The 72089-nt window shown below is 41.3% G+C and overlaps 1 protein-coding gene and 1 long non-coding RNA gene across 2 annotated transcripts; one reads left to right on the top strand and one right to left on the bottom strand.

The window, feature by feature from the left end:
- Positions 1-31377: 31377 nt before the first annotated feature.
- lto1 (LTO1 maturation factor of ABCE1) lies at positions 31378-43273 on the bottom strand. The gene is made up of 6 exons (XM_021315060.2): positions 43160-43273; positions 42901-43065; positions 40139-40244; positions 36740-36810; positions 36241-36358; positions 31378-32907 (listed from the first exon to the last, which is right to left on the bottom strand). Exons 2-6 carry the CDS (start codon positions 42957-42959, stop codon positions 32836-32838), a joined length of 426 nt encoding a protein of 141 aa, XP_021170735.2. The 5' UTR covers positions 42960-43065; positions 43160-43273; the 3' UTR covers positions 31378-32835.
- Positions 43274-51315: 8042 nt separating this feature from the next.
- Positions 51316-52258, top strand: LOC105916255. The gene is made up of 3 exons (XR_002426933.2): positions 51316-51821; positions 51903-52014; positions 52193-52258. It is a non-coding gene; the product is annotated as an uncharacterized LOC105916255 (long non-coding RNA).
- Positions 52259-72089: the final 19831 nt, after the last annotated feature.

The raw sequence follows: 72089 nt of genomic DNA, 5'->3' as shown, positions 1-72089 counted from the left end.
AGCGTTAGCTGCTAACATGGTTGTGTCCAGTATCACCGGGTGATTGTACTCTGTTAGTTTGGTCCAAATCCTGTACTGGGAAGTTCCTCAAAAAGGGTGCCAATACTTAATGTCACCAAAGCTCACCAAAGGCCATGTGTCAGATCGGCCTCCTTTAGCAACTAAGCCTCCCCAAAAAAAACAGTCGACAGGAGAAGGTCTGCATCCAAGCAGCATGGAAAATTGGTGTTATTAAAACATGATTAAATACTTCAATGTAACATGAAAAAGTGAAATATGTGAATAAAAATGTTAAAGGCATTACAAACTACTAAAGGAAGTACAAACTCTGTGAAGCAGAAGTTGGTGAGACCTTCCTAGAGCTACTTCCGGTTAGCAACATGCTAAGCGTTAGCCGCTAACATGGTTGTGTCCATAGACATAATATAAGAGTAGACCCCGCATTGACTGTCGCTGCGCAGGAATTACGGGCGCCACCTTGGGGCGGTCGACTTGATACCTAATCCTGCTGATTCAAGCTGACACACTAATGATGCCTCAGCACTGTGCGGCTCATTTTTGTTTAAATCGAGGGATTATTTATGTCAGGGCTCGAGGGATAACTTTTCACAAGCAAGATGAAAAGACATTGTTTATATTTTTGATCAGAATGTAAGTTTTCTAATACTAGGAGATACAAAGTTGTTGTTAGACATTAGTGAATAAACAGCATATATATATATATATATATATATATATATATATATATATATATATATATATATATAGTGAACCCTCGCTATATTGCGGTTCACCTTTCACGGTCTCGCTGCTTCACGGATTTGCATTGATGAGCCGTTCATTACAGTTCTCATCAGGTGGCGTGTCGGTTTATAAGAATCTTTTTTGAAAAAACAGTGACAACTACCGATAAAAATGTGTTCTTCTCCCAAAAAAAAAAACTCACCTGCACCGCGGGCTTTAGAAGAAAAAAACGCTACAGAGCGGAGTCACGGATGCAGCGCCTCAGTCAAAAGAGCAGTGAAATACACACGAGTCACTATTTGTCCTACTGTACTTTGTATTTTTTTTATAATAATTTTTATTTTCCCCCGTTCTAATCCAATGACTCGGGTCGCGGTGGGCCACGCTGATCTCAGTCAATATATTCATAGTTGAACAATATTTCCCACTTCATGCATAAAGCCAATAAAAAGTGGAATGGTCCTTCAGCCTAATTAAAGGTTTAGCTTACGTGGACAAAGGAACGTTTTAGGAGATCGTTCCTTACAGTGTTGTTATACTTTATAGGCTGACCAGTGTGATTTATTTTTTGCAGTTTTTCTGTTATTGATTTTAGTTTGGGTATGTTTTCTGCGTTATATAAGCCTGTATACTTTAATTGCCCTTTTGTTAGGTGCAGACACCCCCAAATCTCCCTATTGTAGAGCAATAAAGGTTTGCTATTCTAATTAATTCAGAGGAGTAATGAACTATGACTACTAAGATCAACTATAACCAAGTTATTGTTTGAAAATGTTATAAACATTATACTCTCGAAGAAGAATAAACCCTTCTGATTAGGAAAAATAGACTTTATGAAAACAGTTGAACATTCTAATAAATGAAATGCCTTTTTTGGCAATGTCACTTGACATTGCTATCTAAAGTAAAGTTCTTTAAATGAGACAAAATAAATCGCAATATCTATTCAGGAATAAATTACAAAACAATATAACACACATTTTACAATAGCAGCTAAAACAACTTGCATTATAAAAGAAAAATATAAAATTAATAACTGCTTTCTTGAGAAAAGTGTTGAGACCAAAAGGTAGATCTGACCACATCTTTTTACACAAATGAGGAACATCATTAAGGACGCCAGCCATCCTGCACAGAGACTGTTTCAGCCTCTCCCCTCAGTCAGGAAACTAAAAAAAACAAACAAAAACATGTGTCCCAAGAGATCTTTGCCAATAAGCAGGAATATATAAATAATTTTATAAGAATGCTGTAGGGGGGGGAGGCTCGGTAGATGACACAACTTCATAGTAATGTTACTGATTTATCAGTAGAAATATATTAAAAAGACTTACGTTTTTTCCAGTGACGGCAATAACATATGATTTACCGTAGCACTTTATTTTGAAGCGGCGGGCTGGGATGACGTCATCGGTTGAAATTAAAATTCATAATATCTCCGAAACCAAAGCAGCACAAACGATAATTTTAACGGCACAAACCTGCACAAACGAAGCACTAAAAAAGTAGCCCAGTTTGATCTGATTCGAAGCAAAATAGGGAGATGGTGAATTCTGGATGACCTTAACAAATATTCTTTAATATCTTCAAAACCAAAACAGCACAAACGCTAATTTTAACGGCACAAACCTGCACAAGCGAAGCACTAACCATTCCGTCTATTTAACAGAGTTTTTTCTGTGGGTGGGGTGCACTGAGCTATATAATACACTGGAGTGCTGATTTTGCCGAAAAACTGAAGTCATTGGCCGCCATCTTGCTACTCCCAACTCTCACAGAATCCCATAGGATTCAATTGCAACAACAAGCAGTTTTATGGCTGTGTGAAAAACGTTTCACAGGTAATTCTACAGTCAGTGGATGTACTAACACTATCAACTACTGGGAAATTAGGTGCTGAAATATTTTACATGTTATTCATATTAAATATATATATATGTATATATAAGTATGTGTATATGTATATATGTATATATATGTATACACATATGTAAATATATGTTTTTGTATATTGTTATTTATATATTTATAAATGTTAAACATATATATTTAAATTAATAAAATGCAAAATATTTCAGCACATGACTTTCTCAGTACTTGATATTTTTTAGAACATAATATAAAAGTATATGGCATTTGACATTTTAAAAGTCTTAAGCCCCCCTGAACATGAGAAAATCCTCGTTATTCGATGCTGTAGCGCACATATTCCATAGTTACTGGAGGGAAATAGGGAGTACCAATATGGCGGCTGGTGGCTTCAAAGCGACTCGTTCAAACAGACGGTGATTAGCACTCCAGTGCATAGACATAATATAAGAGTAGACGCGTCATTGGGCGGGTTCTGCCTATGCTGCGGTGCGTCAGAGCGTCCGCCATCTTAAATGTGGCAAATCTGCAGTTACTCAGTCACTTAAACAGTATCAGAGGGACTTTAATCTCTGAATATACTTTGTATTCGTAGTATTTCTTTTTTGTAATATTACAAGTTTATTTTCGTATCCCTTTAGCTACATTCTCCTGAATTTATTCTCCTAAAGAATAAAAATAATTAAAATAATCTAACCTGGCCCTATTACTCCAGGAGTGAAATAATTCTGCAAACTGTGATTATTCTGGAAATGTTCCCCCTTAATTCTCATAATATGATGTTTTTATCATAACATTATCACTTCTGTGTTTGTTAGTTTATTTTTACTTTAGGACTTTTTTTCTCATATTATTAATTTTACCTCTTTAATACTCACCCAAAAAGTCTGTTCCTAAAGGTTCACATGTGACACGGTTTTATGAAATAATGAAGACCACAATGTTTAGATTTAACAAATTGATCCTTATATTCATAACACACACACACACACACACACACACACACACTCATATATATATATATATATATATATATATATATATATATATATATATATATATGCGTGTGTGTGTGTATTTATTGCAGCACAGGAATGAGGCATCTTCTCTGATCCACGTTCACAATAACAGAACTCAACTTTTTTCTGCCACATACAATATGGCGGTGACGTTGACGTGCGAACCTGCGCCCTATGACGCGTCTACTCTTATATTATGTCTATGCTCCAGTGTATTATATAGCTCAGTGGTGGGGTGTCAGCTTCATGCAGCTCTTCCATCCCTCAGTGCCGTGTAGCCTAGCCACCGCATTTCTACCATAATATAAAACCGACATTAAATAAACGACTCACCGTCACGTAGTTGCAAGGAAAACACCCAATGGAACACCCTTCGTCTGGGTAAATTGGACTTCATTCAACAATATCCTTCAGTAATTTAGGAAAAACGGCAGCACAGCACAGCAAGCCACAAGATGGAGGAGTTCACCTCTGACCCGGAACTCAAAGAGTACTGCTTGTCTGCTCTGAATAATACACAGCGCCCCTCGAATTACGGCCGCCATCTTGGGGCGGTCCACCTGCTACCCTAACCTGCTGATTCAAGCTGAACACACTAACCATACCCCGGCACTGTGCGGCGTATTTTTGTTTAAATCGACGGACTATTGACGTCAGGGCTCGAGGGATAACTTTTCATATGTAAGATTAAAGAGATTGTGATGAATTTGAATACGGCCGCCATCTTGGGGCGGTCGACCTGCTACCCTAACCTGCTGATTCAAGCTGAACACACTAACGATACCCCAGCACTGTGCGGCGTATTTTTGTTTAAATCGACGGACTATTGACGTCAGGGCTCGAGGGATAACTTTTCATATGTAAGATTAAAGAGATTGTGATGAATTTGATTGTTTTATTGTACTATTTGGTATATTTAAGATATATGCTGGATAAATTAATCTGGCTATTGATTTAAATGAAAAAAATCGTTTTTTAAAGCCAAAGGGAAATGAAATATTGTATTTGGTATATTTAAGATATATGCTGGATAAATTAATCTGGCTATTGATTTAAATGAAAAAATCGTTTTTTAAAGCCAAAGGGAAATGAAATATTGTATTTGGTATATTTAAGATATATGCTGAATAAATTAATCTGGCTAATGATTTAAATGAAAAAATCGTTTTTTAAAGCCAAAGGGAAATGAAATATTGGGTGAAAATGTAATTCTCTAAAATTGGCACAGCTTGGATTCGAACTTTCGATCTTCTGCTTTGCAGCCCGACACCTAACCCACTCGACCAAAACACCAGTGTCGTGCTCAGCCGAGCTTTATTGAGAGGTCAATTGTGTTAAGAAGTGTTTTTTGCGAATTTTGTTCCAAATGTAAGTCGAAACGGCGTCAAGTACAAAAAGCCCTGATCGCGGCGTCGAGACCAACGTTTCGATATATAGTATGTGGGGGTTGACCCTACGGTTCGGGCTGTATTAACGGTACTATAATAATAATAAAGAAACCCTTATTAGGTGCATAGCATAAGGCCTCCGCCATGCATTTTCAATGCATAGGCGGGCGCCTAATAATAAAGAAATCCTTATTGGGTGCATAACATAAGGCCTCCGCCATGCATTTTCAATGCATAGGCGGGCGCCTAATAAAGAAACCCTTATTAGGTGCATAGCATAAGGCCTCCGCCATGCATTTTCAATGCATAGGCGGGCGCCTAATAAAACTCAATATGCTTGCATGTTTATTTGACGTTAATTAACTGAAAAATGTTGCATAGTATGCCTTTAAACGGAAGATCAGACTGCTTCTACAGTAAACAGCACAGCGTTCATAGACCAGTAGGATGCATTCCTGAGCGTCAGAAAGCTATGATGCATTCAGTGTCAGGATCCCCAGAGTTGTGTTCTTGTTTGATTGGACTCACCTGTGTTTAATTATCCCCATTGTGTATTTAAGTTGCCTCAGTTTGTTTCCCCGTTGTCGGGTCATTCTGGTCCTCCTGTGTTTCCACGTTGTCCTGTGCTCCCGAGTTCTGCTGTAAGTCTCTTGTTTCATTAAATATTACCTTTAATCCCATTTGCTGTTTCTGCCTCGTTGCTGCCTAGGTCCTCTTCTGCTAAACATGACATTCAGGAGCATGGGACATTTCAAACTTACAAGGAAAGAGGCATAAAACGGAATAAAACTTAACTCATACAATAATCTATTTATCCAGAAACAGTGTGGGCTTTCTTACAATACTGAATGTTCTATAATTGTATTTATGTTATGTTTTGATTCTGCACATCTGCTAGCTTTTTATTCTGAAAAATCTATAATATTACAGCAGCAAATTATCAAAGTTTTTCAAAGCCTGTTTAAAAGCTCCAAATGGGGCTTCAGATCATAGAGCGACAATTGCGCTGTCATTGTTTTACAGGGCAGAATTTGCATTTGCTGACCCTTGTCCTTTAATTACAGATGGATATACAGGAATACAGTCATACAAGTGTAAGTGTATTGTTCAGTTAATGGATTAAAACATAAAAAACACACAATTGTTCAAATAATACTGAATAAAATTAAGTAGTTTTAAGTTATTGACCGAATTATTACACTGTTACACATTAATCTATGGGTTTGTTTATCATTGTAGATCTATAACCTGATTGGTGAATCAGGCTGAGTTTCATCAAGCCTTTATGGTCAACATTTTCCCCTCAGCAGCAACACTAAAGCACACAGAGGTTCCCGCTGCGTCTTTATGCACGATCCAGCTGCTGATGTCTCCCTCTTTTCAGCTCAATGCACTTCTAGACTGTTACAGTTTATAGCCAGCCCGTTGCCAAAAAACGCATCCCCCTATGTTTTTAATCTAAAAATTGTCCCACACACCTAAAATTCACACTAGTAGTTCAGAACACATGTGTAAACACGTAGAAAATGTTACATCAACTACAAGTGTATATTTCTATGAAACAGCAGGGGATGCGTTTTTTGGCAACGGGCTGGTTATAAACTGTAACAGTCTAGAAGTGCATTGAGCTGAAAAGAGGGAGACATCAGCAGCTGGATCGTGCATAAAGACGCAGCGGGAACCTCTGTGTGCTTTAGTGTTGCTGCTGAGGGGAAAATGTTGACCATAAAGGCTTGATGAAACTCAGCCTGATTCACCAATCAGGTTATAGATCTACAATGATAAACAAACCCATAGATTAATGTGTAACAGTGTAATAATTCGGTCAATAACTTAAAACTACTTAATTTTATTCAGTATTATTTGAACAATTGTGTGTTTTTTATGTTTTAATCCATTAACTGAACAATAAGGTATTAATACGTCTCTTTCTCTTTTTAACAAAAGTAATACATGTCTAAATGAGATGGAGTTGAGACTCCACCGGCTCTTCCAGGGTCCAGTTAGCCCCGCCCCAAACAAGCCCCGCCCCCAAAATTAGCATAATCTCATTCTTAACTTTTGATAAAAGTTGAGAGGTCTGAGGATGTTATGTGAAAACACCATGGAAGGACTTCTACCTGAGATAGCAGCACAAACCAAGACTTTGTATGTGGACTGGAGGCATGGCGTGCGGCTGTCTAATTTAAAGAGACATGGTCTGCACAGCGGTGATGTCATCAGTGAAGGAAGAAAAAGAAAGCTGAAAAAGAGACACTGCACAAGGCTGCCTGTTAGAAAATGTGAATGTAATCATTTTATTATGTGAATGTAATCATCTTATTTTTTATCAAGTTATAGCCATCTGGCTTGTTTTAAGAGTTTGCTTTTAGGAAAGTTCTGTTGTATTTGACCTTAGATAGGAATAACAAATAATTCTACTCAGATAAGGAGTGCCTTGCTCCCTTCTTTGCTTTCCACCCCCATGTTGTAAATTCTTGAAGCCTCCTGACCCTTTTTCAACCCTCATGTGGTAACCTCCTGACCCAACCCCCCTGACCCTTATGATGACCTCCTGATGATGTGTGAAAATAAAAGCAAGAGGACAGAAATGACCCAGCGCAGATGATCTCAAACTGTCAGGGAGTGAAATTCTCCGTTTGGGTTTATCCTCTGTCCTTTCTATAGAAATGTCTAAAACTTGTGTTGTGTGCTCTTCATTCTAGGATAAAAAGGGGTTATCTTTAATAACCCTATCACTGCCCTAACTCTATATTCTGGTGGATCTGTCATAGTTTGAGTTCCTTCCTTAGGTTTAGTTTCTGTTTTTAGGTTCTTGTTTTCTATTTTAGCTTGTGTCCTGTTTCAGTCTTGGTTTGAGTTCCATCCTAGGTTGAGTCTTATCATTTATTTTGTGTTTCGGATTGGTTCTTGAACTGTTTTTGTTTAACCTGTTTTCACATGGCAGTTATTCAGTCAGTTCAGTTCCACCTCCAGCCACTTCCCTGATCAGCTCCACTTAGTCTGGTAATTAGTTTAATTCTGTTCACCTGCTCACTCCCCTACTTATAGCTGCCTCTGTCCCTTGCACTCTGCCCGATCATTGTGTTTGTGTTTTTTCCTGCCTGGGGTAAGTCTGAGCCTGTTTTGCCTGTACCCAACCTGATTCTGTTAGTTTTTACCTGAATTATTTGACCTGTTCTGCTCTTTTTGTTAATAGACCAGTCTGACTTCTGACCAGTTTATTTTAGGTTGTTGGCTGTGGACTGTTTTTTGGACACTGCCTCTTTGCTTTTTGGCTTGGTACCCTCTTTTGGTTTTTTGCTTTGTTAATAAATCACCTTTTTATTTCAACCTTTGCTTGTCTGGCTGAATTCAAGGTCCTCTGTTTCTGATTCATGACAGGATCTCAGAAAAGAAAATCCAACTGTCGTGGATGTGGCAGTGAATGCTAGGGCATTAGCTGTGAACGTGGACAGTGGTCCTGTTCTGATGCATGTCACAACTGTGGACAACTTGGACATTGGAAAAACGACTGCCTGCAGGAATCGCAGCAGCCTGTTGGCGGCAATAGACAGGTCGGAAATTGGACCCTGGATCCGGCGACCAACCTTGTGGAGCAGGGATCTGCCAAGGGGCGTGAGGCTTCATACACACACACACCGCCACACCTGTTTGAATGCTGAAATTGTACCTGCTTCTACTGATCCACATAGTTTGCTCACAGAGGCCATCACACACTTAGAATGTGCCACAGCTGTTTCACCAGGCATGTATCTCCACGCAGAGACCCCTGCCTTTAAAAATACCTTTATAAAAAAAATTCTATGATGGTGATGGGTGAAGAAATTTATTTTGTTGTTGACTCAGGTACAACTCACTCTGTTTTATCTGCTAAATATATCAAGGAACAGCCAAAGCTCAGCGGTCGTTATGTTTATTCTGTCTCTGTCTCAGGTGAAACAGTTATGGAAAGTGTTTCTGTTCCTTTAAAGTGTTCTACTCCATAGGGAATAAAGCTGAAGCATTGTTTTTGGTGTCTCCCCTGTCCTTTAAATCTTGTGGGTAGAGATTTGATGTGTAGATTGAAAATAACTATCACTTCAACTTCTGACTAACAGTTCATGCTCATGAGGACTCTGACTATAATTTTACCATAGTACATTGGAGCCCATATCAACCTTTGAATGCATATGAATGGGTGCTTCTAGCAGGTCTTGTGCCTCAACATTTTATCTCATTACCAGTAAATGCTGTGAAACCTGACAGTGACTTAATAACTGCAGATGACATACCTTATACTTCACATGTGTCTGATGGACTTAACTTTGACTCCTGGAACTGTTCTATTCAATTCAATTTTATTTATATAGCGCCAAATCATGAAACATGTCATCTCAAGGCACTTTACAAAGTCAAATTCAATCAGATTATACAGATTGGGTCAGATTATACAGATTGGTCAAAAATTTCCTATATAAGGAAACCAGTTGATTGCATCAAAATCCCGACAAGCAGCATTCACTCCTGAGGAAGCGTAGAGCCACAGGGAGAGTCGTCTGCATTGTACATGGCTTTGCTGCAATCCCTCATACTGAGCAAGCATGAAGCGACAGTGAGAAGAAAAACTCCCCATTAACGGGAAGGAAAACCTCCGGCAGAACCGGGCTCAGTATGAACGGTCATCTGCCTCGACCGACTGGGGGTTACAGAAGACAGAGCAGAGACACAACAAGAGAGACAAAAAAGCACAGAGGCACACATTGATCCAGTAATCTGTTGAGCCTTTCACTGCTTTAACTAAAAAATGTTTCGCCTTTCTGATGAAAGTTATCAGAACTATGATATTAGAAATGTCACATTTGAAAATAGACTGGCTGTAGATCACCTGCTAGCTGAGAAAGGAGGTATTTGGCACCCACCCTGCTCAGGAGTACGAGAGGTAGGTGAAAGAGCAATTTTTTATACTTACATAGAGCTTAAGTGCATTACACAAAAAACTGGTCATTTTACACAGCATCAAATCTGATGTATGAGCAAGCGAGCAAACCCAGCAGAATCAGAAAGTCCACATTCAAAGCATCCCTAGTGGACCAGCCAGTTTTAATAATTTATTTAGTCTTCTTCAACCTATGGAATTTTATAAAAAATATTACTGTGAACCAAAAGTGTGGAAATCTACTATCCACATGAATGACGAATGCACTAACATTTATCAGTGTTCACTTTAAGGAGAGTGTGCCTACTCTCTATGGAGGTTCCTCATTCTTCTCCTCCTCGTGGAGCTGTTGCTGTGCTTGTGGGGAAATCTGATGCCACCATTTCATTCAGAGAGCTGTGCTGCGGCCGGCCGGCTGCATTTGTCACCACTGCTTTTCATGTCACCACTCACCACCTGCTCCCCACATTCCTCTACATTCTCTCAATGACCTCAGTTACTCCTCCAACTCTTGCTCTTCTTCGTTCTCCATAACCCTGTTTCTTCCTTTCCTTCTATGATTTCTAGTGAGTTAACATTTACTGATCTACAGTTGCTACATTTTACTTTTTCATTTTTGGATTCTTCCTTGAATAAGTACTGCTTCTGTCTCTAACTTTTCTAACGCAAAGGGTCCAGATAGCACTGAAACACTCATCTGAATGGAGCCTCTCTCCCATTTGGCCCCCTCTCCTCCCTCCTTCCCCCCTTGTTTTCTTTTCTATTTGGCTTTAGAAGCTGCCGACCAGAAGACAGCATTCACCTGCCGCCTGACACCGCATAAACCAGCTGCTACTGTACCCCTCCACACACAGTCGGTGCCATTGGGTTATTGTCAGTGTGAGTCTGAAAACAGTGCATCAAGAAGGCCATTAGACACAGGCTGAAAAAGTCTCTGCTGCTCTCTGGTGTCTGCTGATTCTGCGGCTGCTGTGTTGTGTAAATTAATCATGAACACAACTCGTGGGTGCATCTTTTATAGGTGAGTGACAGGTGATCTGGCTTCATAAGCTGGGGATCAGTAATATAGTTGTTCAGTTTTAGTGGCTGACTGGCATTGAAATGTAAAGGCATCTTTTAGATGATGGAGGAAACCATGTGTGAAACATGACCAAAAAGTTTGCCCTGGCTTAATTACGACTGCAGTAAATGACAGCATATCTATATTTGCTGCTGGAGCCCCGCAAAACTCCAATCAGCATCTCGTTATGTCAGGAATGCTTCCTGTCTACGTTCTAAAACATCATACAAGTTATCTAGGACTGGAATCAGGTACCAGAAAGATTCACAATGGCCAATCATTCTTTTCCCTTGTCTTCCTCTAATGGACACAGATATGCAAATATTGGTATGTCTTTACTCCAAAGATACATAGCAAAGGGTGGAGCATGTGAGATGTCTTCCCATTTCCAGAATTCACAACCTTTCTATTACATTGAATAACATTTTAATTCAGTCACCTTCTACACAGCAGATCTCTCCATCAGCTTCCCAAGCTGCAACCTTCAGAGGTTGTCGGATGAATTCAGTCTCATCATAATGAGGTGAGGATGACTCAGTGTACAGACAATGGATACAGAACCATCTCAGGTGAAATGCAGGGAAAACAAAGGAGCCACTGGTGGGCTTCCGCAGTCACGGACCCACTTCACTTATACTGGTTAGCATCCAGGGAACTGATATTGAGATAGTGGACACTTTCGTCCTGCTTCTCTGTGAAGGTGCACGCCTTTCTTTTCTCTCCTCTCCTCCCTCCCCCATTTCCCTGCTTGCTTCTATCTATCTTTTTGGAGCCTCTTTTTACAATATCTTCCAAATTATAAATTATGGATCAGGTCAGCTGGACTCTCAACGTAATTTATCAAATTTTCTCAACGAGAACACTGGGTGAAGGAGAGTCCCTGTGCCCAACGGGACATGTGCAGCTGGACACACAGTGGGAGGAGGATTGTGTGTCTTCCCTTACTATACTTTTTCCTTTAGCTGTAGTGTCAGAAAAGTCAGATCAGAGACCTCAAGCTTTAGCTTTACTTAACTTAGTCAATGAAATTATTTATATAGCACCAAATCATGAAGCATGTCATCTCAAGGCACTTTACAAAGTCAAATTCAATCAGATTATACAGATTGGGTCAGATTATACAGATTGGTCAAAAATTACAAATATAAGGGAACCAAATTGATTGCATCAAAGTCCTGACAAGTAGCATTCACTCCTGGAGAAGCGTAGAACCACAGGGAGAGTCGTCTGCATTGTCCATGGCTTTGCAGCAATCCTTCATACTGAGCAAGTAAGAAGCGACAGCAGAAAGAAAAACTCCCCATTAACGGGAAGGAAAAACCTCCAGCAGAACCAGGCTCAGTATGAACGGTCATCTGCCTCGACCGACTGGGGGTTACAGAAGACAGAGCGGAGACACAACAAGATAGACAAAAAAGCACAGAAGCACACATTGATCCAGTAATCTGTTCTACATTAGATGGTAATAGCAGGTGATCTGTCTTCCCTGGATGATGTCACAGCTAACAGAACCCCAGACCAGGTGTACCTACTATGAAGAAAAAAGAGAGAACAAAAAGTTAAAAGCTGAAATGACGACAAGCAATGCAAAACTGGAGAACAGTAGAACTCAGTAGAGTGAGAAAAATAGACCCTGATGTCCTCCAGTAGCCTAAACCTATAGCAGCATAACTATAGAGGTAGCTCAGAGTGACTCATGTTACCCTAACTATAAGCTTTGTCAAAAAGGAAAGTTTTAAGATTAGTCTTAAAAGTAGACAGAGTGTCTGCCTCACGGACCAAAACTGGGAGTTGGTTCCACAGGAGAGGAGCCTGATAACTAAAGGATCTGCCTCCCATTCTACTTTTAGAGACTCTAGTAATCAGCAGCAGACCTGCAGTCTGAGAGCGAAGTGCTCTGTTAGGAACATACGGGTTAATCGGAGCTTTCATATATGATGGAGCTTGATTATTAAGGGCTTTATACGTTAGAAGAAGAATTTTAAATTGTATTCTTGATTTAACAGGAAGCCAATGAAGGGAAGCTAAAATTGGAGAAATATGATCCCTCTTGTTGTTTTTCATCAGAACTCTTGCTGCAATATTTTGGATCAGCTGAAGACTTTGAACTGCATTTTGTGGACTTCCTGATAGTAATTCCAAAAAAAGTAAAAAAAAACAAAGCAACTGGACTTGTTTTTCGTAGTTGAAAACGTTTCACTTCCTCTTCAGGAAGCTTTCTCAATTCAAAAAGTCTGGAGTAATGTGGAGTAACAAGCTTTGTACTACTGCCACACAAAGGCCTTGCAATGGCTTAGATAACATGCAAATTAAACCAAAACAGGTCCACCCCTTAGTAATGGGCGGTCGTTAAAGCCATTAGGCCATCAGATTGGACCGAAACTGGTCCACTCCTCTGTAATGAGGAGTCGTTAGGGTTGTTATTGGCCTAACAATAACAACGTGTAGCAGTAATATATAGGTGAGTCTCTGTCGGCTGGATTAATTTGCCCTTCCTCCTCTCCAGGGCTCTCAACTCTCACGCATTGACCGTGTGACACACGCATTTCACTGACTTCACATGCAACACATGGCATTTGTCACGCATAAAAATCACAAAGCCCATCTGGGCTGCGGACGACAAAACTCCGCCTGCTGAGCTGTTTCGGTTTCTTTCACAACTTGTGGCCATCAGTAATTCCTGCCGCAGTTCGTGTTAACAGAGTACCAGGAAGAGCGATCAGAGTTATGAATAATTTTAGTCTTAACCAGTGGTGAAAGTGAGCCCGTAAGGTCCTGTACTGCGTACGCAGGGGGGGGCGGAGAGAGCTGCTGCCAGATGAATCCTTCATTCAGAACCAGTCATGGCTGCACACTGGATCATAAAACAGTTCTGCTAACCAGATGCAGTTTGAAACGCCACTTAGTCTGTTTATAAGTTTCGTCTTTATTAATTCTGCATTTTTTAACTACATGCACCGTATTTCTGTGCCTCAGCACTTGCTATTTATGCATATTCCCCACAGTTTATCCCTCGCACGCAGCGCATCAGCGGGGGTAAAATCCGCCCACCTCACCGCCCAGAGCCCACTGACGAGAGCAATAGAGATTTGTCTGGTCAGCGCGGCGACTGAGATGAGAAACCTGTCGCTGTGAAAGGTGATAATGGTTATAAACTGTAACAGTCTACAAGTGCATGGAGCTGAAAAGAGGGACACATCAGCAGCTGGATCGTGCGTAAAGACGCAGCGCAAACCTCTGTGAGCTTCAGTGTTGCTGCTGAGGGGAAAATGTTGACCATAAAGGCTTGATGAAACTCAGCCTGATTCACCAATCAGGTTATAGATCTACAATGATAAAAATTCCCATAGATGAATGTTTAACAGTGTTATAATTCAGTCAATAACTTAAAACTGTCATGGTTGAGTTTTGGTTTGGCTTTGTTTTTCTGTTATTTTAATTTTTTCATCTCTTTTGGGTTAGGTTTGACTTTATTTATTATTTTCAGTCATCAGTTATTTTCTGTCATTTCCACTTCACCTCCTCAGCAGTCAGTCACACCTGATATCATTTACCAGTCAATTAGCCAGACCCTGGTTCCACCTGTGAAGTGTTCTATTTAACCTGCCTCTGCCTTCAGTTCAGCACTGGGCCGTCATCATTCCACACCTCTCCATGCCAGTCCCCGTTTTTGCCTTGGAAGATTTGTTTTTCTTGTTTAAGGTTAGTCCTGCCAGTTTCTATTGACTCATACTTTGCTGTTTGTGCCTGGAGAAGTTCTGCTCTGTGTCCTGGTGTCTCCAGAGAACTGCTAACTGGACTAGCCATCCTGGAAAGGCTCTGCTCTGTGCTCTGGTGTCTCCTAAGTTCTGCTAACCTGACTAGCCGCCCTGGAGAAGCTCAGCTCTGTGCCCTGGTGTCTCTCAAGTTCTGCTAACCTGACTAGCCGCCCTGGAGAAGCTCAGCTCTGTGTCCTGGTGTCTGCAAACGAACTGCTAACCTGCTGTGGCTATGGGGCTGCTAGCCGAGCAGAACTGAGCATTCCCGGCTGCCTGGAAAGTCGTGACTCTCTCTCACTCCGGGCCGTCAGCTCCTGCCATCATCTACATCCCTGACCTTCTGCAGTCCTGAACCTCCGGTCTTCATCACTCACCACCCAGCAAACTTCCTTCAATAAAGACTCAAACTTTTTTGTTCCGTGTGTGCGTCCTGAGTTCATCGGTAAACAAAACCCTGACAAAAACTACTTTATTTTATTCAGTATTATTTGAACAATTGCGTGTTTCTTATGTTTTAATCCACTAACTGAACAATAAAGTATTAATACATCTCTTTCTCTTTTTAACAATAGTCAGATACCTCACCATTGTCATTAAAAAAAGAAAATCTGAGATTTTGGCAGAAACATAGTCCTGAAATGTTTTATCAGAATTGATTGGGGTGATAAATTTCCAATTAAACAACAGAGCATAAAGATTAAAGTGAATCTGTAGTAAGAGAGGCGCATGATCTGAAATTAAGATGCTATGATACATTGAGCTGACTGTGTGTGAAATTAATTTAGAATCAATTAAAAAGTGGTCTAGGGTGACCAAACGTCCGTATTTTCCGGGACATCTCCATATTTCACGTCCTGTCCCGGGCGTCCCGGGTTTTTTTTAGAAAGTGAGGAAATGTCCTGTTTTTTAAATTACCTTCATTGGACCATTTTATTGACAGGCACTAGGGCACTGCGCACGGCGCAGCGTGTGACGTAATCCCTGAGCCGCGTCAGTGCGGGCAGCCCTGGGGTCCGTTCTTCGTACGTCGCTAACTCAGTTAGCTGGTTTTCATTGTTGACGATTTGGCATGATTTTGGATCGTTTGGTTCTTCGAAAGACATCCTGCACTTGTTGTCATAGCAACATGTGCGCCAGCTTAAGCCTGCTCGAGAGCAGGCTTATTTCATGTAAACAAGATTAAATCACGGCTGTATAAGCGGAGGAGATAGGGAAGTCTGCCGTAGCCATGTCCATTTTTACGACTGCAACCTGTTGCGGAAGGTGCAAGAATAATTTGCAGAGTTTTTTGAATTAATCGTGTATTGCGCAATAGACAGGATCCTTTAGAGCAGCGCGACAGTGTAAGTGTAGAGAGATTTTTCTTGGTGGCTGTTATAAACAGACAAACACATCATTTAACAGTGGCTTTTAAAGAGGTCAAAGTGATGTTGGAGCCATAAATATAAAATATTTAAGTTATTTGTATGATAGTTTGCTTTTTATTTTTATCATATTCATTAAGAAGATTTGTTCGGGCCATTTTATTGTGAAGTTTAGTTTACTTTGAAAGGCTTGCTTCCTGTCGAGCCGTATATTGTAGTAGAAAAAACTGTGGATGGATTATCTAGACACGGAGCAATACAGTTTTACCGTGTAAACTGTGGATGACTTGGAAAAGGAAGATTTTCGTTTTTTATGGATAAAGATTTTTTTTGTTAAAATTCCCAGTTTGCACGTTAGTTCCCGTCTCTAAAGAATGACACTGAAATTTGGATCTCTTGACATAACAAGTGCCTTTTTAAAATAAAGTGTAATAATTAAAGGCTACCATTTTGTAGAATATTCTTGTATTTTACTTTACTTGTTCCTTCTAGTGGGTCCTGTGGAGGCTCTGATATAAAAGAACAAAGTAAATATGAGATAATTAAAATGCAAAAATTCATACTGTAGAAAGTGATAGAAACATCTACCATGGACAGTATTTACGCATTAATTTGTCTGCTGCTTTTTGCCAGCCCTCTCTCCTGGCTTTAACAGATTTTGAGGTGTTTTAATTAATGACTCAAATTCGGTATAGCCTTCCATTAAAAGCTCGTGTTCTGCTGGGAGAAAAACTGTGGGCGTTCTTTGGCCATGCTGAACAGCCAATAGCAGCGCTGCTGATCATTGTTTCTACTATCGATACATTTCCCCTTTTGAACAAACGCATGAACGCGCAGTTGTCTCAGATAACTCAATCCAGCCATACTAATCGTAAACAACAGGTGTGTTCGAAGAACCCAATTAGCCGGATCAGGATTAGCCGGATGAAACCATCTTGGATGTGTCATTTGATCTTGGATGTTTTAAGCAACGTACGAAGAACGGACCCCTGTTGTTAATCAGAAGATATAGCGTGGCTGTCAGTACGCTAACAACATGCCGAAGCGCAAATGTATGTTTACCGATGATTTATAAAACAGTTTCCCCGCTTTCAGACCGGGTCGAGACAAATGGGAGGCCTTTATTGTGCTATTCATTCATTACAGGAATTGTTAAGCATTTTTTAATAAATACATTTTGAATAAAATTATCATTTGTTATTGCCGTTATTGCGGTTGACTTTTACTGACTTTTAATAAACCAAATGTAAATATCATGTTATTGTAGGATTACGTAGGCCTATGTTAAGTGAGTGCATGCCACAGACATCTCTATGCATGGGAACAGAGATCCCCCCCCAAGGTGTCCTGGTTTTCCCAAATGAAAATATGGTCACCCTAAAGTGGTCAATTCTGGTAAAACTGCCATGGGAGGGGAAAAAGAGTATTTACGATCAGAAGGATTCTGAAGCCTCCAGATATCAACTAAATTTAATGACTGCATGAGATTATTTAGAACTGGTACTGATTTCAAAGAAGAAGCAACTTTATTGGAGGACCTATCCAGCAATATTTCGAAATAACAATTGAAGTCACCTCCTATAATTATCTCCCTATTATTACATTGTGCAACAATGTCAAATATCTTGCAAAAAAAAATCTGGACAGTCATAATTTGGGGCATACATATTTAATAAAGCAACAGGAATGGAATTGATATCGCCAGTGACAAGAATTGCGACCCCTCTAGCCTTGGAAGAAAAATTTGACTGGTAAACCTGTGACACCCATGAAGATCTCAACCGTCTCTGCTCATTTGGTTGAATATGCGTCTCCTGAAGAAAGACAATATCAGAACAGAGTGATTTTAAATGTGAAAACACCTTTGCTCTTTGAAGCGCTTTACCAAGCCCTCCGCAGTTCCAGGAGACAAAATTTTAAGGACTCATGCCCGGCTTAGAAGTATTATTATCCTGCATGTATCATAACGTAAAAACAGCAGCTGACAAAGTGAACACAACACAACACAGGAGTTTTAACAACAACAGAACAAACATAAAATTCCCAAAACTCACCCCAGCCGCAACAGGAACTAAGCGGCATATCCCTCAATCTAAAGTGGAGGCTGCCGGATAACAGAGAGGAAACCACGAGAAGCCTAAGCCCAACAAGCTGTGTTTACCTCCAGAGGAACTATATAAATGTTAATGTGCACCAAGACTTAAATGAGGGCTCGGGCAGAACGCTTAATAAAGTCAGTCGATATGAGACAATGAGTTGACAAACCGCTCTGCGTCAGCCGGTGAAGTGAAGGTTTTCACAGTGTCATTTAAGGACATTTGCAGCTTGGCAGGAAAACACAGAGAACATTTGGCTCCAGCTTCCACCAGCCTTTTCCTCACGGTGTTGAATGCCTGGCGCTGCGCTGAAACCTCTGCCGTGTAGTCTGGGAATATGAAGACTTTCTGGCCGTGGTACAGCAGCGGGGATTGTTGTCGACTCAGCCGCAGAATATTCATCACGTCGCGATCATTGTGCAATCTTGCAATGAGGATCCGAGGTCATTCATTGGGAAGTGGCTTGGGTCTCAGGGCACGGTGGGCTCTGTCTATTTTAACAGGCTTGGGAAAGTTGTCCTGTCCCAGCAGCTCCGGGATGAACTTTGAAACAAACTCTGCAGGATGACCAGCCTCTTCCCCTTCCTTGACGCCAACAATACGAATATTTTGTCTGCGCGAGCGGCCGTTAGCCGCCGCTAGCTCACTGCATGTTGCCTCCAGTGCCGAAACACAGGCATCTGTAGCTGATAGAGCCGCGTCTATGTCGTCTATACAGTGCTGGACCTCACTGTGCTCTGTCTGCAAGGTTGTTAGACGAGCCTCAATGGAGTCCAGGCGACCTTCCATTGATTTCTTGAGAGAATCCACAAGGGTGTAGACTTTAGAGAGTTCATCTTTATGGCTATTGACGGTGGCTAAAATAGCCTCGTTGCTAACAGCAGAGCACGCATGAGCGGTCGACTTCTGGGCTTCGTCTTTCATTGGCATAAGGTAAAATGCCAAAACTGCAATATTCTGAAGAAACAGGTGCCTACCAGTCCTCGGCAAGAAAACAGATAACTTTGGTGCAGTAATTAAATGATAAATGAAGGCAGTGACACGGAGCTCTGTAAAACACGTCTACTCCATTACAGCATTCTAGCGCCCCCACTCACTCTTAACTTTTGATAAAAGTTGAGAGGTCTGTTCCTCTCCATTAGGTGCAGGTTTCTTTTTCGTGGGGAAGAAAGATGGTTCCCTCCAGCCGTGTATCGACTACCGAGGGTTTAACTAAATCTCTGTGAAGAATAAGTACCCGCTTCCCCTGTTGTCTTCAGCCCTAGAACCAGTCCAGAAAGCCGTTATTTTTACCAAGCTTGACTTGCGTAACGCTTACCATTTGGTCCGGGTTCGTCAGGGGGACGAATGGAACATGGCTTTTAAAACCCCGCTTGGTCACTTTGAATACTTGGTCATGCCTTTTGGCTTGTGTAATGCCCCGTCCATCTTTCAGGCATTGGTTAATGATGTCCTATGGGACTTTCTGAACGTCTTTGTGTTTGTCTATCTAGATGACATTCTGATTTACTGTTATGATCCAGTTCAGCATCAACAACATGTCCGCCTAGTCCTCCAACGTCTCTTAGAAAACCGTTTGTTTGTCAAAGCTGAAAAGTGTGAATTCCACCAGAGTTCAGTTTCCTTCCTTGGTCTCATCTTGGAGGCAGGACAGGTCAGATCAGATCCAGAAACTGAGGCAGTAGTAGAGTGGCCAACCCCAGACTCCAGAAAACAACTTCCGAGGTTCTTAGGTTGTCCAAATTTTACAGACGTTTTATTAAGAATTACAGTCAGATCGTGTCCCCTCTGCATGCCTTAACCTCTACGAAGATCCCTTTTGTCTGGAGTTCTAAGGCTGAGACCTCGTTTTCTGAACTAAATACTAGGTTTTCACAGGCCCCCATACTCATTCATACCGACCCAGCCAAACAATTCACCCTGGAGATTGACGCATCAGATACAGGTTAAGGAGCTGTATTATCTCAACTGTCAGATTCAGCTACAAACTGCACCCTGGTGCCTTTTTCTCTCGCCGGCTGTCTCCAGCCGAGCCAAATTATGATGTAGGGGACCATGAGCTGTTGGCCATTAAACTAGCATTAGAGGAGTGGCGACACTGGTTGGAGGGGTCCGAGCAGCCTATAGTAATCTGGACAGACCACAAAAACCTTGCTTACCTATGGTCTGCCCGACGTCTTAATCCCCGTCAAGCCCGCTGGTCCCTGTTCTTCTTCAGATTCAACCTCTCCATAACCTATCGCCCCGGCTCCAGAAACATCCAGCCTGATGCCCTCTCTCGACAGTTTGCACCTCTGGAACAGGAGAGGGAGCCAGCAGATACCCTCCCACCTACATGCACCTTTGGGGCTCCACGTTGGGATCTGGAGGATCGTATAAACCAAGCCCTACTGTAAGCTCCTGATCCAGGAAAATGGCCCGCTGGGTTAAAATACATCTCCAAATCAGTCCGTCCCGAATTGTTGCGTTGCAGCCACGATTCGAAGTTCTTAGCTCACCCTGGAATATATTGTACGCAGTCCCAGGTATCCCATCATTTCTGGTGGCCATCTTGGACTGAGGATGTACGGGAATATGTTCGTGCCTGTCCCAAATGTGCTCAAAACAAGCCATCTACTCAGCTTCCCTCCAGTTTGCTTAATCCACTCCCTATTCCTAAACGCCCCTGGTCCCACATCGCTTTGGATTTTGTCACTGGACTCCCATCATCCCAAGGTATGACCACTATATTGACTGTCGTTGACCGGTTTTCCAAGTCATGTCATCTCATCCCGATATGCAAATTGCCTAACGCTCTGCAAACTGCCCAACTACTCATTAAGCACGTGTTTAAACTCCATGGCATTCCAGTGGACATCCTTTCTGACTGGGGTCCCCAGTTCGTCTCCCAGGTTTGGCGGCACTTTTGTTCGGCTCTCGGTGCCCGCTACACCCTCACCTCCAGATATCACCAAACCTGAAAGGATGAACCAACATTTAGAAACCAACCTTTGCTGCCTCACCTCCTCATCACCCACTGAATGGAACAAGTTTTTGCCCTGGGTTGAGTATGCCATTAATTCTCACGTTTCGTCAGCTACAGGACATTCACCCTTTGAAGTTGCCCTCGGATATCAACCTCCTCTTCTACCTGCCGATGAACTTCAGATACCGGTCTCATCTGTCAGCCAGTACATCAATCGCTGTCAGGAAACTTGGAGATCCACTGTCTCTACCCTCACTAGCACCACAGAGCAGAACAAGAGGTTCAACGACCAGCACCGTGTTCCTGCCCCCCAGTAGCGCCCGGTCAGAAGGTCCGGTTATCCTCTAGAGACGTCTTAACGAACCCAACAGCCAAGAAACTTGCTCCTCGTTTCACTGGACCCTATGAGATTGAAACTATCATCAGTCCCACCTCCGTCCGTCTGCGCCTGCCTCCACATTCCCGTGTACACCCTACTTTTCATGTTTCCCAAATTAAACCTGTTATCGACAGTGAGCTTTGCCCTCTAGCCGAACCCCCTCCACCCACCCAGGACCCTCTGAACCCCCGCATCCTAAGGATCGTGGACACCTGTCGACGAGGTAGGGGGTATCAGTACCTGGTCGATTGGGAGGGTCGCGGTCCTGAGGAGCGGTCATGGGTCGCCAGCTCGGCAGTTGCCGATGAGGCGCTGCTTAATGCCTTTTGGTCCTCTCACCCATCTACTTCGTCATCTTGGCTGCCAGGAGGTGACCGTTGAGGGAGGGGGTAGTGCCAGGGTTCTCTGTGTTTCCGTGCTCTAACTTTGCTTTACAGGTGGTTGTAGTTGACTGGTGGGCGTGGCCCACACCTGCTGCTCATCAAGAGCTTTCACTGTGGGCTTCTTTAGGAGTGCTTAGACAGATGGAAGACGCCAGAGTGTTAACCCAGTCGTGGTATGCCTAGGCCCCTGACCTGTCTCCTGTGTCTCATACTTGTGAGTACTTGAAAACCCGGTTTTTGGACTAACTTTGTCTCCTGTTGTTCTCCAGTTTTGTCGTATTTGGATTTACTCACCTGTTTTGCCGTTGTGCTCAATGAACCAGCTCTTCAGCATCCCCTCTGCTCAGATTTTGCTCTGGCACCTCCCCTCATACACCCACGGTGGTACCAAGCCGGACCCCTCGCCAGCATTACATCTGTCAGCCCTCCAGTTACTCAGCCACCTGTTTCCATCAACGAGTTAAGCCGGGCGTACACTGTACGAGTTTTTCCCCTTTTCGGGCCGATTCTTCAGTCGTGCGAGCATTTTTTGAATTGGGCCAAATTTCAGCTTGATCGTAGAGGGGGGGAGGAGGGGGGACTGGCTTCTCACGACTACCTCCCGCTCAGGAATCGGACGATCGTGAAAATCAAACATGTTTGAAATTCAGTCGGCTGTCGTGAGGTTTTCCTGAGCGCATCCTGCTGTTCAAGCAGAGCTACGAGGGGGCGCACTCCCCTCCTCTCCGTCCCCGCCAGCGGAGGGAGGGGAGCAGGCGTCCCTGAAGCGACCTCCGCCCGGGCCGGGGCATTGGGGAGGGCGGCAACGCGCTGGCGCTGGCTGCCTGTTTCGGCACTCCTCCACGGTCCGCCGCCTGTTTCGGCACTCCTCCACGGTCCGCCGCCTGTTTCGGCACTCCTCCGCGGTCCTCCGCGGTCCGCGCTGGCTGCCTGTTTCGGCACTCCTCCGCGGTCCGCCGCGTGATTCGGCACTCCTCCGCTCGCGGGGGGGGGGGGGGGGGGGTGCTGGCCGGGCGACCTGCCGTGCCGCGCGGCCGCCGGTGCGTCTCGTCCCTCCTCTCTCCCCTCCGTTCCCCTGACGCCCGGTGCCTCCTGCGGGCTTCGCCAGAGCTGGGCTCGAACCCCTGCTCTGGGTCCCTGTCACCTACCGTCGCTCGCCTGCCTCTGCCACCACAGCGAGCGGTCCCACAGGGGACACGCCGTACAGTGTGAGCAGTCCGGTCTCGTCCGAGCGTCGCGCTGCACAGATCGTGAGCGGTGAACTTTTAAACCCTGCGGTTCCGTCGCACAGTTTGAGATGTATATAAGTACCACGACTGAAAAACTCGTACAGTGTACGCCCGGCTTTACAGTCACAGAGTTCCCTCATCACTTACTCTCCCCGGATAGGTCTCCCCGACCAAACCGCAAGCAGCGCAGCTTCTGGTATTTTCCCCGGGTTCGATCCTCAGTAACATTATTCCCCTTTCTTCCCACAGTCGATCCAGCTCTGACGTTCAGACCTCGCCTGTCTCTCACACTGCGTGCTTTCCTGTTATTTTGGGCCATTAATAAACATCTTAAAATTGTTTCTGCCTCCGTCTGTATCTGCATGTGGGCCAAACATTTAAAAACCATGACAAAACCAATATGTCGTCATTTGTGATACAACTTTATTTATTAAGCACTTTAAAAAGAACAACGTTGACTAAAGTGTTGTACACCTATAACAACTAATAAAATGCAGAAATAGCCTTTCCAGCTCTAAAAAGCAGAATTACTATAACATTATGACCAATTATTAAAACAGAATAAAAATAAATAAAAACAGATAAAAATAATAAAATATATAATACAAAATAAAAACCAACTTCTCAAATTGAGTTAAATGCCAAAGAGAAAATAAAATGAATGAATGTGTGATGAATGTATGTAAGTAAAATAATGGCTTTACAAAATATGTGGATTATGATTTGAATAGGTTTAGCTATTACAATGAGATGGAACCATGATTTATTGGATATGTGTAGAATGTAAAGATATGTAAATCATTTCCTGGAATGTCTGTGTAAAATAAATAGGTTGTCATCATCATCATTATCAAAAGAATAGAATGACTTCCCTACTCACTTAAAATTTATTAAAGACTACACAACATTTCTAAGGGAAACAAATGGATTTAAGGAAAACAATTATGTAATAACTAATTCTCAAGATGGCGTTATCAGGATGAACTTTGCATTTTATGAATAACTGTGTTTAACATTGGATTTTGAATGATATTTTATCTACATTATCTTACCTTGGTTTCCTTTTAATTCTTACCTGTCACAAGGACAGTAGATGGAAATGAGAGAAGAAGTTTGAATCACGTGCGGGGCACATGAAACTTTTGCACTTTCATGTTTTTAAGTAAGTAAAAATAATAAGTAAATATTATTTAAAAAAAACACACGAGGACACAAAAAATTGCGTTGTATCAGTAACTATTTCTGCTTTGAGCAGGTTGACTGTATTTTTTTTAAAAAAAATCTAATACTCCCATATCCAGCATATGTCGTGTTTAGTAACTTCAACAACAAAGAACCACACTGCCCTCTGGTGGCACAAAGATTATGCGTTAGAATTTGTTATTGTTTTTGTTTTTCTTGCAGTCTACATGCAAAATCGGGAGAAGAATTATCACATTAAATCTTTTTTCCTGTACACCAAGTTTAGAGAAATTTCGTAGTTATAGTCAAGCTTAGACTTACAAAAGGGTTCTTTGCACAATATAACAAAAATGTATTTGTGAAAGAACAGTATGACTGGTAATGTGGTGGGGGAAAAAAAATTATTCCATGGTTTTATTGATCAAAATTTAATGATAAATAATTTAATAAGTTTGCTCTTAGATCAGTATTATACAGAGTCATTAAATATGAATAAAAATGACATCACATCTGTCTTCCCTCTGAGGCATTGTGTTAACACACACGTACCCTTGTTTTAAATACAAAGTGAGGACCTTGCCTTCACTTTCATTGGGTTTCATTCCCTTTTGAAACCTTTCTATGACTTAACCCGATCCCTAAACCTCTTCTTTACTAGTAAAATGTGCAAAAAATGTTCTTATTTAGCTGCAAGTGTACAAACACACATATAATTTACCAGATCAGCAAGCTATCAAACATCTTACTTTTGATAGAGTTAGTGACACTTCTGATAATCAACAGATATACTAAGCATGACCTGCCTGCTACAGACCCATAGAAACAATGAGGGACCAATTTATTTAGTTCAGCCCATTTCAGTTTATTTATACAGCATGAACTGTGACAGACTGGCGACCTGTCCAGGGTGTACCCAGCCTCTCGCCCATTGAAATGCTGGAGATAGGCACCAGCACCCCTCGCGACCCCATTAGGGATAAAGCGAGTAAGAAAACGGATGGATGGATGGATATAGCGTTAATTCACAGAAAGTGGGAACCTCCAGTAACGACCCCCTCCCCAAGGTCCTACATGTGTGGCAGCGTGATGCAGCAGGCAGAGGGAGGAGTCCAGGGATGGGGAGAAAGGGACTGGGGAGCCTTCTGCACTCCCAGGGATCCAGCTCCTCCGCTGACTCCAATAGGCACCCCCATTCCCCGAGAGCCCACCCGGAGAGGGGGCCCCCACCAGTCGCACCACCATAGATTCAGATGAGCTCTGTGAGGTCCTCAGTTACATCTGCAACCTGAGCCTCAGCCTGGGGGTGGTCCCCACCCTGTGGAAGACCTCCTGTGTGGTACCGGTTCCCAAAACACCGCGCGCCAGAGAACCGGCCCACTTCAGACCAGTCACACTGACCTCCCATCTGATGAAGACCATGGAGCGCCCCATCCTTTCACACCTACGCACCATGGTGAGCCCCACCCTGGACCCGCTGCAGTTTGTCTACCGGCCCAACATTGGAGATGTGAGTAGAGGACACCATCATCTACCTGCTGCAGTGGGCGCTCACCCACCTGGAGACCACCGGGAGCACTGAGAGAGTCATGTTCTTTGACTTCTCCAGCGCTTTTAACACCATCAGACCGGTGCTGCTGAGGGGGAAGCTGGAGGACCCTGGGGTGGACAAACTTCTAGCTGACTGGACAATCGACTACCTCACTGACCTCAGACGTGCGGCTGCCGTGCAGCCGCACGTCTGATTGACTCTGTCAGTTAGAGGTGGCACTCTGCAGCACCGGGCCCCCCAGGGCACCGTCCTGTCTCTGTTTCTTTTCACCCTCTACACCTCGGACTTCACTTAAAACATAGACAGCAGCCATCTTAAATCTAGAAACTCTAATATATTAGTTGGGATTTGTAAACCATCTTTAATATGCTTAAATTTATTTGTAATCATAGATTTAATTTGTACCCGCGACCCCATGAGGGATTAAGCGGTTTGGAAAATGGATGGATGGATGGATTTAATTTGTTCATAGAAGAATTTATTTTTACAAATGCCATTTTGCATATTTAATCTAGCAAAAGTGATAAACTCGGTTCCGTCAAATAAATGTTCCAGGTATTCAATACCTTCATTCTTCCAGTATATAAAGTTTATCATATTATTATTTTGTAGGATGTCAGGATTATTCCAGATGGGTGTACGACTGCATGGGATAAGGGGTGACTTTGTAATTTTAAGAAACTCCCACCATGCTGTCAGAGTAGAGCTAATGTTAATATTTTTAAAGCATGTATGCCGCTTTAGATTTGAGCTAATAAACGGCAAATCTTAAATCATATTATTGCATATTTTCTGTTTTGTGTCTATCCAGGGCTCGTCTAAGGGATTATGTTTTATCCATTCAGAGATGTATTGTAGCCTATTTGCTAAGTAGTAGTTATGGAAGTTAGGCAGATCTAGTCCCCCTCTATCTTTAGTTTTCTGTTGTGTCTTTAAGCTGATACGAGGGGGTTTATCTTTCCAAAGAAATTTAGAGATGGAAGAGTCTAGAGATTTAAACCAGTCGAATGATGGTTTATTGGGGATCATTGAAAATAAGTAATTAATTCTAGGTAAGACATTCATTTTAATTGAAGCTACCCTACCCATAAATGAAATTGGATGCGATTTCCATCTTTCAAGGTCCTCCTCTATCTTTTTTAACAGCGGGGTGTGGTTAAAGTTTGGTAAATCCGCTAGTTTAGACGACACAGTAATACCCAAATATTTCATATTTCCTGATTGCAGTTGTAAATCTAGGGGGTTCTGAAAAGAGCAATTAATTGGCAGTACCGTAGATTTAGACCAATTTATAGAGCAATCTGAAACTTTTGAGAAAGATTCTGGTAATCTAATTACTAGAGAGAGGGACGTGTTTGAGTGCTGGAAATAAAGTAATGCATCATCAGATATAATTTTATGCTCTATTTTCATGCATTTTATACCTTTAACAACATTAGTTTGTCTAATTGTTGCTGCTAGAGGTTCAATAAAAATGGCAAAAAGTGAGGGCATCCTTGCCTAGTGCCCCTCTGGACACAAAATCTGGAATATGTTTGATTATTTGTCCTGACACAGGCTGTTGGAAAGCTGTAAAAAACTTTTAACCAATTTTTAAAACCAAATATATGTAGAGTAGTGAATAAAAATTCCAGTTTACTCTATCAAATGCTTTTTCTATATCTAAAGACAATATATTGGTTTTAATGTTTTTACTGTAGGAATAATCTATTAAATTAAGTAATCTGCATGTGTTTGTGGATTACTGCCTTTCTCTGATGAAACCAGTTTGATCAGGGTGGATTATGAGAGGAGTGACTTTACCTAATCGTTTTGCAAAAGCTTTACAGATTATTTTAATATCCACGTTAATTAAGGAATTCATATTAGCTGGAAATCTACCATTTTCCTGAGTTTCCTGCAACATTATGTGGAACGTGGTGCCAGAATATTCCAGAACTCTTTATAAAACTCAGTAGGGAATCCATCTGGACCTGGAGCCTGTTTATTGGGCATGCCTTTTAGAGCTTCCTGAGCTTCAACTGTTGTCAGTGGTGAGTCCAGGGTCGTTCTTTGACTATCTGATAATTTAGGAAGTGTTATTTTATCTAGAAATTGCTTGATGTCATTATCTGATGGATTTATCTATGATGTGTATAAAGATTTGTAGAAATCTCGGAAGCTGTTGTTTATACATTCCGGATCAGATAATGTATTACCAGTTGAGTCTGTAACTGCAAATATAATTGTTTTTTCTTTATTTTTAGCTGATTAGCTAAGAAGCTTCCTGACTTATTGCCATGTTCAAAATGTTCTTTTTGAAGTCTTTGTCTATTTTCTTTTTATGAGAATGAAATTATTTTACCTCTCATCACTGCTTTCCCTGCTTCCCATAGTATAGACGCTGATGTGCCTGGTAGATCATTGTCCTCCAAGTATGAAGCCCATTCTTCTATGAAAAATTTCATAAATTCTTCATCTTTAAGCAGCAATGTATTAAATCTCCAGCTCTTGTTTTGTGGGGTTATTTTTTATTTATTGGGGTTAAAGTAACAGAAGCATGATCACTGACAGCAATAGGATGAATTACAGCCTCTGAAATGTCCGAAAACAGCAAGTTGCTGATTAAGAAATAGTCCAAAAGAAAATAAGAATGATGGACATTTGAAAAAAAGTATATTCCTTACTGTTAAGATGAAGAAAACGCCATGCAAAGACCAAAATCACTCATGTAGTGTTTGACTACATTTAATGATTGCCAACTGCGCTGTGTCTTGGTTGTATTCAACCTGTCTATTTCTTCATTTAGACCAAAGTTGAGGTCACGCCCAATAATTAGAGAACAATCCCTGTGTTTTGAAAGTGCGTGGAAAAGTTTGTGAATGAATGAGGGTTCATCAACATTTGGACCATATATACTGACAATACATAACTTCTGGTTACGAACAGATATTTCAATTATTATGAATCTACCTTCAGGATCTATAATTTTGTCTAATATTATAAAACTAACTTTTTTGTGGATTAAAATTGCTACTCCTCTCTGTCTACAGTTACAGCAGGCAGCAAACACTTTAGGGAACTCAGGTGAGTTAAGATCACATACAGTTGCTGATTTGTGGGTTTCTTGCAATAAGACATCTGCCTTTAATCTTTTAAGCTGGTTAAAGATTTTTTACTTTTTCTCTCTGGTGCCAGCTCCATGCAAATTCTATGTCACAAACTTTACATTCAGTATAGGTGTGAGTGAGAAGTTGAAAAGTGCATGCCCCCGGAAAAATATTGATACATAGACCCAGGTAGCATCATATAACATGCTTGTGATTGTCTGGTCAACAGGAAAGAAGCAGACGAATAAGATAAAGGAAGACAGAGAATTAAGAAAGTGCAATGAGTGAGAAAAGTTGAAAGAAGAAGAACCACAGCCCATGCCTCGTGTACCCAACCGTAACAACCAGTTAGTCACGGTTGTTCCTTTCCTACCCACACTAGTGTCCTTACATGAACGGTCAAGGAAGAGCAGCTAGGAGGAGGAGCATAATTTCCAGTGACTCATTTAGCCAAACGGACATAAAAAGAAAACGCACCTTTAAGGACAATGCCACTGAAACTTTTATTCAAGCTTACTCTGCTACTTCAACCTTGGACTGCAACTCAGTAGATGAGCTAGTAGATAACTTTCGGTCTAAAGTCTAAGACATCATTGAATGCATTGCTCCAGTTAAAGTGAAAGTTTTTTACGGGAAGAAAAAATCTCCTTGGAGAAGTGCTTCAGCAGTTTGAAGTGAAAAAAGGGAGAGTCGAAAAGCTGAACGCAAGTGGAGAAAGACGAGACTCCAGGTTCACTATGACATCTATAAAGACGGACTTTACAGATATAACTTACAACTGAAAAATGCAAGTAAATATTCTTTCTCTGAATTCATCAACAAAAACAATAATGCTCGTGCCTTATTTGCCACAGTCAACAGGTTAACAAATTCTCCTGTGTCCGTGGCTGCTGAACTTCACCCCACCAGGTCCTTCAATGAATTTGCTAACTTCTTTATTGCGAAAATCGTAAAAACTTTGTACTTCCATATCAACTTCAGAACCAAAGCTGTATCCAACTAAAAACTAATCTTTACAAAATGTCCCAATTCGGCCAAATAAACTACAAAAGCTTGGAGATCATTCAGCAGCTAATTTCCTCCTCCTGCTGCCTTGATGTTCTACCCACAGCTTTCTTTAAGAAAGTTTTGCCTGTCATGGCGTCTGATTTGACTCAGATAATAAACACCTCCTTTCTGTCAGGTGTTTCCCCCCAGTCCCTAAAAACAGCAATTATCAAACCACTGCTGAAAAAGAGCAATTTAGACAAACTACTACTCCAGAACTACAGGCCCATCTCAAACTTTCCCTTTATCAGTAAGATTATTGAAAAAGCTGTATTTCAACAATTAAACACCTTAACAATGAGCAGTCACTTTGACGTTTTCCAGTCAGGTTTCTGTGCTCACCACAGTACAGAGACCGCCCTTATCAAGGTGTTTAATGACATCCATATAAATGCAGACTGTGGAAGAACCACCGTACTGGTTCTATTGGACCTTAGTGCAGCATTCGATACTGTTGATCACTCCATCCTGTTAGAACGCCTGGAAAACTGGGTCGGCCTTTCTAGTACAGCTCTCAACTGGTTTAAATCCTATTTAAAGGACAGGGAATTTTTTGTGTCAGTAGGTAACTTTACATCAAAGATGACAAAAATCACATGTGGGGTTCCCCAAGGGTCCATCCTGGGTCCCCTCCTCTTCAATATCTACATGCTCCCTCTAGCTCAGATCATAAAAAACAACAATTTTCTTCAAATGAATAAAAACAAAACTTAAGTAATAATCTTTGGACCAACAGAGGAGAGATCAAAAGTTAGCACACAGCTTCAGCTAGAAACCACTGATCAGGCCTGAAATCCGGGAGTAGTGATGAACTTAGACCTGAACCTCCAAAAGCATCTAAAGACAATTACAAGGTCAGCTTTCTATCAGCTATAGAACATTTCCAGGATTAAAGGACTAATGTCTCAGCATTTTTGAACTTGACTTTGTAAAGTGCCTTGAGATGACATGTTTCATGATTTGGCGCTATATAAATAAAATTTAATTGAATTGAAAAGCAGTATTTAGTTCCTATGCTCCACTGATCTGGAACAAACTCCCAGTAAATTATAAAAGTGCGGAAAGCCTGAGTTCCTTTAAATCAAGATTAACACCACATTTGTTTAGGATTGCCTTCAACTGTCTAATTAAACTGTTTTACTGAAACATCATTAGTTCAACTTTGTAGAACAACTGTTTTTGTTTGCTTTTAGTTTCCATTTTCCCATGTTTTTTGTTTCTACATTTTGTTCCTACTTGATTTTATTCTGTTTATTTCCCTACACTTCTAAGTCCTCACCTTACTAGTAAAATTAGCAAAGGAATTCTCACTCAGCTGCAAGTAAAAGTACACAGAAACACACACAAAGAACAGTTTATTGGGTTTTGTTCAAACAATAACATGATGTATTGTTAACCTGAGAACATTTATTTGTGGATTTGCTGATAGGCTTGCATGCGCCCAGTCCGATCAGACACTTGCCCCACATGCCAGAGTGACCAGCACATTCTTGCTTTGCATTGGACATGCCACACAAATCACTGGCCAAACACCCTCCATTGTTCATCAGAATGAGAGTAAACTAATTGGTATGGGCAGAAAAAATGTGTCAAGGATCAAACTATTTAAATATTGCTTATTTCACCCTGTTTTACTTTGTGGTGCTTAAAGGAATGAGAGCTAAGATGCTATTGAGGCTCAATCCTACAAAACCCGTTTTGAGTCGTGCTCCTTAAGTTGTGACAAACTTAATTTCAATGACTGGTTTAAACACCGAGTCTGGTAACATTAGTTTACTCCGTTTTATCCGTGTTTTCTAATCCTCTAGTTGTGACTTAGTCATAAAAAAAAAATATGAAAAATTGTTGGACTAACCTCTTTCTCTAGGACTCTCCCAAAGAAGGCCTTACATGGACAAAGCCTTTTGTCCATGCTACAAAGCCTTTGTAGCAACCAAAAATGTATCTATTCCCTGTGTGCCGACATAAGGAGCTGTACTGACTGTTAACTGCCAAATGGACAAACATTTCCTAGACCTGCTAAGTACAGCCTGATTTCTGTGAAATAAGCAGGCAGCCTCTACCAAAACAAGCTGCTTGTCATATTTCTAGTCTATTATTTCAATTTTATTATATCATTTCCATTTGTGCATATTCTCTAGATGTGTGCAGGGCTTGCCGTTTGAGAACAAATTCACTCCAGCTATTTTTCTATAACGCCACACCTCACCAGGCAGCTTTTTACAAACCAATAACTGACAGACTGAGATGTTTGACTGTTAATTCCTGACAATCAGGTGGTGCCTCGATTTGATATTTTTGATTAAAATTGCTAACTGTTAATTATTGTCTTTGGCACTTTAATAGTTATTCAAAACACCCATTAGTAACAGAAACTATCCAATAAGTACAAATTATTCAGAAACTGAATAAGCTATTTCTCAGAGTTGCTTTACTCCATAGAGTGACGGGTTATTAAAGCTCAACTCATCCTTCGTGACCATCTTCTAACTCAGAGACGCTACATCAGCTACCTGATCTAGCCCCCTTTGATGAAAGTAGCAGTTTCTCCATCAGGCAGAGTAAAAAAACAGGTATCACTGCATTCACATCGACCCTTACCAGTTATACATAAACCCATTTTTTTCCCCAGTTCTTGGGAGTCTAGAATCTGGATAGGGCCAGTATAAGCTACACTGAAATTTCTGCAGACCGACTCGTCTCTGCTCCATGTGCAGCTGAGAGCAGCTCAGCCTCGCATCGTTCCTTCTGTTTGAGATACAAGCACCATTGCTGCAGTGCTATACCCCTTCACACTCAGAAAGACGTCCCTTCAGCTGTTTTGATGTAGTCCTTGAAGTCAGTGGGGACATTTAGCATCGAACAGACCTGCAAAAAAGTAGATACAGAACAAAGTACAATATAGGATAATGAACAAACACAGGGTTTATGCAGGAATTGCAGAGTTTCATTTACTATTTTTTTACTACCAACACAAAATTGAGAAGCAGCCTATTTTATGGGGGAGGAGCTTTCACAGAACTGGCCCTTCTCTCACTCGACTACACTTTATCCCACTTAGTTGAAGGTTTAACTGCGACATTGTCTTAAAACAAAATGCAATGACATTCAAATTTCAAAAGCCAATGTTCCTAATATTGACAACATGGCAAATGCTCAAACTAAATAATCAGCGTGGAAAAACAAAGCATCTACCTAACATCACATACAACGCAGATAACAGCTGGCAATGTGAACATTCCCCCAAATGAAAACTTCATTGCAATTTTAATAAAAGTGGTGAAACCTTTATCTGTACAAGTTCAGCATTCATCAGCTGATAGCATTTAATGTTATTGTCAGATTAAGAAAGAGCGAGACGGCAAAGGAAAAGCAACAGACAGTCCTGAGAAAGAAGAGAGACAGCTAGAGAGGAGAGAGGAAAAAAATGGACAGAGTAACACACTCCCTCTTACACAGACAGACAGACACAAGGCGTGTCTCCATCAACTTTTTTAATGTGTATTTTGATATATCAGATTAGAAAAGGTTGATGGAAGCAGCAGAATTTGAATTAACCTAAATTTCGCAAAATAAATTATGACTCGGTTGTAGGGCTGGACGATATATTTTTTAGTTTTTAGATTGATGGTTAATTATCAACAAATTCATGACATATTTTAAGTGAAGCCCTGCCAATTTTATGCTGTTGCTTAGCAACCTATTTTTAGATACAGAGCACACAAACACTGAATTCAAACTCAACACTTTATTCAACCAACTTTTTATCAAAATTGCAACTTTAAAAAAAAAAAAAAAAAAAAGACATGTGCTCTCTGAACACATGTCTGAAGGGGGCGGAGCTTGGTGACGGAGTGTTCCTGGGTCTGCATTTGTGATTGGTTGGGAGGATGTAGTGACTGTAATTTTAACCTACATGATAGGCTAGAATGCAAAAGGAAGAAAAACTGTTCTATTGAACTTTTTATTTACCTCCCCCCCCCCAGCGATATCCGTTTATCGATCGATATATATTGTTATTGAATTATCATCGTGCCCTACTCGGTTGATTTGAGTTTTACTTTTTCAAAAAACAGTAAATGCACTAAAAAGGAGACATTTGTTGAATAACCTCTGATGTAGCAAACATTTACTTCATATGACTGATCAGCCGTTTCTTCAGCCGCCGTCTTCCTGAATGTTCCCGTAACGTGTGGAAACATGGGTGGAAGCAACAACAGGTACGTGTGGACTGCTGAAGAGACTGGAACATTTCTTAGTCTCATCCGTCAAAAAAATAAAAAATAAAAAAAATAGCAACACTTCAATTAAAACCTCGCTCCATTACTGATCTGTGGTCCGTGTTAGATAGTAACCTCTAGCTTCTGTTTGTTATAGCATAACGTCAACATATGACGACAAAACTTTGTGTCGCCTAGTAAAATTGCTAGGGACACATCTGATTGGCAATTTCTTTTTTGCAAGATTTTAAAAGTACACAGAAAGTTAGAATGAGAATTGGGAGGAAATACAGCTACAGACAGCATAAAAAACAAATACAATCTGAAAGGAAAAAAGACAGAGATAGACAAGAGAGATTGACAGCAGTGTTTCCCCAAGAAATGTTGTCTTTCTCAGGATACAGCTTTATATGAGCAAACCGCTTCTGTCTCTCCATCTTTCTCTTACTTATCCATCTTTCAGTCTCCTTTGGTGTTTCTCGCCATCATGTGTCTTTATACAGGGTTATATTATGAAAACCTCTTACCTACTTCTTTATTGAATAAAAATCTCTTAAAATTATTTTAAACTCTAGCAGATCCAGATTTAGAGTGTAACTTTATCTAGTGCTTATTTTTTTTTAGATCCGTTTCTGATTCATTCATGTGTCTTTTGCTAGAATAATGCAGCCATCTGTTTTCATCTGATTTCAGACTCATGAAGGTGGATTTTGTTTCCAGCAGACAGACATTTGGAGATGTGCGACAATCAGAGCAAACTGTATTATTGTAGGACTCCTGAAAATGATCATAGAGTTGTTCCCTTGTTGACAACGTGCTATTTTGACCATCAATGTTTATGAATGGAGTTTAAGCTGACGCGACCATCCTCGTATTTGTGTTAGGCAAACGCGCTCCCGATGTGAGGGGATAAAGTTCTGTCTGGGATAACTAGCTGGAGAATGTAAGCGCTTATTGCTCTGATGACCGCTGCACGTTTCCCCAACAGAACAGGCTCCACAGCTTGTAGACGCTTAGTTTTCCCGACTCTGTGGGAGTGTTTAGTGCTGCCATTGTCAGAAATTTGGTGGCTTTAAATAACACAGATGTTTATCAAGGCGGCAGAAGATTGCTCTTTCCCGTGGTGCAGAGCGACTCAGTCACGGAGAGCTGAAAGAAGTGACGACGGTAAGACAGGAAAAAAGCGATCTGGCACTATTTAGGCTAATAATTTTAATAATATTAACCGAGAACATGTACAGTTATTTAATTATTTATAACATGTCATTAGCTTCTTGGAGAGGAGGAGTCTTGTTAGCGGGTCGGCCCCCTAGCAGAATGGTAGGGCATTGGACACGAAGGAGGAGACAGGTGGGCTGAAAGACTGAGCTCCGAGAGAGGAAAATGGAGCAAAAGTTGTAAAAACTTTCCATGGTGAGGCACGAAATTACTTGTTAGTGTCAACATAACATGCGCACAGCCGATCGGACGCCAGAACCAATCGAATCTAACATCAGCTCAGGTCCTGTCGTAGTAATAATCATCCCACTCCACACATCCCTCATGTTGTTTGTCTGGAGTTTATTCTCCAGCTTTCTCCTGTACTTGTCTTTAGCCTCCCTAATTTTACGCTTGAGTTCCCCCTGCACTCTCCTCACCTCATCACAGTTGCCATCTCTGAACGCACTCTTCTTCTCATTCAGGGTGACCTTAATGTCCTTGGTGATCCACGGTTTATTGCCTCCTTTTACTGCCCTTAATTTGAGCTCATTTCATTTACATTTTACAACCGCACAGAAACCCTGAAACATAAGCCCTGAAATCTCAAAAATAACTTTCTTTATTGAAAGTTTCCCAAAGAGATGTGGGAATTAAAACCCACTGGAGAGTGAAGGAAAAGAAAGTATAATTTGACTGCAATGGATTTAGTTCTACAAGCCGAGGATAGGTAGCAGGGTCCAGTATAAATAAGGCTCAGGCCCGTTAAAGAAGGAGGTTGTACCTGTCTAAACTTGGATCTTAGCTTCTCCGTGTCCTCCTGGAGCTTCACAGCCTGTGGATCATCCAGGGGAGTCTTTTGGGTCAAATTCAGCAGAGCTTCTAGTGCTCTCAGACGCTTTCTGGTGACAAATCAATACACACTTGATTCAGAGATTATAACAGCTGTTTGGGCTCACATTCACTGGACAATACCTAACAGACCGAGAGTTCTTTAATAAACATTGAACAACAAAAGTGTCTAATGGCACAACAGGATAACAAAGGTTTTTGAATTGTTGCTCAATAACTCTGCGCACACAGACACAAAAGCCATAAACCACAGTTACTTTCCTTTATATTTAGGTCTTAGTCAAAAACGTGTAGAAGCCCAAGTGTATTTGTTCAATAATACAATCAAACTTCTAAACTAAGTGCACACTGTGTGGAGCCCCTCTTTTTTGTAACTGGAAACAGAATGCAGGGGTGGAAGTCTGTGGATCCTTAATTAAAGGAGACCATACCTCGATCTGTCATCGGCGTTACGCTCCAGAAGACATTTCCAAGTGACAGCAAAACCATAATAAAAGGAGATCTGACAAGAAAAAAGACAAACACGAGTCATGTAGAAAACAGGACTTAAAGCAACACAGCTCAATAAAACTGGACTTTTAATACTGTTCCACAGAACCTGTTCTAGGGCTGGTCTGTGCCCAAAGCCAAATGCAACACCTCTCGCAACTTCTTGCTCTGTTTTGATCACAGGGTTATAAACTCAGCAGCTACTTCATCAGGCAGCAGCAGGTTGGACCGCATTTTACTTTACTTAATGACAACGATTCAATAGGTGTCTGATGCTACCATGCCATTACGGACCGGAATGCATCACAGCTGCTACACATGGGTCAGCTGCACATCCATAAGGCTCACAGTATTGTTACATAATTAAGTTTCAACTATTCTACAGTTCTCATTTTCTGTTATATTTAACTTTAAATGGGACTTTAGCTTTCAACTGCAGTAAACCTTGCAGTGAAAGGAATATATTATGGCTAGTTTGTGTTCCAACAATCAAGGAATGTGCATCATTCCAAGATTTTAAGCATAAAGGAAAAAGCACACCGCTGCTAATAGTGCCTTCAGTGCTCTTTAGAGATTCATTTATCAAACATCAGGTGGTATTTCTTGTTTCCCTATCGGTTTGTAGGGATTTGGATTCTATTTCAAAGTGTAACCACTGTGCAAAATCAGAACAAAGGGTTGTAATCTCAGAGCCCATGTTTATTACCCCCCTACCACAAAGCAGTGTAGGAAGGGTCTGCATTTGTGACATTTACACTACTGGGTATGAAAAAAATGCTGTAAACTAAGAATCTTTCAACAACGGAAGTGGTAAGCTTTTATTTTCATCAACTAACAAAATGCAGTAAAAAGAGAGGAGAGATCTAAATCAAATACATTTTTGCTGTGACCACCCTTTGCCATTTTGACGGTATCCATTCTTCTAAGTCCATCACAGTTTTTGAAGGAACTCAGCCGGTGGGTTGCTCTATATGCATCTTGGAGAACCACAGATCTTTGGTGGATGTCGCCTTCCTCAATTCCTGACTCTGCAGCTAATCCCAGACACTCAATGTTGAGATCAGGGGGCTCTGTGGGGGCCAATCCCATCACTTCCAGGACTTGTTATTCTTTATGCTAAAGATAGTTCTTAATGATTTTAGTTCGGTGGTGGCTCTGGGAAGTGAGCACTGCTCTGGTTTGGTTTGCACTAGGGATTAGGGATGCACTAATCCACATTTTTTCACTTCCGATCCGATTCCAATACCACAATTTGGTTATCTGCAGATACTGATACTTTTCCGATACCAAAGCTCTTTTTGCTTTAATGTTATTCTCATCATATTGTTGATTTTTTTTAAACAGGCTGTAATAAACTCCTTTCTACTGGCAAGCATGACATGTATGAATGTAAACTTGTATATCCCAAAATACAACTTGGGATAAGTGTAAACTCAAAAGAAGTCAGAAAAAGAGCGTCCACAGGAAAAATCCTATCCTGAAACCAAATGGGGATTTCCAATTGACTGTATTTATGAAATCCCAGAGAGATATTCATAAAGGGTAAACTTCCCTGCTGCTCAAGACTTTAACCTAACTTTAATCACTTCTGATTTTTTTTTAATTCTAGTTTAGTTTTGTCTTTTTTTACCCTCTTGATTGTAACAATTTGAGATACGTAAACCACATGTAAAGTGGATTATAATAAAATGTATATCAACATTATCATCTAATGCTCCCCTTTCCATTTTACAACACGCTTATCCCTCATGGGGTTGCGAGGGATGCTGGTGCCTATCTCCAGCTGTCAATGGGTGAGAGGCAGGGGTTGCTTCATGTGAACAGCAAAATAAAGTATACTGACATGGATGGTTAAATGTTTAATTAGCTTAGCTAGTTGAGCATGTAGAGCTGTTTCTTTTCCAGCAGGCTCCCACCGCACATCTGTCAGTGCACACAGAGAGAGGGACTGTGATGCTGCATGTCCTGGCAACCGCCTGCTTGGAGCATCTTAGTGTATCAAGCTCGGTCTCACATATGAAACAGTTCAATGTCGCTGATGAGTTGATAGTGTGACACTGTGTACGCAGTCGTAAAAATTTAACTGTGCGTACCTGTCAGCAAAGAGTCAAGTACGCGCTAGTAATGCCGGCTCACATTTAAGTTCACAGTGGAATGTTTTTAAATCAATCTTTGGTTATATGAATCGATCTTTAGGAATTAATATGACAATCGATTCATAGTTGGAAAATCGATTTTTTTTAAACAGACCTAATGATGACAATGATAGCTGTCATGTTTACCTTGTGTTTGAGGTGATTCCTGCCGCCTGTAACTTAAAGGCCCCACATACTCGTGTGCACTCAAGTCTCTGGATGTCCACCCAACACGTTTGCACAAACTAGGTACATTTTTCTCCAGATTTAACTGTTTTATGTGCGACGGCGAGCTGATACACTGAGCTGCTTCAAGCTGCGAGCAGGAATGATGCACAGCGTTATTCACTCTCTGTGCCACAGGTGTGCAGTTTGTTCTTGGTGCCGCTCGACTTTCTCATTAAATGTAATAATATAAACCCCCTGCTTTGTCAAACTAGCAGAACGTGTGGAAAATTTATGAATTTGTCACTAGGAATGTAGGAAATTGCTCGAATATGAAGTCTGTTACGCTGGCAACATCCCAGTGCTCTGCAGTAAGAACTTTTTCAAGTGTATTGTAGGTTGCGGCAGGATTTTCGAGTACGGCTGCTTTGTGAGATTGTAAGTTGCGCTCTTGCTTTGCGGTGTTTCTAGTGCCACATATCACAGCACACAGCAAGCATGTTGTGATAAAAAGTTGGTGATAGGCTCAAGGCAGCAGGCTACAAACTGTGGAATGGATTTCTTGACCAGAAGCAGATTTCATCATGAGAGCCGGAGGAACTTGGCTCCGTTCAGGAAATTCTTTCCGTAGTTAGGAGGCTGATAGCTGAGCAGCTGCCTAAGACTCTGCATACTTTTAAGCAGAAAACCTTAAACCACAGACGCAGCTTATGGACTGGAAATGTGCGCGGGCTGGATCGGACTTTTCCGATCCATAAAACACGTTTGTATCGGAGCCCGATACCGATGCTGGATAGGATTGGCCCCATCCCTACTAGGGATGAGACGCTTGCTAACCATGTCCTAGAAAATCTTATTGAGAGGAAAGTTCAGAATTGAGGCAGTCATTGAGCGGTAGTATTTGAAGGAAACACATTCAGATGTGTGGGTAGTTAGACACGCCACTGTAATTTAGATGCAACTTGGCCCCGGGGAATGAAGGTTCATCAGGACACCTGATCAGGTGCTTCACTGAAATAGAGCAATTTTCAGCCTCCTCACCTCAGATGCCAGTCTGGCTCCGTGGGATGCACCATGCCTACGACCGTTCTGCAGACCCCTGCTGGTCCCCTTCTCAAACCCCTCCTGGTAACCCTCACCACGGAACCTGGAAAAAAGGTATAAGCTTTTTAATCAGCAACAGAAAAAAGTCTGATTCTAAAAGTGCTTGTTCCTGCATGGAATTCTCCGTTTGGATGTGCCGGTTCTGACAGTCTGCAGACACCTCTGCTGGTCTCTCGGTTTTAGTTGCTTATCCAGTGTTTGGGTAAGGTTAGGGTTACCAGAGGGCAGAACCGCTGTTTATGGTTTGCTCCAAATAAACTGACCTCAATGGATTTACTTGACATCCTAGATCTGTTTTGTGGACATGTGGGCAGCCCAAGACCTTTTAAAAATAAAAATAAAACAGTCAACCATGGCCAGTCCCGGCGGCATAGGCGGACATTCGGGGAGCTGTGCCCGCCCGTGGAGCCAGCCATGCCCGCCTTGGACTGGAAGCTGGGTTTTGTTTTGGCTCGAAGTGGCCAACTTTCTACTATTCCTATCTTTGATTTGTCACTCATACAATTCAACCAATTAAATCAACGACTGAAGGGAACATGCCAGACAATTATAGCTAGAGAGGGGCGGGTCACTGGGTCATACATTCGTAACCTACAGAGGGCCCTTCTCAATTCAGGGGCTGCATCCTTTTGAGGACACATTTGTAGGCCGGTTACATCACAGTGCAGCGATAAAGGCTGTCCCAATTCACAAATCCTTCAAAGACTCCTTCACATGTGGTCGATAAATTTGTCCTTCTTTTCCCCAATTTGAAGGATGGGTACAGTGTATCCTTCATGGCAAATCCTATCCCACGATTCATTGCGGGTTGAATAGAACTTTTTTAACTGGAAACAGCAATGATGGAGGGGAGTGAAAAGCTGTGAATAAAGTTTGGATTTATTACGCTGTGACATAAAAGTAACTTTTAAAAAGTTTTTAGGTGAGAAGTTAGCCATGTTAAACTGAAATGTCTACTCAGTTTGTTGACATATCGTTTGATTTTAAAAAACGCTCGGATGTGCTAGGACCGCAGCCGGCTAGCCCGCAGACTACCACTGGCTCCCAGCTTCCTGGGGGTGTCTGGGCTCAGTATTCCGAGAGAGAACGTCTTTCCAACTCCTGCTGGCATTCCGCTATGAAAAATTATTCAGATATCCAATGTCAGTGTTTGGGCAGTTCATTATTCTCATTCTCTACAAATAAACCGATTCAAGTTTTGCTCAGAAAGTTACAGGGTTAGTGTTTAAGTTGGAAAATGTTTTGCAAAAATCACACAAATAGTATTTGTCATCAATGAATTTTGTTTAGTGATATATTTCAACATAAAGTTAAACATTTGGCTGATTAATTAATTAGAATATAGTAAAAGATGATAAAGCAACATTTTAAATAAAATTCGGACAGACTGAGAGACGTCGAGGCTCGGCTAGCTCACCATCTGTTTTGGTTGTGTGGGGTGGCCCAAATCTCAACTCCTCTCGTGTTAAAAGCATAGAACTATTAAACAAATAAGATGCCATTAGCACACAACTGCACTCAAGCAAAGAAAAAAAACTTTGCGCATAGACTCCCCACAAAATGTGCAATCAGCTCAACCAAATAACACACAAGATCAATTTAACAATGAAGTTATAGCAACCGGGGAAAAAAAAAAACAACTTTTATAAATAGCTTCCCAACATGAGTTGTAAATCTACCTTAATATAGACTTAATTTCTCTTACAGAGTATAGTGACAATTAACCATTATACTGTTATTGTTTTATTATAACTATCAATATTATTCATCATAGCTATTATTCATTGGCGATGTCAGATTCAACAGATTATACTCATTTATAAAAATAAATTAAATAGTAAAATGAGTTCAAGGAGATATATTAAAATGCAGAAGTTTTTAGTTATCTGCCACACAATGACAACTATTTTAATATATGTTGTTATTTCTAAATATCCGAGAAATGTTGTGAAAAGCTTCCCGAATTTGTGCAACTGGCCCATAAGCTATTTTGTCAGCTCAACGTGTTCAAAAGAAGTCAAATTGGGTGGAAACTTTACTAATTTGGCAACACTACACTACTGCTTTTTTTGTTTTTTTAGATTTTTGGATCTTATTGAGATTTTGTTCCCCTCAGCACTGTAGGAGTGGTCACAGAGCCACTGTTCAGCCTGAAGCATATAAAATGTTTCTTTGTTTTTTTAAAGTGTGCCCCCCTTTAATTTGTTTCTGCAGCCGGGTCTGGCCATGGTTCACAGCTGAGGAAGCTGCGTCAGACCCAAGAAGAGGTTTCCATCCAGTAAGGGGCTGGCCCAGGCCATAAAAAACAATAGCTTCTTCTCAGCAGATCCGACATCCGTTGGTGTAAAAACTTCCCCAACTCCAGCTGAATAACCGAGCTCATCGACAAGGACAGGTCCAAACTGCGGCCAACAAACTGGTCTACAGAAAGCAACCCAGCTGGACTGCTGGATATGACTCATTGGAACCCAGCAGTAGATTAACATTAAACCGAAACAAGAATATTTCCGAAATTAGAAGACTTGCTTGAAGCCTGTATTGTTTAGGTCGGCTTTCACATTCTGGAAAAAGTCGTCGAGGTATGAAGCGACAGGGCGAAACTTCTATGAACTCCTCCGTTACCTTTACTACAAAGAAAATATAGATCCTAAGTAACCAGCAGCTCTCAACAGAGGACCCCTGAAGCAGTGCAGACCCACCTTTCATCCGCGAATAAAATACTGTCGAACAGATCATCAGCTCCCTGTCTTCCAGCCATATCTCAAACGCGACCCGACGCTGCCTTTCTTCGTCTTGTGTCTATTAGTGGTTGACAAATAGCTTTCAAATGTTTTACCGCCACCTTCTGGGCTGGGATGCGGCTCCTAGGAAGTTCCAACGTAAACACAACTTTAACAAAAAACAATTAACTTGATTTTTTTTGCAACAACCCCCCGTGAGTAATTCTTAATTATTCACCGTTGCTGTAGATGGCATTTAGCGGCTATTTCTAACTAAATGAGCGCATTGCTGCCACCCTCTGTGTAAAAACCTCATCCAGACTGGGTTTCTAGTAAAATCAGTCGGACAGAAGGGTGAAACAACTCGTAGCCGTATGTCCATTAAACAGAAGAAACCCAGAAGCTGTGCATTTGTTAGGTAACAACGCCCTCTGTTCACATTGCAATGTGTTTTTATGGGGGGGTCCGTGCATAGACATAATATCACAGTGGACCCCGCATTGACTGTCAATGTGGACCCATGTCAATGTGGACCCCGCATTGACATGGACCGCAGGAATTACGGCCGCCATCTTGGGGCGGTCGACCTGCTACCAAATCCTGCTGATTCAAGCTGAACACACTAACGATGCCTCAGCACTGTGCGGCTTATTTTTGTTTAAATTGAGGGACTATCTACGTCAAGGCTCGAGGGATAACTTTTCACAAGTAAGATGAAAATATATTGTTTATATTTTTTATTAGAATATGATTTCTCTAATATTAGGTAGAGAGATACAGGTCTACATCTCCAAGTCTTTGTGACTTACAGTCATGGCCAAAAGTATTGAGAATGATTCAAATGTTAATATTTACAAAGTCTACTGCTTCAGTTTTTATAACGGCAATTTGCATATAATCCAGAATGTTACAAAGAGTGATCAGCGTGTCATGCTTTTCAGGTGTCGGACCCACATGCAGGTACACTCAGGAGAACAAGTCAGAGTTTAGCAGTTTATTTTTAAGGCAAGGAATTAATCTGCCGAGATCGGTAAATCACAGGAGGCTCAGGGAACGATGAAACGTCTGGGTTCACAGGAGGCGACGGGGAATCGGGTCTCTAGAACGAGAGGACACGGTTAAATCAGAATGGTGGATCCGCGGAGCGAATCCACTGGTGCGCTCTTACCGAGATCAGCTGAAAGACTTAGCCAAGGGGAGTGGTCTACGGGCTCTGCGGGCGTTTGGAGCACAGGGGACGAGAAGGCGGGTTGGCCTGCTGGGCGAGAGTGGGCCGGGTCCGGCTGACGGGGCTCGGAGGGATCCAGGACCGACTGCCAGCTGAGATCGGAGGGAAAGATCCGGGGCAACCAGGCGACGGGAGCTTGAGCTTTGAGAGCATAAGGACGGGATCCAAGACTTGAGGTAACCTGGGACACAGGGAGAACAACGTTAACGTCAGGTAAGACAGCTGTCATCAGACAGTGGCCAATTGATGGTTAACACTCTGGCAGTGTTGCGCTGGCAGCCATCCGCTTAAATAGTCCAACCCAGCACCGCTTAACACCGAACACCTGCCACAGCACGCCTCCCCGCTCATCAAGGCCACCTGTGTGGTGAGAGGGAGGAAAGCAGTTGGTGGCGGTAATGCACCAAAAGTTGTTTGCCAACCGCCATAAAACAATAGAAGAAGAAGAAGAAGAAGAGGGAGGAAAGGATTGCACCCTGATCGGGCGCAGCCCGCAAAACCCTGACACAGCGTAACAGCAATTAATTGCAAAGTCAATATTTGCCTAGAAAATGAACTTTATCCCCGAAAACACATTTCAACGTCATTGCAGGCTTGCCTTAAAAGGACCAGCTAACATTGTTTCAGTGATTGCTCCATTAACACAGGTGTGGGTGGTGATGAGGACAGGGCTGGAGATCAATCTGTCATCATTAAGTAAGAATGACACCACTGGACACTTTAAAAAGAGGCTGGTGCTTTGCATCATTGTTTCTCTTCTGTGAACCATGGTTATCTCTAAAGAAACACGTGCACTCATCATTGCACTGCACAAAAATGGCCTAACAGGAAAGAGAATCTCAGATAGAAAGATTGCACCTCAGTCAACAATCTATCGCATCATCAAGAACTTCCAGGAGAGACGTTCCATTGTTGCCAAAAAGGCTCCAGGGCGCCCAAGAAAGACCAGCAAGCGCCAGGACTGTCCCTTAAAAGTGTTTCAGCTGCGGGATCGGGCTACCAGCAGGGCAGAGCTTGCTCAGGAATGGCAGCAGGCACGTGTGAGTGCATCTGCACGCACTGTGAGACAGAGACTCTTGGAGCAAGGCCTGGCCTCAAGCAGGGCAGCAAAGAAGCCACTTCAGGGACAGACTGATATTCTGCAAAAGGTACAGGGAGTGGACTGCTGAGGACTGGGGTAAAGTCATTTTCTCTGATGAATCCCCTTTCTGATTGTTTGGGACATCTGGAAAACAGCTTGTTCGGAGAAGACGAACTGTAAAGCATCCGGAAACCATTCATGTGTGGGGTTGCTTCTCAGCCAAGGGAGTCGGCTCTCTCACAGTTTTACCTAAAAACACAGCCATGAATAAAGAATGGTACCAGAATGTCCTCTGAGAGCAACTTCTCCCAACCGTCCAAGAGCAGTTTGGTGATGAACAATGCCTTTTCCAGCATGATGGAGAACCTTGGCATAAAGCAAAAGTGATATCTTACTGGTTCAGGGAACAAAATATAGAGATTTTGGGTCCATGGCGTGGAAACTCCCCTCATCTTAATCCCATTGAAAACTTCAATCATCAAGAGACGGGTGGAAAAACAAAAACCTAGGAATTCTGACAAAATGCAAGCATTGATTGTGCAAGAATGGACTGCTATCAGTCAGGATTTGGTCCAGAAGTTGATTGAGAGCATGCCAGGGAGAATTGCAGAGGTCCTGAAGAAGAGGGGTCAACACTGCAAATATTGACTTGCTGCATTAACTCATTCTAACTGTCATTAAAAGCTTTTGTTACTCATATGATTGCAATTGTATTCCTGTACGTATGTGTGACAACATCTGACATACACACATGAAAACCAGAGGGCAGCAGATCATGTGAAAATATAATATTTGCGTCATTCTCAATACTTTTGGCCATGACTGTAGTCTCTCCAAAATTGCATCTGCTCCGTGAAGGCATCAGAGCTTTGTTAGACATTAGTGAATAAACAGCATATATATCCATCCATCCATCCATTTTCCAAACCGCTTAATCCCTCATGGGGTCGCGGGGGGTGCTGGTGAATATCTCCGGCATTCACTGGGCGAGAGGCAGGGTTCACCTGGACAGGTCGCCAGTCTGTCGCAGGGCAACACAGAGAGACAAACAGGACAAACAACCTTTCACGCACACACTCACACCTAAGGACAATTTGGAGAAGCCAATTAACCTAACAGTCATGTTTTTGTACTGTGGGAGGAAGCCGGAGTACCCGGAGAGAACCCACGCATGCACAGGGAGAACATGCAAACTCCATGCAGAAAGACCCAGGGGTGTACTCGAACCAAGGACCTTCTTGCTGCAAGGCAACAGTGCTACCCACTGTATATATATATGTATGTATATATATATATATATATATATATGTATATATATATATATATATATATATATATATATATATATATATATATATATATATATATATTTTTTTTTTTTTTTATTAGGGATGCATGATATATATCGGACCGATAAAATATCGGCCGAGATGGTGGAATTTTATATCGGCCCGATAAGTAAATTCCTCAGATAAAAATAGCCAATAAATTAATTAAATGTGGTGGAATTTTATTCAGGCAGAGTAGCCCCAAAGCAGGACAAGACCTGTGGATTTTGCATTCCTTACACTGAGCTATATAATACACTGGAGTGCTGATTTTGCCGAAAATACTGAAGTCACTGGCCGCCATCTTGCTACTCCCTACTCTCACAGAATCCCATAGGATTTGGTTGCAACAACAAGCAGTTTTCTGGCTGTGTGAAAACGTTTCACAGGTAATTCTACAGTCAGTGGATGTACTAACACTATCAACTACTAGGAAATTAGGTGCTGACATATTTTACATGTTATTCATATTAAATATACATATATGTATATATAAATATGTGTATATGTATATATATGTATACATATATGTAAATATATGTTTTTGTATATTGTTATTTATATATTTATAAATGTTATATATGTATATTTAAATTAATAAAATGCTAAATATTTCAGCACATGACTTTCTCAGTACTTGATAGTTTTAGAACATAACATAAAAGTATATGGCATTTGACATTTTAAAAGTTTTAAGCCCCCCCTGAACATGAAAAAATCCTCGTTATACGATGCTGTAGCGCACATATTCCCTAATTACTGGGGGGAAATAGGGAGTACCAATATGGCGGCTGGTGGCTTCAAAGCGACTCTAACAGCGGGCTATTAGCACTCCAGTATATAATATCATAGACATAATATAAGAGTAGACGCGTCATTGGGCGGGTTCTGCCTATGCTGCGATGCGTCAGAGCGTCCGCCATCTTAAATGTGGCAAATCTGCAGTTACTCAGTCACTTAAACAGTATCAGAGGAACTTTAATCTCTGAATATACTTTGTATTCGTAGTATTTTTTTGTAATAGAAGTTTATTTTTCGTATCCCTTTAGCTTCATTCTCCTGAATTTATTCTCCTAAAGAATAAAAATATTTAAAATAATCTAACCTGGTCCTATTACTCCAGGAGTGAAATAATTCTACAAACTGTGATTATTCTGGAAATGTTCCCCCTTAATTCTCATAATATGATGTTTTTATCATAACATTATCACTTTTGTGTTTGTTTGATTATTTTTACTTTATTGACCTAGGACTTTTTTTCCTCATATTATTAATTTTACCTCATTAATACTCACCCAAAAAGTCTGTTCCTAAAGGTTCACATGTGACACGGTTTTATGAAATAATGAAGACCACAATGTTTAGATTTAACAAATTGATCCTTATATTCATAATACACACACACATATATATATATATATATATATATATATATATATATATATATATATATATATATATATATATATATATAGTGTGTGTGTGTGTGTGTGTGTGTGTGTGTGTGTGTGTGTGTGTATTTATTGCAGCACAAGAATGAGGCATCTTCTCTGATCCACGTTCACAATAACAGAACTCAACTTTTTTCTGCCACATACAATATGGCGGTGACGTTGACGTGCGAACCTGCGCCCTATGACGCGTCTACGTATATATGATGTCTATGTATAATATAGCTCAGTGGTTCCTGACTATCAGGACACAGGCTTGGCTCCATTATTGCCTGACTATAAATAAACAAACTGGGTATTAGAAGATGTCAACAGCATTGCAGTTTGCAAAACCTGTTCAGCAAGAATCTCGAGAGGAGGAAAGAAGGATTTCGGTTTTAACACAACAAACCTAATAGCTCACCTGAAAAATCGTCATCATGGCACCTCATTTTTGAGAATGCACTTTTATTGACTTTATTGATTTTTTTAAATTTTTATATGCATATGTTAGTACAGATAATTTCATGTTCGAAAATTATTTGACTTGACTCCAGAAATACCTTTGCTGATAGCCTTCTGAACATTTTTTAAGAAGTTTCACTTTTTTCTTTGACCTTTGCTGTGGTTATTTTTTGACTTCACAAATGCCTTTGCAGTTAAGCCATAGATTTGTTCAGTATTTTTTAAGGAATGCTCTTTGTATTCTAAATTGATTTGTGTCTTTTGTTATTAAAAGCAAATCACAACTTTTTTGTGTGATGGTATAAAAAAAATAAACATTTGAAGAGCCACAATCTTTTCTTTGCTGTTATAAATAAGCCACAGCTGCTAAATAATTTGTTTTTCATAGCACAAGCTGCAGATTATGCAAAAACTATATTGAATATGAACTTATCGGTATCGGAATCGGTATCGGCCATGAAAAGCAGAAAAATATTGGTTATCGATATCGGTTGAAATTTTTAATATCGTGCATCACTAATTTATTTTCATGGGACCTGACATGTGGAGGGTATGATTCTTTCATATGAACACTGCAGTGGACTGCCAGAATTCTATAAAATCGCGACCACAGTAGTTAACCCTGAAAAAGTAGCCTTTGTTGGCAAAAAGATCACATCTTGGTACCTTGAACATTTTAGGTCTTTTGAACTAGTAGAGAGCATCTACGCAGACATTGAGATTTTCGATCCTCAGGCTCTCAACGACCATCATCCACTAGTGGCATACACAGAGGGAGGGAAGGTGCCGGTGACTCCAAAAGTGACACAGAATGGTCAGTGGACTCTCATTACACTCTATAGACAAAACTCTGTTGCTCTCATTCACATTTTCACCCTTTCTTCTATTCAAACAAGATGCTGTCACAGCTTGTCTGTCATTTTATTTTGAGAGATCTTTCTATTAGTTTTACTTATTTTGTTTTCCCTCCTGAGTTGATTTCCTGATTTGTTTCACCTGTGTCTTGTTTCATTCACCTATGTCCTGTTTGCAGTCACCCCTTATGTTTGTGTATAGGTTTGGTTTTCACTTCAGTTTTTGTTGGATCCTTGTTTATATTATGTGCTTTTTGGCTGCTCAAGCTTGCTTTGCCTATGGAGACATCTGCTTTTCTTGTTAATACTTGATCTGCTTGTGTAAATATTGTTATTATAATGATGATATGAAGGTAGAATTAACACATTGTTAGACCTTGTTACATTATTTATGAGTTTAACTTTCAAGAAATTTTCTTTAACCTGACCCCTCTGTGTTTTGTCCTTATTTTTTGTGACACAGGCTGGATTAGTACTGCTGGTGAAAATCTCCTTATGAATGTCCCGTAAAGTGGCACTTCCTGATGTACCTGGATCAGTTGAACAGTTGCAAAAGATTCTTCAGGAAAATCTTCAACTTCAAGGCAGCTTTACAAAACGAGGACCCAGGCTTTAATAATGCTCTCTGTAATTTGATTGACATCCACGAGTTGCCATCTGAGCGTGCTATCTTGCACATTCTTTGGGATGACTCTGCACTTGTTCAGCAAGAGTCAGACTCTCTTGATTCAGGGGCTTCCCTGGATACAGCCAGTTTATCCAGGAGAGAGTCACTCTAGAGTCCCTCAGCTTTTATTAAGAACTATCTGTGAAGTGTCTCAGAGTGGCCTTCACCTTTTCTGATCCAACCCTTCTCCTATGATGTGGAGCTGAAGCTGCATAACGGCAGAATTTACACTGCATCAGAGCCATAGAGAGAAAGAGTTGCGACACTCCCATTGGACTCCATTGTACGCTTTTTGCCGCCTACTTCCGGGGTATGCAGCCTTGCCTAATTCAAAAAAGCCATTCTATGGCGTTGGACATCATTCACTTCCATTGCTGACTGTCGAGTAACTTCTGAGGTAAGTTGATTAAATAGCTACCTGTTTTGAATTGTCAACTGTCTATATTGTATCATAGGCCATTTATAGTGCATATACTGATCTTTTGTTGTATGTACACAGCGTAATTATATATATATTTTTTATCTTGGTAGACGACCGATTGCCTGCTAGTTTGTTAGCTTGACTTGCCTTCTGTGAAGGTAACGTTATATCCAGGGGTAAATTGATTAAATAGCTACCTCTTTTGAATTGTCAACTCTGTATATTATATAAATAGGCCCTTTATGGTGCATATGCTTATATTTATTTGTATGTGCACAGTGCAATTTATATATATATATATATATATATATATATATATATATATATATATTCTTAACTTGGTAGACAACCGCTTTTCAGTCATTGCCTGCAACTTAGTTATCTTGATTTTGCCAACTGTGAAGAAGGTATCGCTACACCAGAAATTACAAAGTTTATTAGTGAATCTCTGACATCTTTTATTAAGTAAGTTATTGATGTTAGATTACTAGGATCATTAAGGTTGACTAGGACATTTTTTTAGGTTGTCTCTGCTGAACCTGGCAGTGTTAGCCAGTCTGCTGAGTACTGTGTATCTGATGCTAGTAGAAATAAGGTTTGTTTAATTACACTCTTGAAAGGGCTGTTTAGTTGGATTGCATGTAGGAATACAATTTATTCCACACAAAAATTATCATAATCCATAATGAGCTTTAAAATGTTTATTACTCAGACAGTATTGTGACTAATTTGTTCCCCAAACACTGCTGCTGCAGGCGGCTGCTGCTGGAGGTGATGACTGCTTGAGCTGGCTGATGTTGGCGAAGGATGGTGATGGCGGCTGCTGCTAGTAATGGTGGCGGCTGCTGCTGGTGGCGGCTGCTGCTGGTGGCGGCTGCTGGTAATGGTGGCCTCTGCTGGTGCTGGCAGCTGGTGGCGACTGGTGCTGGCTGGTGCTGGCCATGGCTGCTGGTGGTGTCTGCAGGTAGTGGCTGCTGGTGGCGACTGCTGACTGCTGGAATAAGAGGAGACTGGAGGCTGTGGAGACTGCGGACGGTGTGCCGGGAATGGAGAGGCCGAGTACATCCATGGCAACCAGTAAGGTGTTTGTCAGTGGCCTAGATGGTATGACCTTAGGTGAGGAGGTCTGCTGTGTGGAAATCGCCTTCTTGGTCTGACTCTTGCTGCCAAGTTACCCCTTATTACGGCTGTTTGCCTTCCTCTCAGCTCCGATGCACTTTGAGTGAATCCTTAACCTCAGCCTGATGTATGTTGAAAGGATTTTTTTTTTCAGCTCATGGCATGAGGGAAAGTTGCTGTCCAGACTCATGGCCTCTCTTTCCAGCTGTTCCACTACGTTGAAGGATTCCATAAGGGAATCACTCGTCTTGGAACGGAAGAGCTGCTCCACGTGCTGCAGGAGAGTAAACAGCTTATTGGATGGCCGGTATAATGCACCCATTTTAAATTCCTTTAACTGTAGTAAAACAGCTCTCTCACTTGTTGTGTTGGTTACTTTTTCAACCAGTGCACACTGGCATTCCTCACAAAGCGAAAAGCTGATGACCCTCTTCGCTATGTATCCTGCCAGGTGGTAGCAGACACAAGACTCAGCCTTTGTGGTCTGATGCATCATCCAGGTAACTGCCAGTATGCGTTGTCGAGAGGAACTGCCCTACAGTGACAGCCCGTAGTGCATAGTGGAACTCCACAGGTGTCGGGAATGAGTTCCTCTGACGTATGCAAGAAAAAGTATTTTTCTAGGCAGTCCAGAATGAACTGGCTTGAATGAACATATTTGTGCCCCTGTCTCAACAGATCTTGCTGGACCACCAGTATCGTTGTTGTGGCCATCACAGGTTTCAGTGGAGCCCCCCCCCCCAAAAAAAAATGGCTAGGATACCTGTTCTTAATGCCTGTTTACACATTTGTTGTTCTTGTTCACACATACTGTATGTATGTTTGTTGATATTCTTCATGCTTGTTCATGCTTGTTCCCACTCTGAAGCCTGATGTATGTGGAGGATTTTTTAAAAATGTTTTATTCACTTATAATATTCCTCCCTGTTCCTTCACTTTGTTCTTGTTTTTCCAGTTAGATACACACATTCACACACACACACACACAGACACACACACACACACAGACACACACACACACACACACACACACACACACACACACACACTGAGTGTTGTCTCACTCGGTATTTTTTATTAAACAATATTTGATTCATTCATCCAATCTTAATGAGTTATTATTCTTTAAGTCAAAGTGGAAGGCCATGACTATGGGGAACATTTGGAGTCAAAGTCAGATGGTGTAACTATTCCTGTAATATATTGTTAAGGGAATTGCTGAACAGAATTGTTCTATTTACACACTGTTATAGGCCCCGTCCACACGGAGATGAACACAATAAATTTTCATAGATTTCAGAACAAAATTAAGGAAAAAAATGTGCGTCCAAATGAGAGGATGCAGCACAACTGAAAACGCTGTAGTAGGCCCATTGGTGGTGCTGTTGCATTGCCAAAGAAACACAGGGCGTGCGCAGACAACTCATGGGAAATAAACACAGCACCATAGTGGGGTTCAGACCAGGAGTTTGGCAAGGAACTTTGGGCCCAATGACAAAAAAACAGAAATTATCCCAAAAGTTTAGATAAATATATCAAATTGTCTTTTGGGGAGGGGGGGGGGGGGCTGTCAGTCTTAATGTTTACACCCTATAGGGCGCCTCTGGGTCAGACAAACAGATTTATGCATGTTCAATGTGGACTTTATGTAGGGTGGCAGGGGACACACCCTGTAGAGCGGGCTCGTTAGAAGGAAGAGTCTGAGGATGCTACTACCAGCCATAAGAAAGTTAATGTTTGCCTCAGCATGAATGCAACATGCAACATGTGAAAGTGAGACACATGCGGGTTACAGAGAGAGGTTACATTGCTGCTATTTAATAAAAGATGAGGATTGCATGAACACAAGGAAAAACAAACCCGGCATTTTGAAATTTTAACCACTCAGGGACCCAGTTTCAAAAATAACAATTTATGGTCTCCCTAAACCTTACATTCCCAAACCCTACTACACAGCCATGTAGTGGACGCATAGCATAAATGACTAAATACCTTTGCGGATACACCTTTTAAGAACAGTAAAACCAAGATAAAGAGTATTACAGGTACAAACTACCAACACCTTGACAAGATCACTGAAAAATATGCATATATATATATATATATATATATATATATATATATATATATATATATATATATATATATATATATATATATGTATATAGATATCTGTAGCTGTGGAACCAGCTGCAGATATCTATATTATTTTATTTATCTCTGCTCTATTTTCGTCACCTTTTCTTCCTTTTTAACATTTTACCCAATATTTTTCTCTTCCTTTTCTTTCTCTTTCACCTTTTCATCTCTGCGTCCATTGAATTTTAAATAATCCCAAAAAAATATCCAATACATTATTTTGCTTATATATCAAGTGGAGCACTGTAGCGAAAGCAGTAATGCCCCACTTGTGAAAGTAAATCTGTTGGGCTCTCTTTGGTACAGAGAAAGCAATTCTTAGTGCTACACTGCCAAACAGGACATGTAAAAAAGTAAAAAATTAAATTAAACTACAGCAGCCAGAGCAACAGTCTTCTTGCCATGAGGCTGGACATGACAAGAGGAAAATTAGGAGTTCTTTCTTTCCACTATCACCACAATTCTTGAATAGAGATTTCTGCAAGTTTATTGGACAGGGTAGCTCAAACGGATAACATTTTATCAGTTCTTATATGAACTTACTTTAATTATACTGTAATATAATGACAACCATGTTATGCTGTGTATATAAGTATCTGAATTTTCTCACATGGTTGGATTATATTAGAATGAACTTGACTGGAATTAACCAGATATCAATTGTAGCCATTTGTCTTGTGAAATGTTTAGAGACACCTTTATTGCAATTAGGTCATATACTAAATAAATAAAGCTGAATTCAGCTGAAAATGAATGATCTGAAATCTGAGTGACCAACAGCAGGGGTCACTGTAAAACAATTAGAAGAAATACAGGATTTTGTGGATCTTCAAGAAATACAAATGGTCTAAACAATCCCAAAGTCCAGTTATACAGATTGCAACAGGAATGTGTGATCACGTTTCGCTCCCTCTGTGGCAGCTGAGAAAACAGCTGTTATGGAAACAGGGCTACCAGCAACATCAACACAAGGTCTGCAAACAGAGCTCTGAGGTGAACAGCACTGAACAGGGGAGTTTGTGCCCTCGGAAATTTTGCAGCTCTTTCTGTTGACTTTTACAAACTTTTCTAAAGCTGTATAATAGATTTTTCCCCCATCTTCTCAAACCTGTAAGGAGAATGTAGAAAACTACTATTGAGGCCTTTACCAGTTCCACCACCCCTTTAACATTAAATGTGTCCCCTCTTTCTATGTTCTGTCAAAACCTATAGAAGCACCAGTTTTGGAGGACATTCTGGTTTTGTCAATAATGAAATGCCATTACTGTATATATAATGCCAAATCTTTTTCTTTAGATCAAATTGGGGGACATTTAATTATTGACTGAATAAAACCATTGTCATGTAATTTCTATTTTCAACATAAAATGTTCTGAGTTCTTGGTGCTGATGCTCTGATGTCATCTTTGATTTATCCAACCTGAATCTTTGGGTTTGTACTAACTACTAATGTTAGATACAGCAGACTGGCAACACCCAAAAGCTTTCTTTCCTGTCACACAGTCAGCTACAACAGCCCAAACTATCTCTGTGTGACCTGCTAACTCATTTGCAGAATATTTTCATGTTTTTGTTATAAAAACCACATTGCAGACTAATTACATAGTTTTGTTGACATTATAAAGATAAAGATCCTTAAATTAAAGATATACCACAACATATCAAAATGTTCCGCTGGTGATTAAAATAATGTGGCCTAATATATGTGGTTTAAAAAAATAAAAATAAATAAAGTTTGCACCAGCACTTTAGCTAGTACTAATGCAGGGATCACCAACCTTTTAGAAGTTGAGAGCTACTTCATTGGTACTGTGTCATACAAAGGGCTACCTGTACTGACCTTTGAACTAGTAGAGTCAGAGCTCACCTTAACTTTATCTAATATACATATTTTAATGCATTTATCATTTTAAATCTATGTAAATACAATATGATTAAATAGGAGGAGCAACTAAATAAAATAACATTTTAGATGCAGCTCACTCGAGGGTTGTGCTATTTTTGAACAGGCTTGAGGGCACCACATGTGGTCCTTGGGGGCTACCTGGTGCCCGCGGGCACCATGTTGGTGACCCCTGTTCTAATGTTTTCTACTTTCTCTTGTCCTTCAGTTTTAGTCCACAGGTTTGATCAACGTGCTTTTGTGACATGTGAAAATAACAGTGAGCAGCAGATGTTTTCCCCCTTACAGCAGATTTAAACCAGCTTCCAGCTGTATGAAAAACATTGATCAACGGTGTCCCCTTTTTGTCGTCAACATGTTGCTACTAGCAGAAGAGCAACGTCTGGGTCAGTTTTCTTCACATTCCTGTGAAGATATATCCATTTAGAAATTGTAGGTCTTCTCCTGGTTCATTCATGACATCCTAGTTTTGTCATGGTCTCGGCACAAGTGCTGGTCTGATTACCATCTGACACACCTGTTCAGCCCCGCCCTGTTTCTCATCAACCCTCATCAGATCCACCTGCACCTCTTACTATGTAACCAGCCCTCAGACTAGTCACTAGTGCCAGATTATTACGAGTCACCGGTGAGTTTAGTCCAGCATTCTGTATCTTGTCTACCTGCCTGCCTGTTTTCTGACCACCTCTGCCTCCTGATTCTCCCTGCCTGCCAAACCCCTGTCGGTTCTGATCACCTGCCTGTTTCTGGAGTTTCTGGAGAGACTACCATAGTTTTCCCGATCGGACCCCTTATCGCTCCGGAGGATCATCAGTATCGTCTCCCACTACCTGGAACCGACACTCACTTTCCCCGCTTGATCCCGGTTCGTGAGAAGGTTAGTGATCATTGCATTAGTAACTGTTTCACACCGCAAAGTTATGGGTCACTAACCTGTCATCTCCGCTTCCAGTGGTTCCGGTCACTGAGGCTGACGATTCCTGCTACCTGCTGCAGTTTAACATCCAATAAACTGTGTTTATACACCATCTGTCTTGTCTGATCGAGTTCTGGGTCTACTAGTTCTCTTTATAAGTCTGAAATATTTGGAATTTTGTATCAACTGCTGATTGATTTGGGTTTATTCTGGGCCATCCACTCCAATTCCTAACATGGATTCAGTTCAGGACTAGTTTTTGTGCTCCCCTAATCTTCCATTTAGTGCTTACACATACTCACAACAAGTAGTTGTGCAGAGTTTAATATTAGTCTTCCCAGCTGCATCCGAAATGTTCAAATTATAGCTCCTACCTCTTCTGCTTTGACCTTTCATTGAGGTCAACAGTAAGATCTCTATCACAGTACAGGAGCTTCAGACTGCTTTGCAGATTTCAGACAGCCTTTAACTCATACGTCATTACGTGATAGAAACACACATGGGGTCCATCCGAATACCCTTATTGGGTCAGGACTCTTTAGCCAAAGCGGAAGTATGTCAGTGATAGCCATGATTAGTGCTGTCGGCCTTGTGAAGTGAGTAAGGAAGGAGGTAAGACAAGTAGCCTGTATGCTCTCTCCCCCGGCTAATTTAGCCAAGGAACCTCGCGACATCCTTTACTGGCGCTAAGGAGCCTTAAGATATCCCATAATCCTTTGCGTGACATGACATATCAGCATAGCCCACCTCACGGAAATCAACAAGCATGTCCTGAGGGAAAAGAGCATGCCCTTTGTAGTTAAATTTTTGGATGGCTGTGGGCCCAGATTTGATTATAATCTTGGCTAAAGAGTCCTTACAAATTAGATCCTTTCAGATGCGTCCCCAATTTCTTCAAGATTTGTGTTACATCAACTTCAATGAGTCTTCCAACATGCATCTATGTTTGAAAACTAAGGTGCCCCCCCCCCCTCATTGTTATTATTTCTGTTTCTAAGATGCAGTATTAAAAAATATATGCTAAGGGATCAGTTATTCATTGAGATTTTTCTATTTTGTTTCATAAAATACAGTCATTTTAAAGACAAATCTGACATGTTGTGTGGGATTTTACTGACCCACATGCAGAAACCACCAGGAAAGACTCAAAGGACCCAGTTCAGAGATGTTTATTAAGAATGTGGGTAGCACAGAGAGAAGCTCAGTAGGGTCTGAAAGGGAAAGACATTGAGATGCAGTAAATCTGCCCATAGGAACTTGCAAGAGGAAGTTTACTGTTTATCTGGGCGGAGAAGGTCCCATGGGAGATGGTGAGCCTGGAGGTGTGTTTAAGCACCCAGGTTTCTGGGAGGAATCTAGACTGGTGAGTTCATGGGGACAGTGGAGAGCAGGCAGGCAGGAGGAACAGTGGTGGAGACATTGAATCCATAGGTTACTGTCAACGTGAAAGTCTTTGAAGAAATGCATAACCCCGTTTTGGTCATATACCTGAGGGTAAAGAATGGCAGAATAAACATGATCAAAGGTAAATATAAAACTAGGACATCCTTAATTCAGAACATTAGCATTAAGTTCTCAGGAGGCGTAACAGTGTAAAATCATGAGGCATAGAATGGTTGTCCTGCTGCTCCTTATTACTAAACACACTCCTGCAGGAGACGACTGGAAATGGCATGCACGTGTGCTATCTGCCGCAGGTCTACCACTCCCCCCAGACTCATACACCAGAATCATGACAAAATCGAAAGGATGGTAATGTTGCTTGATGGATTAAAGTTGCTTTTTGAGGTCAGGGTTAGAGTCCAGTTTAAGTCCTCAGTCTACAGGTAATCAACACAGTTAAATATATCAAGTTTTAAAAGTGTAAATGTGCTTTTCTCTCTGTGAGAGAGATGTTTTATTGTGTTGCTACTGAGCACGTGCAGACTAAAAAACTGGCAGGACTCCAGACAGCTGTGCAAACTGCAGCTGCACCACATTTGGTGTGTGCACAGAATGTTTGAGGTAAAGAAAGGGAAGGTTTTTATGGAAGTTCATTTTAATAGTTCCATGTCAGACTCACCATGGTGTAGGTCATACAGCGAGCTGGATTATCTGAAGCACCAGTATTATCCTGTGACTTGCTGTTGCATTGTCTGAATCTGTAAACTCAGGGTGTGGTGTTTGAAACTGCAGATAATCAGAAATGGGATCAACTCAAGATAAAAGAGGATGTATTGATCTATTTAGAAGTGTTCCAGTCTAGGATTGACATGACCTCCAACTTATCCATGTTCCAGTTAAAAGTCAGAAAAGGTTAAAGAGCCACCCCCCCACCACCTACCATACCTTAAATCCTTACTGTAAATAAGTCACCTTAAATCTGTTCTTCTTTATTTTTTCCCATCCACTGTCCACTGTATATATCTGGATGCACTGTATATACTTCATGCACCTTTTCGTCCTTTGTGCACCTTCTCTTGCTTATAAGAGCCGATGTCACAAGTTAATTTCTTCATCGTGAGATCAATAAAGTTGCATCTAATCTAATCTAATGTGTATATATATATATATATATATATATATATATATATATATATATATATATATATATATGTGTGTGTGTGTGTGTGTGTGTGTGTGTGTGAGACATTCTTCAAACAAAACACAATTGTAATTAGGCATACAAATCAAAAGGTGTTAAATTTAATAACAAATTTAACACCCTCGATCGAAATGTTGAATCATCTGTACACTGAAAGAGTAATACTTGTGTGGATCATAATTTAATATTTAGTGGTATCTTGTGGTGAAGGTAAAAATTACTTCATATCTTTGTTAAAACACATATAGACTCCTGGGTAAATTGAACCGTAAGCAGAAAAAATTAATCTAACGTAAGATTAAAATTATTTTAATTTAAACAATTCCACAGCAGCGGGGTAAAATATTACCCAATTTAGTACATGAAAATTTTAAAGCATGAGGATTCCTGAAGCTTGGTGAGTCTATTCACAGTTTTGAGTTGGTCATGTGACATGTGCACCCCGAGTTGCACATAATAATGACCACACATTATTTTCTCTAAGCAAACCATCTTGGTTTTTATGTTACAGCTCATCATTCATGTCATAAGAAAGCAACAGTGTAGGGAAGGATTCCGGAACCCCAAAGACAGAGATTTCTCCTCTGTTCGAGTATCTAGAGTATGTTGGAACGTGTGTTATAGTTAATAAACATATAAATAGTTTCTGTGAAATAAAGATTCTTGTTTATAATCTAGATAATCGGTGGAGGTAAAATGGCAAAAAAAAATTTGCTGTTTGCACAAACAGATTGAACTTATTGATTGAAGCTAAGAGTTTGTTCTGTAACTGGTGGGTTGCCAGGTTAAAGCCCTGCTCTGACCGTCTCAGTCTTTGTGTCCTTGGGTCAAACACTTCACCCCCTTAGCCTGATGTTGGCTGTCTGTATGGCAACCTCGCTTCTGTCAGTCTTCCCCAGGGCAGCTGTGCTTGTTAAGTAACCTGCCGGCGTATGAATGCGTGAATGACTGAATGTAGTGTAATGTGTTTTGGAGTCCTTTACAAGTCCTTACAAGTACCAGCTTGTTCAATTTACCATCTTTCCACTGCTGCATTCAGGCTGAACTATAGTAACCCCTGCCTATGTCACAGAAGTCAGAGGTTATCCCACAGGGGACACAAAAAAGCAAACAGTCAACTTCAAAAGAAGAAACTCTTCCTATGTCATCAAAAGGGGGTGTGTGTGTGTTTTGTGCTGTTATGCTTTGCATAAATTGGATTCTCAATGACACATCATGTAGCACGCCCACCCTCTGCCCCCTGCCCAGTCCCCTGGGTGAAGGGCACAGCTGTAAGAGGCTAAGCAAATACAAATAGGATTATTCTTTGTGTTTGTTCTTGATTACAAAGATGTCTTCAGGGTATTGGGAAACAGAGGACTCCATTATGCACGCTGTCCATGGCAGCCGTATAGAGCTTTAGATTCAATATCAAAGCAAGTTCATAGTCCATATGTATTCATGCTGAACAACAATAGAGTTAACTTGTATTTTCTTGTCAACCAGAAATATAAAATATGTTTCGAGATTACTCCTTGCAAACTTTCTTTTTTTAGCTGCCAACCTGATTGCAGGATCAACCATATGAGGAGAGATCATACATCCTTTCCCCTTCTACCTCCTCCAGCACTTTCAGATGATCACACATGTTCCCAAGATATCTGAAAGAATATCCTCGATCTGCCCCACACCTAACCCCTGTAATTTACATCCAAAATCCAAATTTATCGTTCAACATTAATTGTGGTGATTTTTTTTATTGTAAAGCTTTAGTTTTTTTCCATTTAATCTTTTTTAAAGTTCAGCAAACTTTTTTTTGGGGGGGGGAGGAGGGGTTGCATCTGTGGTAGAGACTAGAGCCAGCTAATCAGCAAAATGTCTTCTTTTTCTGTTAACAGTTCAGTTCAGAAGTCCAGGTAACATTCAGGCCAGTTTCAGAAGACAGGAGAGTGATTTTCCCGATCAAACAACAGCTTTGTTGAGATACTCCCCTTTGGCAGCTTCCATGGCGGGTATGGGAACAGCATCTGCTGAGATCCAAATTAGGTTCCCAGAGAGAGCGAGAAGACAGTCTGGCTTCAGACCAAATTAGGGAACAGTATAGACCAGTTCATTATTATTGTTTTGATCTGGGTTTTTCGCGCCTGCGCGCCGGACTGGTAGGAAAAAGGCGAACACAATGGCGGACGCAAACAAAGGAAACGACAAGTTCTTGACGTATTTTTTCTTGTTTAGATAACGTATCACAAGATCGTTATAAGAGTAAATTAATGGTTGATGGTATCAGATTGCCAGATCCACACAGCAAAAGCCTGAAGGGATGGAGCGAGTCTGTGAAATGCTGACCAAGTGTTCCGTACCGCGACATACAGCTGCCTTATAAACACGCCAGGCAGTACACACGAGAGAGCACGAAAGCCCTGAAATCACTGGACGGCTACAATTATTTTATATCGGGCATGTTCAGACATGTTTGTGTAACATACGAAAGCGGAGGCGGACACAGATAGTGCCTCAGCAGAGAGGAAGAGCCGCCACCGGTAGGTTAAAAAAAACATTGTTCACTAAAGATTATTTTGGTGTTTTTGTCTCATTAATCCTTTTCACAGACTCATGCCAGAGGGTTTGCATACATTGTACATGTACATATATTATTACGAAACAAACGTTACGTCTTGACTAGTATATATGAAGTATATATATCCTTATTTTTTATTTATATAATTATTTAAGTAGAACAATGACCAGTGCAAAATTAAGTTGTATTTACCGGAGATGAAGTGTAGATTGCAAATTCTGTCATGGTATGATGGCTCTCACAGTCGATTGGGATTGTCTGCCTGCATCCTTTTCATTGAATTTTTCCATTTCTTTTGTCTTTCTTCGTCCTTCGGTAAACGACAGAAACTTACCATTTGGAATGCCTCTGTGTGCAACCGGGAGCACAACAAGTCATAGGCATTGATTAGATTCCAAAAATAAACTAACTAAAAGCACGCTCTAATTCACCCGTTTTGTCATGGTAGTAGACAAGAACGGTATTGTTTTTGCCTACCAGCGGGACCCGGATGTAGCGTGGATGTAGCTTGTGACGTCACGTGTGAACTGGTCTATTATCAGCTATTTTTCAGCAGTTTGGTGGATGCCATGCTGACAGACCAATTAAGACATTAATTCCTGGTTAAACAAAACAATTGACCTCCCAGATAAAATTTTTATCGATAAAGGGCTGACCAATTTTATTCATGAGACAGATGAGTTTTGATGCATACATATAATGAGGTTGCCATTATAACTTCTGTGCACATTTACAACAACAACAATAATAATAATAATAATAATAACAATAATAATAATAACAACAGTGATTGCATGTTTACTACAACAAATGGCGTGGTGGAATCACTCAAACAGAATCAAAAAATTCCAGCCTTGTTGCACTCCTTGGACTGCCACACGTGTCAGAACATGCCTACCCAGTTTTATGTGCCAGCCAGCCAGCCGCAGGAGCACGTGGATGTGAGCAGCTGTGTTTGTAAATCAAGTGTTGCAAAAGGCATTCAGCAACCAACATGACCGTGTTTATCTGTCAGGTGTCAGTGAACTAAAAAGTTGATCTATCATATATGTGTATTACCATTTAGTCAGAAGACCTGTTAGGTTTTGTGTATGACATTTTCCAAGACCTTTCAATAATAATAATAATATTTATAATAATAATAATAATAATAATAATAATAATAATAATAATAATAATAATAACATATTATAATAGCTTAATGGGTAAGCTGCAGTATATCCTCCCCCTGCTGACTTTCCACATGAATTATGCTCATTTGGAAGGATTTATTTTCAGTATTTAGCCATATGCATGATTACATCACAAAAGTTATGAATCAAGCTATAGTAGTTATGCAGGACATCATTTCCCGGTAAAATTTTGCAGAAGAGTTATTTTGTCAATGATAAGGGTTTGTTTCCATTTCTGAATGGAAATAACTTTATCAATATATGCTTCTACCATTTTTTTCTCTTGTGCGTCAATTAACTTGGATATTCAATTTGAACATTTCAATTACTGCACACTTTTCAACTTTTCAGGGAGTGTTCGTGTGAGAAACTAATGCTCCATAGTTATCTACATTGTCTGTAAAGGGGCTGCTATCTGTCATTTTGATTCAAACATTTTATCTAATGCTGAGGACTGAGGATTTGCGTGGTTTAAACTTCTCAGGAAGTGTTTTTTGTGTAAATAAATAAATAAAAGTGAAAACATTATCTCTTGTTGTGTCTCTGTGTTGTGTGTAATTTGTGTGCAGTCTGAGCTGGTGTCTCACCAAAAATTTAATTACGGTAACATATAATGACAACAGAGGTTCTTGATTTGTGATTCTGTCATTTTGGAATAATTAATAACTTTAGCATTTTAGAAAACGTGCCTGGTAGTTAAATGTTCATCAATGATGTGGCCTTTAGGTTGTTAATCACACTACAGCTCTCATGTATGTGAAAAATACTGTTTTGTAGGAGTTGCTTTAGTCACCAACCCTTCTGGTCTCATCATGTGTCAGTCCACAAGGGGGCAGTGTACGACTTGAAGTGATTTTGATGCTCACTGAATGCTGACCTAGTGCAACAGTGACTGAGAATCTACTTTTATTCTGAAGACCATACTCCATTTTACATGTTTGATACTGTATCACCTGTTGCTACATCAGCACTTCCCCCACACTCTGACACCAGCCTTTTCAATCACCAACTGTAAGTGTTCATTTCAAGTATTAAAGATGTGATAAGTTATAATTTACTTTGTCTTAAAGTGAGCATCTCTGTGTTTAGGGTCCCAAGGTGGTGCAGTTGGCAGCACTGTTGACTTACAGCAAGTAGGTCCTGGGTTTGAATTCTGGTATAGGCTCTTTTCATGCTTCCCTGGTGAAGGAGTGGGTTCTGTCTGGGTACTCCGGTTTCCTTTCACAGTAAAAATGCATGACTGTTAGGATGGTTCCTCATAAAACTGACCTTAGGTTTGAGTGTCTGTATGGTTGATGTGTGTGTCTCTGTGTTCAAGTTAGATGTTTGGATCATGTATTTTTGTTCTGTTTTGATGTTGCTAGAGTGAAAACTTCACAACTAGATGGCACTTCTAAATGTTTGCCCCATATCACCAGAACTGTTCAGAATCCTTCTGTAATGAGCCAAACAGGTCTCTTCAGCTCTGCTAAGTGCTGTGAATAACTGAAGCTGCAGGGTCTCACTGCTGATGGCTACTGGGAGGTCTCTTAAGATTTTTGTCTGACAGTGAGGGTCCTCCACTCTCTGGAGAGCCCCTTCACCTCCAGCTTACATAGAGCAAGGCCTGAGCTGTGGACACACACACACACACACACACACACACACACACACACACACACACACACACACACACACACACACACACACACACACACACACACACACACACACACAATTATTCCAGACAAATTATGAACACTTGTGGGAATGCTTCACCTCCATGTGGTCTCGATAGGGAACATTTAACTCATTGTTGCCCTCTAATCCTCACCTCCACCCTTCCTGTGACCCCCACTGCTGCCACCCCCATCACACCTCCTCTTCAGAACCAGATTGAAATCGTAAGTTTAACAAAAGATTCTATTGACTTTTCTTGCACTCAGTTTTTTAAGAAAGTTTTTATAAGCTTTTATAGTCTCAACAAAATCTTGATTTTTTTCCTTTACTGTATACTTCCGTTATATGACAGTTATCTCCAATCATGTTTTCTTTGTGACCACAAGACCAAAGGAAGGCAGGAAGGAAAGAGATAATAAATAAATCTTGATTGGCTGTAGGAAGGAAAATGTCAGAGGTCAGATTGGGGTGTTTTCAGAGGGACTACAATAAAAGACTGACCCTCATTAGATCCAACTCTTGATGAGATGACAATGTGAGCTGATGAGAATAGTCAGGTGTAATGAGCAAAACAACAACACTGGTTAGCGCGCTGAAACACAGCCAACAGGCAGAGACAAAACTCAGGCAGCTGCTGTCTACACATTCAGCATGGGGTCAATCAAAAGTGGCTGTGGAATCGTTTAGATTAACTCTGCAGTCAATAGGCATGTGCTTGTTTTGTTCTTTAGCTCTCAAGACTCAGAGGAACCAGTTCAGAAGTCTGAACCACAGTTGATATTGTTAACAAATATCAACTGGGCTTTAACATACAGAACACCAGCCTGTGTCATATGAAAGGAAAATAATAAATAAATGATAATCAAAATGTACAAAAAATCTAAAGCTTAATTACTCTAAGACGTGATATATAAAATATACTAGAGAAGAAAAAGACTAGTGTTAAATACAACATGTGGAGAATGGAAGTTGATCGAAACTGCTAAACTGGTAATATTACAGTCTCCTTTAAAACTAGTCATGGGTGAATGGAGGCTTTCAACCTGACTTTTTGTTGGTACAAAGTTTAAAGATAGCCAAACACAAACATATATGGAGTTAGGTTTCAGTTTATTTCTAATACAAAGTTTAGAGTTTCTAATTTTGATTTTCCCCCACTAACTCCCTCCCTAACTGATCCTACAAGACTCAGACACAGTAGAAAGCCATGGGTTTTTGAAAATTCTGCTTTCTAGACTTTTGCATCTGCATACCTTTATTGGTGCGTGTCTTTGGTAAAATACCTGAATTGGCTACTTGAAAGCAACACAGTTTGGCAACAGGAACTATTGACATGAGACATGGGGAAAACAAGGAGGTTGATTAAAGTATATGAGTTATGAGTCTCCACTGTCTGGTCAGGCATGATGGAGAAACCTTAAATTTTTTTCTGAAAAAATGAATAAATAAATACATACAAATATAATGTTAATTCAATGTAAACGGTGGGACTGTTTTAGAAGACAAGTGGAAGAAGCGCAACAACTCAACAATTTAGGGATGTATCGAACAAGACATGGTCTTGTTCGATACATCAGTAACATCGTGTCACTCTCAGTAATATGCCCTCAGTAATATCATGTCACTCTCAACTCCGCTGGAGTACAACTTTCTTTTGTACATCAGCCCCCTTTGGAAGATTATTAGCAGCTTTAAAATCGTGTCTTACGATTTATATGCTGATGATATTCAATTGTACTGCTGCTTTAATGAGTTAAACAAGTTAGATGACCTATTAACTGATATTGCTTGTATTAATTACTGGCTCACTAATAGTAGGGCCTACCTGTCTTTAGCTGAACTCTAGTAAGACTAAAACTCTGATCATTGCTCCAGAACAGAAAGTTTCTGTGATCAAACAACATCTCAGTTCCCTGGGGTGCTCATCCCAGCCCAGTCTAAGAAACCTTGGTGTTCTATTTTACCATAAATGTCCCTGAATTCCCATTCAAAACCTTTAGTTAAAAATTGCTTTTATCACTTGAGAAATATCTCTAAATTGAGGGCAATAATTTCTAAATCGGACCTGGAAATGATTATTCTTGCTTTTATTTCTTCTTGTTTAGATTATTGTAACTGTCTTTTTATTTGTTTTAAGAAATTAACAGTCATTCGTCTCCAGTTGGTCCAGAATGCTGCAGCAATGCTTTTAACAGGAACAAACAGAAGGGCTCACATCACACTGGTTTTATTCTCTTTATATTGGCTACCTGTCAAATTTAGAATAAATTTTACAATTTTAGTTTTGAATTTTAGAGCTTTTAATGGAGAGCCCCCCTAATACATCTCAGACCTTTTAATCCTTTACTCTTCAGAATCAGAATCTGAATCAGAAATACTTTAATAATCCCAGAAGAAAATTGCTGTTTCAGTACAATCAGTTCAGTACAAGTTTTGGCCACACTCTTCGGTCCTCGGGCCAAAACCTTCTGAAGGTCCCTAAGACCTGGTTTAAAACTCAGGGGGACCTGCCCTTCCAAGCTGTGACCCCCAGAATGTGGAATGCCCTGCCCCTGTCTCTTCGTGTGGCTGACTCTGTTGAATCCTCTAACAAGCAGCTGAAGACACTTTTATTTAGACAAGTGCTTTGTTATGTTATCCTTGTAAGCTGTTCTTGTTATATTTCTATTTGGTATCTATTACACACTGTAAAGCACATTCTGATTTTTATCTGTGAAAGATGCTATATTAATAAAGTTTACTTACTTAGCACAATCCATCGATCCTCGACTAGGATCGGTTTCTCTGTCCCTGCTGCTGAAATTCATCCCCACAGCATGATGCAACCATGGAGTTCTTGCAGTGTTGCGTTTGTACCAGAACCATTTCCTTGGTAGCCAAAAAGTTACATTTTAGACCCATTTGACCAGAGCCCACTTGCCTTTTGTCAAACTCAAAAGGTGCCTTCTTTATTTTAACAGCATAAAGTAACTTCCATAAAGTCCGGCTGTATGGAGTGTACTGACAGATGCTCCAGTCTCTGCTGTGGACCTCTGCAAATCCTTCAGCACTTTGAACTGTCTTGTTACTGAAATGGGCTATACAAATAAACTTGCCTTCAGGGTTTCCTTTGGTCTCTGTACTGCCTCTCTGATTAATGCCTTCCTAGTCCAGTCTTTGAGTTCTGGTGGGCGGGCCTCTCATGGCAGGTCTGTTGTGGTACCATGTGCTTTCCATTTAAAGATGGTGGATCTGAAAGTGCTCTGGAGGAACATCAAAGATTTATATATTTTTTCTAACCACACCCTGACTTGTACTTCTCAACAACCTTGTCCCTGACTTGGCTGAAGTGCTCCTTAGTCTTCATGGTATGATGTTTCCTGCTTAGTGGTGCTGCTGCCTTTGGGGCCTTTCAGAAAAGGTGTACTGACTGATCATGTGAAACTTAGATTGCACACAGGTGGTCTTCATCTAATGTGACTATTGAAGTTAATTGGTTGCTCCAGGACTGAGGTGTAAGTTTTGAGTTGGAGGACCACACCATGAGTCACCAGAGTCATGAGTCTGCCATGCACCAGAAATCCACTGTAAGAGCAGAGGCAGACAAACAAACCCAGTGGTGCCTTTGGTGGGTACTAGGTGTCCCAGCCAGGGGATGGTGAAAGAATATGGATTTGGTTGTTGGCCTTTGGTTTCTTATTACCGCCACCCACTTGACTGAAGGTGAAATGCAGTTTTGTTCACAAATTCCCCATTTATCTTTAGTGGGATCTAAATAAAGGACAGACTGCAATGAAAACAAGCCTATTTTAAAAGCCCCAGGCTTTTATTTACCTCAGGTAATAAAAGCCTCAGGGAAAGTGGAAAAGAGGTTAATGCTTTTTTGTCAGAAGCAGATGATGTACTGAAAGGTTTGCCAGTCCTTCAATAGTAATTTTTCTGTCATTGCAACATACATTTCAATAAAATTTATTTGCCGCGCCCATCTCCTTGGGGAGCATTGGGCCCCATTCTGGGGCTCAGGGACATAGAGTGGCAGTTTGTAGGAGTTAAACCAAGAACCTCCAGGTTCTGTGTGATTATTGATTTGCATCTGACTTAGAATGTGCTTAGGAGGAATGGCCTCCATATCCTTTAAAAACAGCAGCGCACCAACTGCAGCTTGCTCAAGTGCGAGCCACCAGAATTGACAAAGACTCCAGGAAAGGTGTCAAAACGTTTTCAGAAAGAACTGAGCAAAAGTCCGGTTGCCTCCAATTTAAGCCTGTTTGCTGTTGTGATGACCCGGATAGCTGAGAATTTGCACATACAACAGTATTAATGATGTCTGTGGTCTCCAACACAACAACAGCCATATTGTCCTGTTATGAAGATAGCTGATTGTAAGTGAAAGAGTTTTCCCTCTTACCTAATAATGCATTGGTATTGCACACCAAGTCTTATTTACCATGTTAAGTCTGGGGACCAGAATACAGTTGATTTCTTGTAACACGAGATACAATGGATTGTTCCTGTTGATTGTTTCTGGGTATGGTTGTGTTGATAAGCCAGAGATTTTTATGCATATGCAACCTCTATCAAGAGTCCTGGGGCTCTGGAGGTGAGCCAGATTTTATTTCCTTGCACATACCTTTCAGCCTCCCACACAAGGAGCACAGCCATCTAGGAGGGGCTTGGAGTAGAGCTTCTGTTCCTCCAAATAGAGAGAAGTCAGGTAAAATGGCTTGGGCATTAGTTCTAAATGCCCCCATGTCGCCTCTCTCGGTAGGTGTTATTTTCCACTGGGAGGAGTGGCCTATGACACAATGGAGAGAATACATCTCTTGCCTGGGAACATTTTGGGCTTCCTCCAGAGGAGCTGAGGGGGTGTCTGGAGAGAGGTAAATCTGAGCATCCGTGCTTTGTCTGCTGCCCCCATGACTCCGTCCCAGTTAGCAGAAAATAATGAGTACGAGTATCATGCATGTTGTTGGTGATGGGTGCCTATTTTGTTGCTATTCTGTGCATAGACGTGTCTGCATTCGTTGAAAACATTGTAGCTAAACAGTAGGGATGCGTGATCACTTAAAAAGTCTTCAGCTGATCCAAAATGCTGCAGCAAGAGTTCTGATGAAAATCATATTTCTCCAATTTTAGCTTCCCTTCATTGGCTTCCTGTTAAATCAAGAATAGAATTTAAAATTCTTCTTCTAACGTATAAAGCCCTTAATAATCAAGCTCCATCATATATCAGAGCTCTGATTACCCCGTATGTTCCTAACAGAGCACTTCGCTCTCAGACTGCAGGTCTGCTGGTGGTTCCTAGAGTCTCTAAAAGTAGAATGGGAGGCAGATCCTTTAGCTATCAGGCTCCTCTCCTGTGGAACCAACTCCCAGTTTTGGTCCGTGAGGCAGACACCCTGTCTACTTTTAAGACTAAACTTAAAACCTTCCTTTTTGACAAAGCTTATAACTAGAGTGGCTCATGTTACTCTGAGCTACCTTTATAGTTTTACTGCTATAGGCTTAGGCTACTGGAGGACATCAGGATCTAATTTTCTCACTCTTTAGAGTTCTACTGTTCTTAAATTATGCATTGTGTCGTCATTTCTGCTTTGACTTTCTTTTCTCTCTCTTTTATCTTCATAGTAGGTACACCTGGTCTGGCGTTCTGTTAACTGTGACATCATCCAGAGAAGACGGCTCACCCGCTATTACCATCTAATGTAGAACAGATTACTGGATCAATGTGTGCTTCTGTGCTTTTTTGTCTCTCTTGTTGTGTCTCTGCTCTGTCTTCTGTAACCCCCAGTCGGTCGAGGCAGATGACCGTTCATACTGAGCCCGGTTCTGCCAGAGATTTTCCTTCCCGTTAATGGGGAGTTTTTGTTCCCACTGTCGCTTCATGCTTGCTCAGTATGAGGGATTGCAGCAAAGCCATGTACAATGCAGATGACTCTCCCTGTGACTCCATGCTTCCCCAGGAGTGAATGCTGCTTGTCGGGACTTTGATGCAATCAACTGGTTTCCTTATATAGGACATTTTTGACCAATCTGTATAATCTGACCCAATCTGTATAATATGATTGAACTTGACTTTGTAAAGTGCCTTGAGATGACATGTTTCATGATTTGGCGCTATATAAATAAAAGTTAATTGAATTGAATTGAATAAATGGCAATGAATGAGCCTTGATACTCTACGTTCCTTCTGGGAGCTCAAATGAGAGGCTTTGCCAGCCATTGCAACTGCTACAAATGCCTACAGTGTAATGTTTTCAGCTGGTGAACCTGATATTCAGCTAGACAGATTAAAAGAGATACGTTTAATCACAGGTGGTGATCCCGATGGGCTCACCACCTGTCGGACGGGCCAAAGGGGTCGGGTGCATTGTGCAACGGGTAGCAGTAGAGGGCGGGGACCTTGGCGTTCCGATCCTCGGCTGCAGAAGCTGGCTCTTGGGACGTGAAATGTCACCTCTCTGGTGGGGAAGGAGCCTGAGCTTGTGCGCGAGGTTGAGAGGTTCCGACTAGAGATAGTCGGACTCACCTCGACGCACCGCTCTGGCTCCGGAACCAGTCTCCTTGAGAGGGGCTGGACATTCTTCCACTCTGGAGTTGCCTATGGTGAGAGGCGCCTGAGCCGGGGTTGGCATACTTGTTGCCCCCCATTTCGGTGCCTGCACGTTGGGGTTTTCCCCGGTGAACGAGAGGGTGGCCTCCCTCCGCATTCGTGTGGGGGGACGGGTTCTGACTGTTGTTTGCACTTATGCGCCAAACAGCAGTTCAGATTACCCACCCTTTTTGGAGTCCTTGGAAGGGGTACTGGAGAGTGCCCCTCCTGGGGACTCCCTCGTTTTGCTGGGGGACTTCAACGCTCACGTGGGCAATGACAGTAGGACCTGGAGGGGCGTGGTTGGGAGGAATGGCCCACCTGATCTGAACTTGAGTGGTGTTTTGTTGTTGGACTTCTGTGCTCGTCATAGATTGTCCATCACAAACACCATGTTCAAGCATAAGGGTGTCCATATGTGCTCTTGGCACCAGGACACCCTAGGTCGCAGTTTGTTGTTGTTTCATCTGATCTGCGGCCGTATGTCTTGGACACTCGGGTGAAGAGAGGGGCGGAGCTCTCCCCCGACCACTACCTGGTGGTGAGTTGGCTCCGATGGCGGGGGAGGGAGCCGGTCCGACCGGGCAGGCCCAAACGCACTGTGAGGGTTTGCTGGGAACGTCTGGCAGAGTCCCCTGTGAGGCGGAGCTTTAACTCCCACCTCCGGGTGAACTTTAAACACGTCCCGAGGGAGGCGGGGGGCATTGAGTCTGAATGGACCATGTTCCACGCCTCTATTGTTGAGGCGGCTAGTCGGAGCTGTGGCCGCAAGGTTGTTGGTGCATGTCGCGGCGGCAACCCTCGAACCCGCTGGTGGACACCAGCGGTGAGGGAAGCCGTCAAGCTGAAGAAGGAGTCCTACCGGGCTTTTTTGGCCTGTGGGACTCCGGAAGCAGCTGATGTGTACCGGCAGTCGAAGCGGCAGGCGGCTCGGCTGGTCGTCAAGGCAAAAACTCAGGCGTGGGAAGAGTTCGAAGAGGCCATGGAGAAAGACTTCCGTACGGCTTCGAAGCGATTCTGGTCCACTGTCCGGCGTCTCAGGAGGGGGAAGCAGTGCAGTACCAACACTGTTTA

This window comes from Fundulus heteroclitus, chromosome 8, assembly GCF_011125445.2.
Source record: "Fundulus heteroclitus isolate FHET01 chromosome 8, MU-UCD_Fhet_4.1, whole genome shotgun sequence".
NCBI lineage: Eukaryota > Metazoa > Chordata > Actinopteri > Cyprinodontiformes > Fundulidae > Fundulus > Fundulus heteroclitus.
Note: the sequence above shows the minus strand (reverse complement) of the source record. Positions and strands in the feature narration are given on the sequence as shown.

Bases quoted from the DNA above. Each gene is read 5' to 3' on its own strand.
- lto1 (XM_021315060.2), bottom strand. From the start codon at position 42,959: ATGGCTGGAAGACAGGGAGCTGATGATCTGTTCGACAGTATTTTATTC. The intron at 40,245-42,900 runs GTGGGTCTGCAC...CCTTTTTTCCAG, and splicing joins ATTTTATTCGCGGATGAAAG to GTTCCGTGGTGAGGGTTACC. The intron at 36,811-40,138 runs GTGAGGAGGCTG...TTTTCTTGTCAG, and splicing joins GAGCCAGACTGGCATCTGAG to ATCTCCTTTTATTATGGTTT.